Here is a 66,704-nt window from a genome sequence, read left to right as displayed (position 1 = left end):
GGATTATTATCGTACCATGACATTTGTGGTCGTCGAGGCCTTTTTAAAGTACTTATGCGTCTACGCTTTCTAATCGTTTTTATGGTATTTTCGAGCCTCTGTCCTCTATCTCGTTCTTGAACATATCACTTGCAAAAAACTTCCTCGAAACCTAAGCTGCCCCTTGGGGAAAAAGGTGGTGAGGGAGTGCCGTAGCCCAAAGGCGTAGGCCGTCTCACAGCTCAGTCAGCCTTTTGGCCCTAAGACAGACTTTCGGTCCTTAGGTTTTTTTACAATCGATTTGTCAGAACACGCTGGAGAGTTTGGCGTAGAAATTTATTTGAAAAACGATTAAAACATGGTGCCTGGGACTTAGGGGGGTTCCCCCCTTCTAGCCCCTAAGGGAGGCTCGGTTCTGCAGAGGCAGAGCTGAGTCTTGTTCGAGCCCCATGGTGGGCACCTCTGTAGAGGCAGAGCTAAGTCTCCCTTGTAGCATTATCATAACGCTGATCCCCCATCGATAGGTTCGGGGGGGGGGGGGGTTCTCGAAAAATTAGAATAACTAAAGAATGCTTCTTTATTGTATTTCAAGAAACAATGTATACAATGCTTGGAAATTTAAGGGTAGAAGCGACGTAGCTGCTCTATGTTCCAAGCATTGGTGAGGATCTCGCCCTTCTCATTGGCTAGCTTGTAGGTCCTGGGCTTTAGCACTTGGGCGACGATGTACGGCCCCTCCCATGGTGGGGTCAGCTTATGGCGGCCCCTGTTGCTCTGCCTCAGTCTCAGCACCAGGTCACCCACCTTCAGGTCTTAGCTTCGAATGCGCCGGGCTTGATAGCGTCATAGGGCTTGATAGCGTCATGGCCGAGTGTAGCAGCATGACGTCTTGGGCTTCCTCTAGTTGGTCGAGGGCGTCTTCGCGGGCAGTGCGGTTGCTTTGCTCGTTGTAGGCTTGTAGCCTCGGGGAACCGTACTCCAAGTCAGTGGGGAGGATGGCCTCGGCTCCATAGACTAGGAAGAACGGTGTGAACCCCGTGGCTCGGCTCGGGGTGTTCCTCAGGCTCTAGATGACCGATGAGAGTTCGGCAAGCCATTTTTTGCCAAATTTCTTCAACCGGTTGTATATTCTTGGCTTGAGGCCTTGTAGGATCATGCCGTTGGCACGTTCTACTTAGCCGTTTGTCCTAGGGTGTCCTATGACCGACCAGACCACATGGATGTGGTGGTCATTGCAGAACATTAGGAACTTGTGGCCGATGAATTGTGTCCCATTGCCAGTGATGATGGTGTTCGGAACCCCAAACCTGTGGATGATATCAGTGAAGAACAGCACCGCTTGCTCGGATTTGATTCGATTGATCGGACGAGCCTCGATCCACTTGGAGAACTTATTGATCACTACTAGCAAATGGGTATAGCCCCGGGGGGCCTTCTGTAGAGGCCCAACCGTGTCTAGCCCCCACACGGCGAATGGCCATGTAATGGGGATGGTTTGGAGGGCTTGGGCCGGGAGGAGCGTCTATCGTGCATAGTACTAGCATCTCTCGCAGGAGCGTACCAACTTGGTGGCGTTAGCGACCACCGTTGGCCACATCGTGGTTGCCTTGTGCCTCGCATCAGTCGCTAAGGCGATCGTGCACCGAGGGGGGCCTGTTGGCTGTTGGTGCCTGAGCGGGCTTGGGACGAATCGAGGCCTCCCTATCCTACCGAGGCGGTGCCATGGCAGGTTTCAAGGCGCCTCCACGCCGTCGAGAGGCAGAACTTTTGGCCTACTACACCGCGGTAGTCTCAAGGAGGTCTCGGAGCTCATCATGGGCCCGTCGCCCCTATGTGGTAGAGGGCTCGGGCGTCATCCAGAGTAGCATTGCCACCGCTGTGATGTTCTGGCTAGCACGATTGAAGATTAGGGGTTGCTCGCCCCCTTCGTCATTATTGATACAACGGTTGATGTCACGAGCCCTCCATCGGGCCACTCCGCCATCACCACGACCCCGCTGCTCTTGCTCAAGAGTGTCTCGGAGCTACTGCAGTAGGAGCCGGTCTTGTTCGACCTTGGCCTGAAGTTCATGGAACTGCTCCAAGTCGAGGCATCGAAGTTCCTCGGGGTTCTCATTCCACGCTGCCGATGGCTCGATGCGTGGAGGTGTGGCATCACCTGCCCCCTGGTAGAGCGGGGAACGGTTGCCTACCCCCTCATCCTCATCACTCACTCTCGGCATCCTGAGCCTGATGTGGAAATACTCGCGAGTGGGGTCATAAGTGCCTTTGTCATCGGAGTCAGAGTAACCGAAGCAGTAGTCACTCGCGACCAAGAAGCGACGCATAGCCTCGGGGTCGTGAAGCCTGGAAAAGTCTGCTCCAGCCCACACCTCGTCCTCCTCTGAGGAGTCAGCATGGGTATGGGTTGAAGTTGTAGCGTCGAGGTCGAGGGCGAAGCGTTGGTGGCGTCCTGATGGCTCCGCGTGTGCGGAAGCGTAGGCGGAAGCATAGGTGGTGGCGGTATTGCCAAACCCAAAAGGGTACGGGGACGGTGCCATCACCGGGCTTTACTCCACTGGAGTCGACTCCTTAGGAGATGGCGGGGCAGAGCTTGATGACGGGGCGTTGCTGCACGCTACCGGCGCCTTTCCCTTGCCTAGGCTTAAGCTGGATAGGTCCCCAACCAGGGACTCCATACCAACAGCCGAGCATGGGGTATCGGCGGAGCGCGGTGCGTCGCCCTGAGCTTGCGCAGTGTCGGGGTGGTCTCGCTCATGCTGTGCCTGGCGAGCGTGATGAGAGCGACGGCCCGGGCGCTGCCTGCGCCTAGGCTGCTGGTGCGTGGTGTCGTTCTCGGTCGGTGGGGCTCTGGGTGTGAGGAGTACCATATCGTACTCACATCCTAGAGACATGAACTCTAGGCTCCCGAACCAGATCACCGTGCCAAGACATAGTGGTCATACGGGGTCTGCCATCCGGAATTTGTTGGGACGACAAAGCTGACACGCAGTATAGCCCCTACCTGGCGCACCAACTATTGGTGTTTTGGATCGACGGGCCCTCAACCAACTAGTGAAAATGTACTGTGTGCCCCTAATCCCGAGTGGTGATGCAAAGAGACACAAGGTTTATACTAGTTTAGGCGATAGATGCCCTACATCCAGTCTGAGAGATCGATCTTGTATTCCTTGCACCGAAGTGCTTGTAGTAGGGGGTTACAAGCAGGGCAAGAGAGGGAGCTAGTCCTAGGTCTCTGCGTGGGGCGGTGTGGATTGCTTGAGATGTTGATCTCAGGCAGCGGGGAAATGTGCGTGTTATAGAGTGTAGAGCATGTGTTCGTCTAAGCGTCTAAGTCTACCTTCTGTCTGTGACCCTCTGTCTGTTTGTCCCTATCTAGAAATAGCCCTGGTCTCTCCCTTTTATAGTTGAAGGGGGGACAGGGGTGATACATGCATTCGCTATGCGGTGTCCTATGAGCGGAGGTGGCATTTCCGAGCCCTGTAGCTTGTCACTATGGCGGCATGGTCGATGGAGCGGTCTTTGTCCTTGATGCACTAGAGCGACGCGCTGGTCACGCCCGATCCTGTGCGACGTGGGAGCTCTAGTGATAGCTTGACGCAGGGCATGGCGGACGACGTGCCGATCGTTGTATGTCGACAGTGTAAAGAGCCGAGGCTCAGTTGGTGCTGAGGCCGAGCCATTGTGGGGGGCTCGGCGGGCGCGAATCCTGGGGCTACCGAGACCCTGAAGTGGATTGCCAAGACTCGGAGGGACCAGTTGGTCCTGTACACTGATTTCGAGGCTATAGGTACCCGGACTTGACCCCCCACGCCACGCTGTCCTTGGAGCAGTTGGGGTTAGGCAGCACAGTGCAGCACGGGCGTTAGTCGTGGCCACAGTGCCTAGCACAGCGGCCGGTAACCCCTGCCCCGTCCCATCCCGGACGGCATGGTGTTGATGCGACTCCCATTTCGTCAATCGCTCTGCTGTGTCGAGCCATCGTCCGGCTGATGTCGCGGGAGTGGTTGGTCGCATTAATTGGACGTGATGTTCTGTCAGGGGAATCGGTCGAGGCGGAGGCGATGGGGTTGTCGCCGAGCCGGCCTCGAGAGCGAGGCGGAGAATCAGCACCTCGTCCGAGGCCTTACATGCGGGGCCTCGAGCAAGACGGAGAATCGGTTCCCCGTCCGAGGCCTTTCGAGCGAGGCCTCGAGCGAGGCAAAGAATCAGTAGCCCGTCCGAGGCCTTTCGTGCGAGGCCTCGAGCGGGACGGAGAATTGGTAGCCCGTTCGAGGCCTTTCGTGCGAGGCCTCGAGCGAGGCGGAGAATCGGTAGCCTCGAACAAAGTGGGGGTTAGCCAGTAGTTGTCTCTTAGCTTTGATTTTGACAGGGTCTAAGCGATTTTTTTGGTTTTCGCTTAGGGAACCCCTTTTTATGGTACCCGACAAAGAGGCTGCAAATACACTAAGACTATATTTTAGATCCCATGCTCCATCTATTAGAAATAAGGTGCCTCGCTATGATGATTGTGCATCTGTATTTCAAGGTACATGTGACCTTGACATTTTTAAATGCTCGGGTCATTGCATGAGCCCTAGAGGCGTTCGTGAACTCTCAAACAAGGAGTACAAGGTTGCTTTTCTATACATATTGACAAACATGCTGGAGATGGATGCTTTCTTCAAGTATGTTCTGCCAAAAACGTCATTACTGTTTTGTTATAGGTTTATTATTATCTAGGCATAACAAGAATTTTGTTCATGTAGACACTTTGATAATGAACAGTGGAAGAGCCGTATAGCTCCCACAGACTAGCAACATCGTGATTTAAGGTTAAATGGTTGGAAAATAGCTGTGGTATACAATTTGGTCCAAATTTTTTTGATTGGTTCAAAGAGCAAGTAATTTTCTCATACACTTCAGCCTTTGTTCTGTTCCAACATTGTGAATTATGATAAAAAAAACTTATCACATAATTTGTGTTTTTTCAATGCTTGAAATTAGCTAGCATTCACAATGCTCTATTCCAAATGTCCTATGATTACTGCCCTCGAGTTAGGTCCTATGGGTGTTATGATGTCAATGGCTATAGATTCCGTTCAAGAAATATGAGAGTGGAAGAGTAGGGTTGATAACTATCAATAGTGGTGTTTGTGTAACTTCTTTTGATGAATCAGACAATGCTCTAGAGTATTATGGAATCATAGAAGATATAATTAAAATTGAGTGGGAAGGCAGCATGAAACTAGAGTTGGTGCTATTTTATTGCTCCTGGTTTGATCCAACACCCAATGGATTAAGGCGTACTGAAGATCTAGGCTTGGTAGAGATCAATCATACATTAAGATTATCAAATTTTGACCCATTTGTGATGGCTAGTCAGGTTACTTAAGTGTACTATCTGCCATACCCATGTAAGAACAGGGAGTTGTCTCCATGGTGGGTTGTCTACCATGTTGCTCCACATGGATATGTGCCTATGAATGAAAGCAGTAGTGAAGCTATGAATATGGAAGGGGTAGTGTTGGATGTCTACCAAGCGGATGGTTTGGATGGCACCTTTGTCATTGATTTGAGTGATGCCTTTGACTCCATAATTGCAACAGGATCAGATGAGGTTACAGACCCAAAAGACTTGGAAGCAATACAGAAACAAGTTGTTCTGGATGAGGAATATGATGAAGAAGCTATTGAAGAAGAGGAAGAAATGGAAGAGGATGATGAAGCAATGGATGAAGAAGATGAAGAAACTTATGATCCAAATGATTTTTGAATATGCAGTCCAAAATATATGTTTTAGTTATGCTATTTGTTATGCATAAGATCCTATGTAACTATTTTGAATATGCAGCCAACAGTCCAGTATTATTAATATAGCAGTTTGCATGTGTGCTTCAGTATTACTAAATCTAAATTCATGTTGTTTTCTCTCCAATCCTTTATCTAATGCAATATGCAGTCCAAATATAGTTGAATATATGCAGTCCAGTATTTTTTGTGAATATGCAGCCAGCAGTCCATAATTATTAATATAGCAGTTTCCTAGTTTGCTGCCCCTCTAATAATTTATTGTCTGTTGCACTATTTGTTTTAAGATGGATCTAACATATTGTATCAACTGCAGATGGTCTGTACACGCAACAAACGTGTACCCAGTTATCGTGCAGCCGAAAGGAATGATGGTTCTAAAAGTGCAGGTGGTTCCATGGTCCATTCCATTCGACACACACGCCGTGTAGCCAACAGCAATGCAGCCCAAACAAATGAAGGTTCTGGAACTGCAGGCGATGCCTCACAAACGACAACAGTTGTTGAAGCTCCCCCAATAGAGCCACCCAAAAAAAGAGGAAGGAAGCCAGGGTCTCGAACAAAATTTAAACAACCTCCATATGGTGCTAAAGTGGCTTTTAAATCAAGTGGTGACGAGTGAGTGCATGCTAATCTTATTGGCTTATTAGTACTCTGTCTTACTAATTTATGAAAGTACGTCAATATCTTGCTATTCACAAAGGCAACATAACATATGTACACTAGTTCAGTGTGTTGTTTAGTTTCAGGTTTGCACTATGCAATTTGATTGAGAGCAGTAGCTTGTCATGCAATGTTTTTATTTTGTGAAATGCCATTTCTTGCTATAGCAGCATCAACTTTCGGTTATTCCAATGCTAAACATTTTGGTTCTTTGGCTCCTGATCTATCACCATCTCAGTTAAGTGTGCAGTTTTTCGTATCTACTAGCAGTTGCGCATGATGTCCTTTTACTAGCATATGCACATAATCCTTGCAGCCAACCTTTTGTGTTGACATGTTACTATATAATATTTATTTACAGGCAATTCAGTTATATTTACTACCTGCCACCTTACAAATACACTACTCAGCTTGGGGTCATACTTAGAAGAGAATATCCAGGTGTGATTGTAGAGGTGGATGAGAATGGTGATGAATTCAAGCGCCCAGCTCTAGATTGGGCTGATTATTTCCATAAAAATCCTGGTGCTAAGGGAATGAGAAGGGGAGAAAATGTGGTTTCCAAATTTTGGGTAAGATGTTCAATCTGAAATTTCTTAGCAACATCTAAAACTTGAAATTTCTGAAATCTATACAATCTGAAACCTATGTTCATGGTTCTGTACACATGCAACGTTTGTTCCAAGTTGCAACAGGAGATCAGCAAGATGCGGACTGTGTTTTAGAAGGCCTTTTGAAGAAAAGGGTGAAGAACATGATGTATCAAGTCCGTGTGGATGCTGTCAAGCAGTACTACAGGGAAATAAAACACATAGAAATCAAAGATGCAATAGCGTGCCATATTGACCTTGAGTACAAGCAATATAAGCAAGGAAAGCTCGAGTGGTTGAATGATGAGGTGTGGCTCCTCCTTTGTGCTTATTGGTGCTCAGATGACTACAAGGTAAAACGTAAAAGGGGGCAAGGTAAAACGTAAGAGGGGGCAAACATCTCGCTCAAGTAATGAAGATATTACTCAAAACCGAGGAGGATCTAGACCATTCATAGAGACACAACAAGTATTGGTATGCATGTGTATATTCTTTAATGTCTTTTTAGGAACTTAGTAGCCTATCGTATATTCATATCTCATTTGAAAATTTACTATTTTTTAGGAAGCTAACTTTGGACCACAGAAAGCAACCCCTATTAATACTTTTGCTCCGATGAAATCTGACTTGAAAAGCCTGGATAGCAATGGTAGATGTGGTCCAATCAGTAGCCGCAAAGCACAAACACGGATGGTATGTATGTGATATCTTGTTATGAAAATTGACATGTGTGCTGAAAATTTCTGCTTGTACAGTTTAGTGTGTATACTACTTCGAGTATTTAAATGACATCTTTTGTGGAACTTCTTAATACAAAAATTGTAGATAATTCAAGTATCTTCACTGTCCTAAAATTTCATGACTTTAGGTCGTCAGGTTTGGGAGTTACAATTTTCTGAAGTTTCCTGTCAGGTTATGTTCATATCTACGCGGTAGTGCTTCTTTGTGCTTTTTCACCCTATTAACTTAAGAATCAGGTCTATGTTATAACTAGAAAGATGTGGAGAACTTCTTAAGCTTTCCAAAGTGTTAAAGAACATAATTTTCTATGATCTAGAACTCTTGTTATGATTTATTTAAGTGACTATCTTGCTGCTGTCTAGAAAATTCAGAATACTTCGTTAGCATGTTTTGGCTATCTGTACATCTGTAGAACATGTTTCCTTGATCTGGTCTTTGTAGGATGACTACCTTGTTGTTGTTAAGAGGATAGAATGTGCAAACGGAGAAGATGGAGATGCTGTAGACATGGAAGTGGATGGGCATGAGGTTGAGCAGCAGCAATATTTGAATGGGAAGGCGCTATATGATGTGTCTAGTGGTGGCCCGAGAAAGCACGGGCGTCTTGCCATAGCAAATAGTGCGGTTAAGTCTTCAGATGTCAGGGCAGTCGAAAGGGAAAGAAGTGTGCGTCCATCAAATTCAATGACTATACAAAACATGTCTTGTGAAATGGAACAGCTACGTCTTGCAAATGGAAGGCTAGAGCAAGAGAATCACGAAAAGCACAACGCACTTGAGCAAAATAAAGTTCTTGTAGACTTGGTATTGGTATGTGCACTGCTCCTATAAATACTTCACTAATATTATATGTGAATTATCTAATGATTTGAATCTGAAATATCTGTGCTTGCAATACACTTGTAGAAACTTTATCAGGACTCATGAAGGTTTGTACCAGAAGAAAAGTTACAACGCTTGTCCGCTACGCAAGCAATTGTGAGTATATCTTCATTCCGCTATCAACATGTTTTGTAGCTGTTAGATCCATCACTTAGAGATTTTAATATGGAAAGGAAGTAGAAACTAATTAGTATTTTGTGGGGTACTATTTAGAATGGCAACACACAGTGCAGCAGTAAGGAAGTGGCCTCATGTTGATTGTTGTATAGCTACTGCAGTGAATTTGCATGGCTATTGCAATAAGGAAGTGGTCTTATGTTGGTTTGTAATGTTTCACACCTTGAAAACCAGCAGTTTGAACACTTTACACCTTGTCCAATTTATGGTACCACATTCAAATGACTTCACATCAAATTTAGAGGCTTTGCTAAAAGTGTTATATTGTTGAGGGACAATTCCACTTACTGTTGTAACTTTGTTCACATTCAGGCAACTGGTTCTTCTCATACTGCCTCAGAATCTACCAACAATGCTAATGATGTTGGACACATCAATGGGGATCTTCATGCTGCAAACGTCGGCAACAATCAAGGTTCCGACAACAATGGAGATCATGCATCGATAATGTGATGGTTGTGTTTAGTTGCAAAACATGGATGTGGTGGTGGTTTCTTCTTTTGTAGAGTTGTGCTTTTGCTCATTAACTAGTAAGTGGCTCTAATTTATTAGCTTTAGTTTTAGCTATAATATGACTCAATGATACATGCTGGTATTTTATTCATCTTGGCTGAGACTTGAACTACTGAGTTGAGATGGTAATGCTTTTGAATGTATTGATGTCGGACCATTTGGACATCATCTATATGTAACCCGGATGCTATGAATGAATGTGCTAAACATTTGGATCTTTATACGTATGCTATTTATTATGTTGTGATGAAATTACTGTATAGACGGTCCATATTTTAATATGTTGCAGCTACTGTTTCTATATAATTATTGCATCCAATTTGCTACATGGGTAAGTATATTTATTCTGTCGGTGGTCTGTTAACGCCCCACTGCGTTCACCTTTAACCGATAGAAAAATACAATTTTCCTATGAGTGCACCTCTGCAACTCTGTCGGGACAAATGCACAGAAAAAATCTTTTTCCCGTCGGTTTTTCTTTTTTTCTGTGAGGATTAACACACGAAAAATTTATTTTTAATCTTAGCGAACACAATTTTTCTCTGCGAGACCTACAGGAAAATTTTCTGACGGCAAACCCACGAAAAAATTCGATTTTTCTGTCATTCTATTTATGTGGGTTATTTTTTAACGGTACACCGTCAAAAAAATATTTTCCCGTGGATATTCGTATTTTTTCGTGGGTTTTGCACACACAGAAGAATTCGAGTTTCCAATAGTGTTGACGAAATCACCATAGTATGGACATATCGTCTATTACTTAAAAAAACAATGTTGTTAAATATTAGAATAGACTTAAAAAAATCTAAGCACCTAGTCAAGTCGAGGACTTAGAGTTAAGGAGTGTTTGTATCCCGTGACTAAAGTTTACGAGGTGTCACATGGAGGTATCGCATGGGGTGTTCGGATACTAATAAAAAAATAAATTACAGAATCCACCAGTAATCCACGAAATGAATTTATTAAGCCTAACTAATCCGTCATTAGTACATGTTTATTGTAGCACCACATTGTCCAATCATGGACTAATTAGGCTTAAAAATTTCGTCTCGCAAAATAGTTTTAATCTGTGCATTTAGTTTCGTAATTAGTCTATATTTAATACTTTGTTCAAACATCAAACATCCAATGGGACAGCGACTAAAGTTTAGGAGGTAAAACCAAACACGCCCTTAGATTAGCAGGCATCCGAGCCAAGTTGAGAACTTAGATCTGGATAAGCAGGTTCTATTGCAAGGAATCTAACCAGCCGAGTCCATGCCAGAAGCTGGTAGTCCACTTCATGAAGCTAGAGTCACCGACTCGTCGGCATCCTCGGGTTCATTGAAGGAGAGCGAAAGCAAGCTGATGAGTTGTGAGTTTGACCTTGTGTTTGCCGAGCTCGAGTGGCGGCGTGTACAGTTGTATTTGACGATGACCTTGGGGAGGTGATGAGTTAGGCCGCCACGCCTCACCTACCCGGCGGAGCTCACTGGTGCCAGAGTAGCACACATCACTGGAGCTGCTTGGGCCGCTCGATTTGCGCACCATCCACCTCAGCAGCCTGTACTGCCTGATTCGCACCAGAGCAACATGGTTCGATTCGCCCACCCTATTCGCACCGCCCGCCGTAGCCATGTTATATTGCATGGCCGGTCACGCGGCTGCATTGACCTCCATTGATGCGCAAGCCGCCATGGTCGGTCACTGTCGAAGCTATGTTATAGCACATCTATACATGTAGTATAGGAGACTGGGCTCGCTGGCACAACTGCAAGGAAGTGGCCGGCAAGAGACATGGAGGAGGCATGCCAATTTCCTTCAGCTTAGGCTAGCCCGCTAGAGGCAACAATACCTGCGGCATGCCAATGATGGTATATGATGCTCGCGTTCTCCCGTTCTTGTGTCGCGTGGCTCAACTCAAAGCGTGGTGGAGGGAGATGACGGCATGAGAGAAGCGAGCAAGGAAGAGGCATTGGTGTGGGAGAGTATTGCCGAGGATTGATGACGGCGGCTGACCGGCTATGGCGGTGGGCGAGAAGCCATGGCCCAAGCTCCCAATTAGAAATGTACCTAAGGACCTATTTGGAAGTCTGGTTTTGTGTCCAAAAACTAGTGTAAAATACCAACCCACATATTTTCTAGACTAGACCTAAAAACACTACTTGGATGGTGCAGACCGGTAGGTAGCCTTTACACCCAGAAAAAAAATAATCGTCTCACCAGCCCACGATAAATATACTCGGGTTCCATCCTCGCTGGTTGTCGTCCACCTCTCCGACTCTTCTTATGTCCGTCTGCCATCAAGCTCACCCTTCCTCCATGAACTATGATTCCTTCTCGCCCTCTCCATCCTCTACATCTCGATTCCCCTCTTCAATTCACACATCCACGCAGTTACAGTACTACTGGCCGGGATCTGATCTACATCGAGCCTTGCAAGGGGAGACAAGGGTGCGATGGCAGGGTCATGGATGTTGCAGCGAATCAACACCGTAGGAGCAGTACAACTTTGATTCTACATGTCTAATGGCGCGGCGAGCCCCCACGGTCAGGATGATGAGTGCACAACGACGAGGCTGGCGAGCTTGTCAAGAGCAATCGATCCCACAGACCCGCACAGACAGGGTGTCTCGGTCCGACGTTGGGAGCCGTTGCAAGTTTTCATCTCTATCACCGGAATCAGGGGTAGATAGTGGTAGTGGAGTTTGTTTGGTAGATATCGGTCACCGGCAAGCCGCCTGACGCCGCCACCGCCACGACCACTGGCCGGGTTCAGATTACAGAGATGATCAAACTCAAGTTCGCTATCTCTCGTCGTCTTCCACTTTTACAAGGCAACCAATGTCTGGCCTGTTACATGGGCTGCCATGGGCCATCGGTCTTCATTTCCATTCCAGGCCAATCACTCTCCTGTTGGGCTTCAACGCTGTTCTGGCTCACCCGCGCTCGTCTGCTCTGATGTCTTCTGTTTCAGTGTTTTCTTCTCCAGCTTCAGCAGGTGCCGCCCTTCCATGGTTGGTGACACCCTCACCTCCTTCAGAAATGGCTTGTCCCCAAGCCGGTGCTCGTGGATAAGCTTGGCGAAGAGCATCCTCATCTTCCCAGGTGGATAGTGGAACTAGAAGATGGGACCATTGCACCAGAACTTGTGGCGTTGTGTGTGTTGGATAGCGATGCAGTCTCTGATCCAAGATCTGAACAGGTACCTAAAGCTGTGAATGAGGGTCAGGGAGTTCAGTATGTACCTGGTGATGTGGAAGAACAACATGTTTCAATTGTGAAACATGAAATACTGGATGGATAGGGCTAGTGGCAGGTAAGGCCAATCTGTAAGCTACATAGCCAATCTTGTCGGTGATGATATAAGGTCCAAAATATCGAAATGCAAGCTTGTTTGATGATCTGGTTGCAATAGACGTTTGTACATATGGCTGAAGCTTCACATAAACAGAATCACCAACAGAGAATTCTCGGAATGTTCTCTTTTGATCTGCATGATGTTTCATTTTGTTCTCGGCCCGAAGCAGATGCTGATGAACAAGCTGCTGCATAAGATCTCTTTCATTGAGCTGTTGTTGCAGATCAATATTTTTGCAAGTATCAGCTACATCAATACCCATTTGAGTAGGATCATGACCATAGAGCACCTTGAATGGAGTTTGACCCAGTGATAAATGGTAAGATGTGTTATCCCAGAATTCAGCAAATGGCAGCCAAAAAGACCATTTAGTTGGACAAGAGTGAACAAAGTATCTTAAGTAGGTTTCTAGGCATTGATTGACCCTTCCGTTTGTCCATCGGTTTGGGGGTGGTAAGCACTACTCATCAACAACTCTACCTTGAGCAGCTTGAAGAGTTCCTTCCAAACCTGGCTGGTGAATATTCTGTCCCTATCTGAGATAAGAGCTTTGGTAACCCATGCAATTTATAAATTTGTGTGATATAAAGCAGGGCTACTTGAAATGTTGTGTAGGGGTGAGATAGAGGGACAAAGCGGGCATATTTTGAAAATTTGTCAACCACTACCAAAATGCTATTATATTTGTTGAACCTGGGTAATCCTTCAATAAAGTCAAGAGAAACAGTTTGCCAAGCTCCACTGGGAATAGGTAGGGGTGCTAAGAACCCAGGATAAGCTGCTCTATCATATTTTGCTTGCTGACAGATAGAACATTGAGACACATATTGTTGGACAGCTTGTTTAAGTTGTGGCCAAGCAAACAACTGTTTAACTCGATGGTAAGTTGCTTCAATACCTGAATGTCCACCAGCAGGACTAGAGTGGAGAGCTTGCAGGATTTGTTGTTGAATGCTCTGTGAGGTTCCCACCCAAATTCTGGTCTTATAATATATAATGCCTTCCTTCAATGAAAAATGACCAGATGGAGACTTGACAGCTAATTCTTGTAGTAACTGATAGGATTTGGGATCTTGAGCATAAGAAGCTTGAAGATCAGCAAGGCAAGTTGGCTGGATAACAGATACTGCAACTAGCTCTTCTATGTCAGCATGCGAAGTTCTGGATAATGCATCAGCCACTTTGTTTTCTTTACCTCTCTTGTGGACAATTTCATAATTAAGCCCCAACAATTTTGTCAGTACCTTGTGTTTCCAAGGAGTGTGCAGTCTTTGGTCATCCAAATGGATGAGACTCTTCTGATCAGTCTTGATAGTGAACTCAGACTACAATAGATAAGGTCTCCAATAGTCCACTGCTAAAAGAATGGCCATGCACTCCTTTTCATAGGTTGATAAACCTTGTGCCTTGGGACCCAGAGCCTTGCTAACAAATGCTATTGGATGTCCATCCGGTTGGAGTACAGCACCAATTCCTTCATCTGAAGCATCAGTTTCAATAGTGAAGGCTTTGGTGAAATTTGGTAGAGCAAGAACAGAACTGGTAATTAAGGCCATTTGAGGGTTTCAAAAGAATTTTGATGGTCTTGAGTCCAAACATACAACTCCCCCTTTCTGAGCAGGTTGGATAAGGGCTTGGAAAGAAGACCAAAATGCCTCACAAATTTCCTATAATAACCTGCCATTCCAAGAAAGCTTTTGAGGTCTTTAGCACAGTTTGGAGGTGGTCAATCTGCTATAATTTGAACCTTTCTTGGGTTAGTTGCCACACCAGCAGAACTGATAAGACACCCTAGATAGTGTAGTTGTTGCTTAGCAAATGAACACTTGGTCAATTTGACATAGAATTGATGTTGTTGAAGGAGCTAAAAAACTTTGGTGATGTGGGATAGATGTTCTTCCCAAGTCTTGCTATAGATAAGCACATCATCTATAAATACTACCACAAATACCCTCAAGAATGGAGCCAGGAGATCATTCATAATCCCCTAAAATGTTGCTGGCCCTCCAGGGACTCCATAAGGCATGACACAATACTCATAATGGCCATTGTGAGTTTCAAATGCTGTTTTATATTCTTCACCCTTTGCCATTCTTATCTGGTGGAATCCTAAGCACATATCCAATGATGTGAACCATGAAGCTCCATTCAGTTCATCCAGTAATTCATCAATGACAGGCAGTGGGTATTTGTTCTTTATAGTGAGTGCATTTAATCTTCTATAGTCAACACAAAGTCTCCAGTCGCCTGTCTTCTTTTTGACAAGAAGTGCTAGGGAAGCAAATGGACTAGAACTAGGTTGTATCAGCCCTTTTTGCAGAAACTCCTTGATCTGTCTTTCTATCTCGTTCTTTTGGAAGGGATTGTATCTATATGGTCTCAACCTAAAAGGTTGTGCTCCAGGTATGAGAGGTATAGTGTGATCTCCACTCCTGGATGGGGGAAGTTGTGGCAATGATTGAAAAATGGTATGGAATTGGTTGATCATAGTTTGGATGGTAGGTGGAATGGCGGTGGTGGTGGTGGTGGTGCTGTCAGAGGTATCTGATATAGTGTCCTCAACAGGGTTGAGCTGGATGATGTACAAGATAGACTCTCTTTTCTGCATAGCCTAGAGCAGTTGAATAGTGATAGGTAGCCCCGTGATAGCTGTAGGCTGAATGCCATACAGTTTAATGGGTTTAGAATCATGGTAAAATTGGAGCCATTTTTGTGCCCAGTGAACCTGCATTGGGCTGTGCTTAGAGAGCCAATCCATTCCGAGTATAACGTCATAGCATCCCAAAGGAAGGACCTTAAACGTGCTCTGAAATGTATGTCCTTGTAAACTCCAAAGCATATTAGGTATCTCATGTGAACAAATAATTTCATTACCATTAGCCACCCTAACTTTAGCAGTTTGTTCCAGTGCCTTCCACCTAGGCAACCCAACAATAGTCTGCTAACTGACAAAACAATGAGAACTTCCAAAGTCCAGCAACATATAGATCTCCTTGCCCTCCAGATAACCTCTAAATCTGATGGTTTGAGATCCCTCAGTACCCCTTAGTGCTTGAATAGATATTGCCATGAGATCATCACTAGAGTCCTGTTCATCACAATCAACAACATGATTTTCAGAATGATCATCATAGAGATACTGCCAAACTTCTTCCATGACATGGAGTGAGATATTCGGTGGATATTTGTGTCCAGGGACCCACTTCTCACCACACTTGAAACACAATCCCTTGGATCTTCTATAGGACTTGAGAGTTGACAGATTATCATCAGGTGGCTTGTATCTTGACTCATCTGCCTGCTTCTTTTCTTCGGTATTGAGAGTCAGCTATCTTGGTGGTGTATACATTGTTCTAGCCTTACTTGTATCACTATGCTTGTAACTTTGTAAGAATCACTAGAATACCTCATGGAATGATCCCATTTCCTCAGCTCTTTATTGGAAGAATCCAACAGAGCTTTCTCCTACAGAAGGGCAAGGGAACTAGCAGTATCCAGGCATTGAGGCCAATGAACCATTATAACTGCACGTATTTCTTTCTTTAAACCATCTACAAAACGGTTGGCAATAACAGAGGAGCCTAAGCCCAGATCATGAACAAGCAGTTGGTGTAAGATGTCACTAAACTGCTCTATATACTCAGTAACATAGGCACTCTACCGTATGTGGAAAAAGGCTCTGAGAAGCTGGTTATGTTCATCCTTATCAAAACGGAGACAAACAGCAGCAACAAATTCGTGCCAGGACAAGGTCTCTATTGGGTTTTTCAGGGTATGAAACCAAAGCTTGGCAGATCCCGCTAAATTCATGGAAGCTATCTTAACCCATTTGCTAGGCTCAACAAAAAAGACATCAAAGTAAGTCTTAGCTCCCTTAACCCGCAGCTTAGGATTCGAACCATCGAATTTGGGAAATTCAAGGTTGGGCAGAGCGCTAGATGGAAGCAGGTTAATAATACTCTGGTCACGGTGCTTAATATCTTCTCCCTTAACAGTAAACAGCGGGCGGGGATGAAAATTTTTCGCACCTGTGACCGAAGGCGGATCTGGAGTGGTGTAAACCACCCCACATCCGGCGCTCCGATGCTGGGTTTCATGGTGGTGGCCAAATTGCCCAAACGATGCCTCGAAGGAGGTCAACCCTAGATGAGCATGGTCCGTCGTCTTCCTCCCCAAATCTAGGTTAGGATCTGGATCGGGGTGCTCGATCACCGGTTCACCGTCGGAGATTGGATGCTTGGAGGAATCCCTGAACAGCGTCTCCTTGCGCTTGCCGAGGTAATTCACCTCATGCTCGAGGTTGGCGATGCAGGTGTTCACCTCCAGCTTCCACTGCTCGAAATCCGCCTTCGCAGAGGTCACTTGCGCCATGGATTGCTGGAGGTCAGCAATCCCCTTCGAATTATGGGTCAACAGCACCAAAATTTGCCCAAGCTATTCTTCAGGCGATGTCATCGTTATCTGGCTCCTGGTGCAGTACGGATGAAACACTAGGATTTTAGATATCAGTTTGTCACTGGAATTAGGGGTAGATAGTGGTAATGGAGTTTGTTTGGTAGATATCGGTCGTCGGCAAGCCGCCTAACGATGCCGCCGCCACGGCCATTGGCCGGGTTCAAATTACAGAGATGATCAAACTCAAGTTTGCTATCTCTCGTCTTCCCCTTTTACAAGGCAATCAATGCCTGGCCCGTTACATGGGCTGCCATGGGCCGTCAGTCTTCATTTCCATTCCATGCCAATCACTCTCCTGTTGGGCTTCAGCGCTCTTCTGGCTCGCCCGCGCTCGTCAGCTCTGATGTCTTCTGTTTTAGTGTTTTCTTCTCCAGCTTCAGCAGGTGCTGCCCTTCCATGGTTGGTGACAATCTTGTCCTCCTCCGACGGCCTTTTCATGTTCGTAGGCCATTGTGTTTTCAGATTTGTTTTTCATGAATTGTTTCCTGCGGACTATCAAATAGCAGGCCATGATTTGGCAATCGGACAGCACCAGCAAAAGTATAATCACACGGTCCTTGCATTGTTCTTCATTTTTCTCTGTATCCAACCTATTATGTCACAATCGTATCACACGGCTGAGCCCTAGCATTAGTTTCTACCCAAACAGCAGATCACAAGCAGAAATAGTTTCCTAGTGCACAAGGGATTACAAGTGCTTAAATTTTCATTTGTAAAATTTACTAAGTTGCCAAACAGGCCCTTAGTGCATTAGTGTCATTCTAAAACCCTCTCTTCCCTCTCATAGGCTGGATTCTATATTTTAATAGGTTGAATGTGTGGCAGACCAAATTGTGTTTTTACAGTATGCTAAAATCAATGAGTCCAGTGTGTTGTGCACAAGATCACACTTTGGGGATGTCCCACGCACAAAAGGCCCTTTCAATTTTGTAAAATTTGAGTGACATGGCTATGAATAGACGAATTGTAATGCCATTTATCTGAATATAGGCACATTTGCAATGACATGGATCAAATTAACCCTAGAAAAATATGGTGTCCAACCTGCCATTGATATGGTAAATATTAGTGGCCTTCTATGGCAATTGACGCAGCCATGACACTTACACAAATGTTCAATAATAAGATCGGACATAACTGTGCTGAAAGAAAATGGAAATTCATTGCATAATGGACTACTGTAGACCGATGCAGCAGCATAAGAAAGATCAGAGATAGTTTGTCCTAGAGAAATTCATCAAAAGAAAACAACTGATATATTTGGTCTCAGCATGCATTTAACAATAAAGTTTCAAGCAGTCTTCATCGCAGCAATCCCCCTGGCATGCATTTAATGATAAAGTTTCAAGTAGTCTTCATCATAGCAATCCCCCTGGCAAGAAACAAAAACCATACATGTGAGTCAACTGTAGCATGAGATTGATATCTCCATGGTGTAAAATCAAGATCATATTTTTCAAAACATACACCATACCATGTAGTTGTTATCTTGGCTTTCAGCGACACCATCATCACTCTCAGAGGCCATTTCAATTTCACTGGTCTCCGCATTTCCCCACGCATAACATGGTTCAAGCTCATCAAACTTTCCCCACACAAAATCTAAGGCAAATTGTCGAATCTTCATGGAGGTACTAATGGATTTACCAGAATTACACTTCAAGTTCTCAATCAACCACTCAGGCTCCTTTCTGATACCCTGATGGTGCAAATAAATTGATCAAAGTCATGTAACACAAACTTCAGACAAGTGTACCAGAATGTGGTTAGGTGAAGGCAGGCATGCACGCAGCCGAAGGGCAGCAACAATATGAGAAGATCACTTCCGACAGATAATAAAAGGTTCAGCGGCAGCATCCCGGATGTTATGGCACAAGGTGTACTCATCATCGGTAAAAATACGGCGCCCACGCCTCAGCCATTCACAAATCAACTCAACCTCCTTAGCAAGACACTTGAAACCATCCATCATTTTTTTGCAAATAACCAATACAAGAAACTAGTGAGCCTCTCTTTCAATCATTAAAACAAAATCAATATGGTAATGAATCAATCAAACTAAACAACCAGGAGATTGAGATGTGCCTCAGCAGCATCAAAGGCATATGGATGTTCTATTTCACCTTTATCTTTAATCGCAATATGCATATAGCTAACAATGCATTTATTCACTATGGAACCACGAATACTACTACAGGCGTGTGAATTCACCCACAAGGACATCATGCTGTTCTCCTTCTCTAAATACTTTCAAAGAAAGAAACCATCATTACTTATGCATATCATCCCCAATAAGTACTTCAAAGATAAATAGTGTAATTTAAGTGAATCCTGCTGTGCATATAAAGGAAGGAGGTACGGAGCAATTACAAAAACCGCCTCCCATGGGCGCTGAAGTTAGCGTCACAGCATTTCAGCCCAATGAATGAAGCAACAGGGCTAGGCATAGATTCAAACGCTTAAAAAAGTGAAATACCCAAAGAAAAGCCCCATTTGGATTGGAGGTTTCTGTATAGAGAGTATTCCGCATTGGAAGATTTGACTGTACCCAGAATAGGCCTTTTCTCATCACAGTCTAATTGTAATTATTTGGTTCCTATTTATTCACGAAGAGGCACAAAATGGATCACACAGTTGCATCATGAGTCCATAACAATACGTTAACAACAGTTAAAATCATGTTTGTTAACACTTAGACAGTTGGTATGAATTTTATATTAGGGTCATCAGTAAATTTGTATTGGACAAATCCAATGACTTACTTTTTTAGCATAGTTTCTTTAACAAAAATGCAAATTTCGGAGAGAGTTTCGTGACCCAACACAACAACTTTGTACTGATTTCGTAGAGATAAGCAGAGAATTGAGCGGGTTACCATGGAGGCAGTATCAGCAAGGGATGCCTCAGGAGCAGGACCTCTATGAGAGTTATAAAACCAGTAAAGGTAGGCATCATACTGCTGCAAGGCAGTTGGACTAGTGTTTTTAAGTCACAAGGAAGTAGTCTATGTTGGTCCCAAGATCTCCCGCGTGGGTGAGTCGACCGGTTACCGACGTTCTCGCTCATTATGGTTAGAGGTAGAAGAAGAGAGGAAGAACAGAGCGCGCGCACACATAGCACAAGCACCAGCGTTGGCCGGAGCTCTGTAGAGAAGATGGTAAAACTAAACTCGCTCTCTTTACTGAGTTGCAGTGGGAAGCTATATATACAACTCTACCCATCTAATCCTAGTACATAGACATGTCAGGCTACTATGCTGCTACAGTGATTAGATGTGACAGTAGGGCTGACTTTAGTGCCTGCCCCTGCTGTGACTACAGTGCGGCAGGGGAGCCTTTCGGCGCCTATCCCTGCCGCAGCTACAGTGTAGCAACAGGGGAGCCCTTTCAGCGCCTACCCCTGCCGCGCATATAGGGGAGCAGCAGATTACTTTACAATTCTTCCCCTAATCCTGTTGCTAACCATAGAACCTCCACCATGCCGATTATCTTCTTCAGCTCCGTGAATCGAAGACGACCAAGCGGCTTGGTGAGGACGCCCGTGAGCTGCCGACCAGTTTCAACGAACTTAATGACGATCTGCCCTCCATCGACACAGTCACTGAGGAAGTGAAACTTGACGTCGATGTGCTTGCTTCGGTCATGGAGAAATGGATTCTTTGCGAGGGCGATGGCGGACTAGCTGTCCACCATCAGTGCTGGTGGGTGAGCTTCCACACCAGTCAGCTCGCCCAGCAGCCAGCGCAGTCACACAGCTTGGCACGCCGCTGTGGTCGCTGCCACGTACTCTGCCTCGCACGTGGACAGCGCCACCACCTTATGTTTTAGCGACAACCTTGAGATTAGAGCCCACCCGAGGAAGACGAGCACGCCAGAGGTGCTCCACCGTCCATCGATGTCCCCCGCCATGTTTGCATCGCTGAACACAGTGAGTTGTAGCCCACTTCCGCCGGTCTTGAGGAAGACGATCCCTTGATCCACCGTCCCCTTGACATAGCGCAGCAGCCGCTTCACCGTAGCCTAGTGATCCTCTCAGAGATCCTCTATGAAGCGGCTGACGTAGCCCACGGCGAGGGCAATGTCTGGCCTAGTGTGGACTAGATAGCACAGACCACCAACGATGCTCTGGTAGAGTGTTGCATCTACCTTCACCGTGGTACTGGCCTTTGTTAGCTTCAGCCGCTCCTCCATCGGAGTCACGCACGGCTTGCACTCAGCCATGCCGCTCTGCTCCAACAGCTTCGAGGCGTACGCGCTCTGACAGAGCGTGAGCGCCTCCTTCCCCTGTCTCACCTCGATGCCGAGGTAGTAGGAGAGCGCACCGAGATCGCTTATTCAAAAACAAACCACCATCTTGCGCATGAAGCTGTCAATGTCCTCCACATGCGCGCCGGTGACGATCAAGTCATCCACATACATGCCGACGACGAGCTCCTCCTTCCCCCGTCATCGCATGTAGAGCACGTACTCGGTTGCGCACCGCATGAACCCAAGCTTGCCTAGCGTGGCATCAAGCTTGGCGTTCCACTCTCGCGGGGCCTGCCGCAGCCTGTAGAGCACCTTGCGCAGTTGGAGAACCCTGCACTCCGCTCTCTTGATGGCGAAACCAGGAGGTTGCCTGACGAAGACCGTCTCCACCAGCTCGCCGTTGAGGAAGGCCGATTTTACGTCGAGGTGATGGACGCACCAGTCCTTCACTGCTGCCAAAGCCAACAGCAATCGGATAGACACTATGCGCGCTACCGGGGCAAAGACTTCCTCGAAGTTGATGCCCTCACATTAAACAAAGCCTCGGGCGACGAGGCACGCCTTGTGCTTGACAATGGCATCGTGCTCATCTCGCTTGACCTTATACACCCACTTCAGGCCGATCGGATGGTATCCTGGAGGTAGATCGATGGGCTCCCAAGTCTTGTTTTTCTTGATCGCCTTCATCTCCTCCAGCATTGCCCGTCGCCAATTTGCATCACGCTCGGCCAGCGCGAACGTGGGTGGTTCCTCTGCACTGATGAGAAGCAGCTCTGGGTCATTGAGCAGCCGACCCGCCAAGCCTAAGGACCCTGTGCCACCGATGATGTTGACCAGCCTACGGAACCGCACCTCCTCACCATTGTGGAAGGCATCCACGAACTCAGTGATGTCACTTAGAGATGAGGCGAACTCGATCGATGTCGATAGAGTCCCCTGTTCCATCAGAGTGGTTGGCACAACACCTGGAGTGCTCGGCACCCTAGCTGCAGTGCTTGGCACCACTATAGGAGTGCTCAGCACCAGTCTTGGAGTGGTTGGTACCACTGCAAGACCTCTCGGCTCCGCTACGGGAGCATTCGGCACCCATCCTAGAGTAGTCGGCACCACCGTAGGACCGCTCGGCACCACCCCTGGAGTGCTCGACACCCCTCCCGGAGTGCTCGGCACCACCCTAGGAGTGCTTGGCTCTGTTGCTGGAGTGGTCGGCACCTCCTCTCCAGCGTCTCCATCACTGTGGATGACCAAGTCCTCGATGACGAAGGTGCTGGTGAAGCCGCCAGCTTCCCTCGTGCCTAGACTATCCTAGTCCTAGGCCGTCTTCTCATCAAACATGACATCGCGCGAGACAACCACCTTGCCTCCGCATGGGTCATAGAGCCGATACACCATGGTACCTTTCTCATAGCCTAGGAGCACCATTGGTGTGCTCCTGTCCTTCATCTTAGTGAGGACCGGCTTCGTCTTCCTAACGTGACCGATGCAGCCGAATGTCCAGAGGAAGGACACGCTCGACTTGTGCCCATACCAAGCTTCGAATGACATCATGCCCTTTAGGGCCTTTGTGGGCGTGCTGTTGAGGATGAACACCGCCGTGGTCACCGTCTAACCCTAGAACCTTTGCCGGCATGCTTTTGGCCTTCATCATGGATCGAGCCATGCCGACCACCGTCTGGTTCCGCCACTCCACCATGCCATTCTGCTGTGGCGAGTACGGCATGGTGTGGTGCTACACCACACCCTGATCCGTGCAGTACGCAGCGAACTCCACCGAAGTGAATTCTCCGCCGTGATCAGTCCGCAACACGCGCAGCTTCTTGCCGCTCTCCACCTCCATGCGCGCCTTGAACTTCTTGATCACCTCTGTCGCTTCGTCCTTGCTCGTCAGGAGTTGCAGCCACATATAGCGACTACAATCATCCATGAGTAGGAGAAAGTACGTTTGACCACTGTTTGTGGCTGGCATGATTGGCCCATAGAGATCGCCGTGGACGAGCTCGAGAGCGTCCGTCGTGCGATACTTGGTTGCCTTTGGGAACGACAGCCTCTGCTTCCCGACCAGGCAGCTGTCACATAGCTCGCCTATGTGCTTGATGTGGGGTAGACCTCGGACCATCTTCTCCAGCCGACCGAGCGCATCAAAGCTAAGATGGCCGAACTAGGCATGCCACAGCCATGGCTCCTCGGTGTGCCATGCTACCACGCACACCGGCTGCTCCACCTTCAAATCAAGCAGGTACAGCCAATTTCGGTACCTCTTCACCTTGGCAAGAAGCCGCTGCTCTCGGTCCCTGATCCTGACGACGCCATCCTTGATCAGTACCTCGTTGCCACGCTCATCTAGCTGGTCAATGCTGATGATGCTTGAACGCAGCTGCGGGATGTAATATACATCCATCCGCGCGCGGTGCTCACTATTCTGGCACCTGAAGATCATGGTGTTGCGCCCTCGGATCGCCACCCTTAAGGCGTCACTGAACTTCACCGTACTGGTCACGTTGCCGTCGAGCTCGGACAAGGCTTGCTTGGAGCCCGTCATGTGGTTGCTAGCGCCAGAGTCCAGGTACCACCGCTGCTCCTGTCCGCCGTCCACATGTCCAAGGTGGACTTGGGCGCGCGGTTCATCGAGGTTGACAGCCTTCAGAGCCTTGTCGTGCCCTTTCACCGCCATCACCTCTCCCTTCTCCTTGGCCTCAATGTCGTGTAGTGCATAGAACATCACCATCAGGAGAGTGGCCTCATCAGCCTGTGCTAAATAAGCCTCAGCCTTCTTCTCCTGCTTACGATTTGGACACTCCTTTGCCCAATGACATGTCTTCCCGCAGTGTCGGTAGGCGTTAGGGTCGACCTTTTTCTTCTTCTCTGAAGAAGCCTTGCCACGACGCTTACCATCGTCACCGTGGCTGGAGGAGACTTCCCTGGACTTCTCCTTCATCCGGGCAGCCCACTCCTCCTCTGTCAGCAGCAGCTTACCGCTGTCCGTCGTTGCTGTGGCCTGCTCCATGCGCTCGTCCACCGCCCACAACCATCCTGTTACATCCTCAATGGTGAGGGTGGACAAGTCCAGCATCGTCTCTATGGAGAGAGCGATCTGGATGTACTTCACCCGCACGGAGTGGAGGTACTTGGAGACTGCCTCTTCTTCGTCGATGGTGACGCCGTGTCTCCTCAACTTGCTGATGAGCGACTGCAGGCGAAGGGAGAAGTCCTCCACTGACTCACCATCCATAAACTTGAGGGTGGCGTACTCCTGCTTCAGCAGCTGGACCGTCGCTTTCTTTGCGTAGTCAGAGCCGACGTGCGTCGCTGCAATGGCCTCCCATACCTCCTTAGCAGAGTTCTTCGCCCCCAACGGCTCTCTGTACTCCGCTGGCACAGCAGCGAGGATAGCCTCCAACGCTGACATGTCGTCATGTTCGTTGTCGGTGCCTTTGTCAATGGCATTCCAGAGCTGTCGGGCTCTTAGCTTGACCTTCATGGTCACCGCCCACTCGCCATAGTTGGTGCGAGTCAGCGTCGACTAACTGGTGCCACTGACCTCTCACACCGTGCGCATAATGACCTCCTGTCGTGGCTGGACAGCCACAGCAGCACCGCTGCTATCGTCCATCTCCAAACCATCCGTCATCGCCAGTGCTTAGTCCGGCGACAGCGCTTGTACGGCTCTGATATCACTTGTTGGTCTCGAGATCTCCCGCACTGATGAGCCGACCGGTCACCGACGTTCTCACTCACTATGGCTAGAGGTAGAAGAAGGGAGGGAGAACAGAGTGCACACACACAGCACAAGCACCAGCTTTCGTCGGAGCTTTGCAGAGGATATGACAAAACTGAACTCTCTCTCTCTTTACTGAGTTGTAGTTGGAAGCTATATATACAACTCTACCTATCTAATTCAAGTACACAGACATGCCAGGCTGCCATGATGCTACAATGACTTGATGTGATAGCATGGTTGACTTTGGCGCATGTCCCTGCTGTGGCTACAGTACGACAGAAAGAGCCTTTCGGCGCTTGCCCCTGCCGCGGCTACAATGCAACAATAGGGGAGCCTTTTCAGTGCCTACCCCTGCCGTGCGTATAGGGGAGCAACAGATTACTTTACAGTCTGTTCGTTTCCAGTGATTTGAACTCATTTGATTTTGCTGTCGGGAAGCCACCAGAGGACATTTGAATGGGAAAAACAGTTAACGTGGTGAACGGTAGTGGAAAATTAAACAAACCAAATGCTCAAATAACGAATCATTAGTTACTAGGGCAATTTAGAAGATCCAGCAGCGGTGGGGAAGAAGAACCTCTGTGCGTCGCCTCAAAATTGGAGACTTGGGCGACTTGTCCTGGACCACCTGATGCGCCTTAGATGGGATCGGCGCACGACATTGACGCAACTTCGACCTTGCTCGAGGAGGTTAGGGTTTGACAAGTGCGGCGCGGGGTGACACGGGAATGACCACGCTTAGGTTTATTGATATTCTCCGTGGGCGCCGAGCACCAGATCTTGTGTCCCCTCTCCCCCATTCGCAGTCGCAAAGGATGGGGATGGGAGAGAATGAAGCGGATGAGGCGAGCGATAGGGAGAGGGAGCGGAGGAAGGAGAGGACGACGACAGCGGGACGACTTCACCATGGACGCCGACTGATCGAGTGCGTGTGCGTCTAGTCTAGGCCTCTAGGGCGTGTCGTGTTTGGATGGGCGCATGTGCCCAGCCTGCATGCGCATGCGTATAAACGCGCAGAGCAAGGCGTTTGGTTGGCCTGCTGCACTGTATGCGCCGATGCAAAGATACGGTGGCATGCAGGCACGCTCCAGTGGCGGTCCATCGGCCCTGTTCGCTATTTATAAGCTTGGCTTTTGCATCGATTGGAATCTCAGGGCTCTGTTTCAGTGAATTTATCAAAACTGGATTTAATTTGCACAGAACCAAAAATAACTGCTAAAAGAAAAACACACACATATAGGGGCTCACATGTATTCGCTCATATAAAAACAAGGACACACATATACTTACTTTGTGAGGACATCTAAGAGATTGGACTAGTAGATTGTGCAATTAACAAAATTAGTTTAAAGAACAGTTAGCAAATGAATCGAATCAACAACTTTAACCTAGGTCGTTTTTTACCAGAAGGAACCTAACCTCAGCTTGCAAAAAATTGATCACATTTGAATGGAGAACAAACAGATTTGAATTACCTCTTCCAATACAGGCATTCCAGAAGTTGAGACTTCAAACTGATGGGAGGACAACATTGAAGATTTCAATTTTCTTCTCCAAATGAAGCCGATGATTGCGGTGTCTCCAACGGAACTTCTCCTCTACGTCGGGGACGTTGACCGCCCGAATCTGTCACAGTGCCAGTCCCCTCTTTCACGTTAGCGTGACACTGAAACGGTCACACTGGCATCACCCTCAACATCAGCACCAACCAATCAGGCAATCACCACATAATGGTTTTGTTTCTTGGACCAGCGAGAAAGAGGCTAACGAATTCACCAAAGGCACCGAAGAGACTGGAGACCTCACTTCCCCAGGTCCAGATCCGTGTGTGCACGGTTTCCTGGTAGGTGGTAAGAAACAAGGAAAATTCATGGACCCGGGCCGATCTGTTTGCTAGTCCAAGCGCAATTACGAAAAGCAGGCAGGCTCCACGGGAACTAGTCGTCCCTGATCGCGACCGGAGTGGGAGAGACTCCACTACAGAAAGAAACGAAAAATATCACGGCCACGGCCCTCGCAAGTCAAGGGTGGCCGGCCGGGGAAGGATCCCGACGAGGAAGAACGCAAGCGGCCGCCCACGCTTGACGATTCCGCCGCTCAGGACAGCAGCCGAACACAACACAGGTGAGGTGACTAGCGCGGCAGCCTGGCGCATATATATCAATCTCCACCAACAGAACCCACATCGATTTGCAACTTGCTTAGCCACCACCACCAACCCAACCCGGGCCCCGGTGCCGATCCACAGCGAAAGCCACGATGCGGCGGCCGCCAGCGCTGAGGCTGAGCGCGCTGCTGCTGCTGTTCTTCCTCTGCCTGTGCGCGTTCCCCGCCCCGGCGCGGTCGCAGAACACGACCACGGCCTCGCCCGCGCCGGCGTCCGTCGAGGGGTTCAACTGCTCCGCCAACCGCACGTACCCGTGCCAGGCGTACGCGCTCTACCGCGCCGGCTTCGCGGGGGTGCCGCTCGACCTCGCGGCCATCGGCGACCTCTTCGCCGTCAGCCGCTTCATGGTCGCGCACGCCAACAACCTCTCCACCGCCGCCGCGCCGGCCAACGGGCAGCCGCTGCTCGTGCCGCTCCAGTGCGGCTGCCCCTCGGGGTCCCCCAACTCCTACTCGCCGATGCAGTACCAGATCGCCACGGGGGACACCTACTGGATCATCTCCACCACCAAGCTGCAGAACCTGACGCAGTACCAGGCCGTGGAGCGCGTGAACCCCACGCTGGTGCCCACCAACCTCGACGTCGGCACCATGGTCACGTTCCCCATCTTCTGCCAGTGCCGGGCCGCCGCCGACAACGCCACCGCGCTCGTCACCTACGTCATGCAGCCCGGGGACACCTACGCGTCCATTGCCGCTGACTTCTCCGTCGACGCTCAGTCGCTCGTCTCCCTCAACGGGCCCGAGCCGAGGACGCAGCAGTTCGCCGAGATACTCGTGCCGCTCCGCCGCAAGGTGCCGGAGTGGCTGCCCCCAATCGTGCTCCGGAACAACGCCTCCGCGACGCCAGCGTCCCCGCCGCCCTCGGCTTCTCCCAACGCGACCGTGGTGAGCGACGACCGAAACGGCGTGGTCACCGGGCTTGCCGTCGGGCTGGGCGTCGTCGGCGCGCTCTGGCTGCTGCAGATGCTGCTGCTGGCATGCTTGTGCAGACGGCTCAAGGCGAAGGGACCACGAGGTGACGCGGTGGCGAGCGGCGACGGCGTCGAGGGCGGCAGGTTCGCTAAGACCTCGTCCAACGCCGCCGCCGGCGGCGGGGAGAGGTTCCTGGTTAGCGACATATCTGAGTGGCTGGACAAGTATAGGGTGTTCAAGGTGGAGGAGCTGGAGCGCGGCACCGGGGGATTCGACGACGCGCACCTCGTCAACGGCAGCGTGTACAAGGCCAACATCGACGGCGTGGTGTTCGCCGTGAAGAAGATGAAGTGGGACGCCTGCGAGGAGCTCAAGATCCTGCAAAAGGTACGTCACCCTGTTTCTTCCCCAAGTGAATTGCTTGCTTCGGCTTTGTTCGGCTGCTCCCGGCTTATCAGGTATGGTATGGGATAGTAGTTTTCTCTTCTAATAAATCAGTGTACAAATCCCCACGATCAGCTTATGGACCAGCCGAACAATCAGTGGCAGTGCTATCACAACTTATACTAAAAAAATGCCTTGAATTATTTTTGTTCTCACTAACCAAGAACGGCTAATCGCTAAGGCTTGCTGGCCTATTGATTATTGGTCTGATGACCATTACAATTTGTGCATTTCTGATTGGGACAGTATGGTTAGATAGAACGTTTGTGCTGATATCCATTTTTTTTTGGGAGAGAAAACAAAGGAACGCACTTCTATAATTATTCTCTTCCAAATTATGGATCGCAGTGGTTAATTAAATCATTAAGTGGACTAACAACAGCCAGCAGAACTAGTCGAAGTAGTGATGTAGCAGTATTTTGAAGTCATATTTGTGCCTGAGTTTCCTTTTGTAAGGCATGGGTCATTGGTTTGGAATCTTGCTACTGACATTGACATCAACTAGCAAGAGATGCATCTCTCTATTGGTTGATTCATCTTCCTTTTGGTTGATTGAAGACATAAGCGAAATTATTGATGGTAGTGCCGTAGTGGATTTAGGAAATTCATTTTTAGATTTGTAGCTGAGAGTGTCATCAGATGCCATGTATTCAGACCGCTCTGCAGGGCAGCACTTGGCAGCGGTGGTACTAAAGGATCGCACGAGCCATAGAAAAGTACAAGAACATCCAACCATAGATCAGCCAACAACTGGATAAGAGTATTTGTTTAATTATCCTTTCCTTCTAATGGAGAGGTCCATTTGTTTTGGACTTTTGCTTATGGTCTTCTCATAATAAATCCTTTTTTAGGGTTCTCATAATAAATCCTAATGGACCTGCAACCTGTAGACGTATCGTGTAGGGTCACGACGTATGAATGGGATGGTGTAGAGGGTTGACTGCCGACTGTGGGCGGGTCTCGATCACCACCTCCGTCTCAAAAAGATACCATTATAGCATAGTGTTAACTCTCTTAAATCTAATCAAATTTAGATTGGATACAAATATACTGGCATTTATTATCGATAACTCGTCATGAAATATATTTTTATTGTATATTTATTTATAAATTGATAAAGCTTGATCTTATTTTCTTTAAACTTAGCTAAAGTTTTGTTTGTTTGACTTAGATCGAACTAGAATTACGTCTTTTTGAGACGGATGTCTTATTTCTTGAAAAAAGATAACTCGACGTTAAGAGAGGGAGATAGTCGAGGGCTCGAGGTTATAGATTGCTCACCATCCTCGCAAAAGAGTAATAATATTTGCCCGTCACTTCATCAGTCACCACCCACCAGCCAGCCACCCCAGGGCATAGGGATCTTGTGCAAGCCAGGGCATAGTCAAGTGCATTGCATTTGGTTGGCGCTTTTGCTCTGGCCGTCGATCACATGCGCGACTAATGACGCCGCGCATCTACACGGTGGCATCAATACATGAGTCTTCTCACGCTGATGTACGACGTTGAACTATTCGCCAATTTTCAACGAAGTCTGCTGTCCTGGCAGCGGAGAGCCGACACGTAGAGGTGCAGTGACTAGGTCGTTGAATTTTTCTTCGAATCAGCTTCATCACCAACCCGTCAACCCATGACGCTTTGTGGCAAACAAAGATGAATGGCATCTGTGTGAACATTTTGCCATAGATGCGGACACTGCAGGGATTTTGTTTTTTTGCAACATGTGTAATTGTATATTTCGTGCGCAGGTGAACCACAGCAACCTGGTGAAGCTGGAGGGGTTCTGCATCAACTCGGCGACGGGCGACTGCTACCTGGTGTACGAATACGTGGAGAACGAATCACTTGACCTGTGGCTGCTGGACCGCGACCGCGCGCGGCGCCTGAACTGGCGGGCGCGCCTCCACATCGCGCTCGACCTCGCCCACGGCCTGCAGTACATCCACGAGCACACCTGGCCCCGCGTGGTGCACAAGGACATCAAGAGCAGCAACGTCCTCCTGGACGGCCGCATGCGCGCCAAGATCGCCAACTTCGGCCTCGCTAAGACGGGCCACAACGCCGTCACCACGCACATCGTGGGCACCCAGGGGTACATCGCGCCCGAGTACCTCGCCGACGGCCTCGTCACCACCAAGATGGACGTGTTCGCCTACGGGGTCGTCCTGCTGGAGCTGGTGTCCGGGCGCGAGGCCTCGGACGAGAACGGCGAGCCGCTGTGGGCGGACGCCGAGGACAGGGTGTTCCGGGGCCGCGACGAGGGGCTGGAGGCCCGCGTCGCGGCGTGGATGGACCCGGCGCTCGCGGAGCAGACGTGCCCGCCGGGGAGCGTGGCCAGCGTGGTCAGCGTGGCGAGGGCGTGCCTGCACAAGGACCCGTCCAAGCGCCCCAGCATGGTGGACGTAGCCTACACGCTGTCCAAGGCGGACGAGCACTTCGCCGACTACTCCGGTGAGAGCGTGTCGGTTGACGGCAGCGGCGAAATCGCTGCTCGGTGAACCGTCCTTCGTTTGGCTAGTACTCCTACTCAGTAGTAATAGGTTTCTTAGCCATCAGTTCGCGTTGTAAATGTTAAAGGTCTAGCGAGCGGAGGATGAGTCAGAAGTGAGTATATTGAATAATAACGCCGGCATTCTGCGAGCCTGTGAGGTGCGTGAAATCTATCGACTTGAGTCTTGAGGTGTATATATACTCTTGTTTTTTTTAACTGAGTATAATCTCATTAGTGAACTGCTAACAAATCGTTAGCAACAATTACATAAACACTTTTCAGAGGCGGAACTCATGACTTGTTCCTTTCTAGGATTACACAAATGACCCAACACGGCCAGCTCATAAGCGGCTTTGTTACAATCCCTACTCTTAAAAGAGCATTTGAAACTAATAAAACAAAGAAGACACTAGGGACTTAGGGTCCGTTTAGTTGAGCTTTTGGCTTTGGCTTTTAGCCCCAAAAGCCAAAAGCCCAACCAAAGGGGTTGTTTTTAGAGGCTACTTTTTCAGAAGCAGCTGTTTTTTCGTAGTACATTTTTGAAAGCTAGTTTGACCCCTGCTTTTGACTTTTGGCTTTCTGCTTTTCGAAATTGGTGGAATAAAAAGCTCTTCCATAATTGTTTCAAAAGAGATAAAGATAGAAGATATATTTTATACTTGTTTAACCAAACAACTTTCAGCTTTTCTATAGCTCACAGTCCACAGCAACTTTCCCACAGCTTATAGCCTACAGCAACTTTTTCCCACAGCCATAGCTCAACCAAACACACCCTTACTCTTGTAGTATTAGGCAGATGAGGATTAATTCAGGAGTAGAAAATGGGTTACCAACGAAAGCAACTTATGCCTTGGTGTCGTATGTTACTCTTTTTTTTTAGATACTAGCTCCTGGATGTTCGGACATAAGCGTGTCTCCGGACCTCACGCCTCCTCCGTCATGCACACTCGTGGAAACGCCGTGTCCGCCGCTCCTTCCTCCCTATCCCCTTCTCTCTCTCCGTGAGTCCGGACGTCGCGTCTCCTCCCTATGCGCTCCTTCCCCCCCTGAACCCCCTCCTCTCTCCGCACGAGCGGGACTTAGGAGCAGGGATGAGGATGATTGGACGAGTGCGCCCCATCTGCACGACCCTAGGTGCGTTGCATACCTTGACTGCCGGCCCCCAGCACGCCCCATCCGTCGACCCTGGCTCGCCGCGCCCCATCCCGCAGCATCCGGGCCGTGTCCCATGACACTCTACCCCTGAAATATGAAACACTTGAATGCAAACATACGTCTAAAGCAGATAAAACATTTGGAACTTACACTTTAAACATACGTGTGAAACATATGCAACATCCAGATAAAACACTTGCAACTTGCAACATGAAAACACTTATTGCAACATAAGACTGAAACGGGTGAAACATTTCGAGCATACTCTTACGACATATATGTGCGAAACATATGCAACGTCCAGGTCAAAACGCTTGCAATATACGTCTGAAACAGATGAAATATTTTGAACAAACGCTTGCAACATGCCTTTGAAAAACTTGCAACATGCCTCTGAAACACTTACAACACATTCCACACCCTGATCTATTTTTGCAACATCTGCATAAAACACTTACAACATACCTCAGAAATACTTGAAATATACGCTTGCAGCCAGCGGCGGACCTAGAAAATATTTCAGGGGGGGGCTGAACAACACTGTTGTTCGATCTTAAGTCTCAGCCCCCCTACACTATAGAATTTTGCCTAAAAATTCATTCAGGCTCCATAGGGGTTCCACTGCTGCGAAATGGGTAGGGGGGCTTGAGCCCCCCCGCCCCACCGCTGTGTCCGCCCCTGCTTGCAACAGCGCTTTCAGCGCATATCTCCTTGTTGTTTCGGAATGGAGGCTCGTCGGCATGTGGGGGTTCACCGATGTAGAGCTCGCCGGTGGCACGGAGCTCGACGCTCTGGTAGAGAAGACTACGGCAGGTCTGGTGGAGAAGGCCGCGATGGGTCCACATGCTATAGAAAGTCGTGGTAGGTGAGAGGCGTGGTGGAGAGGGAGAAAAGACGGGCTACGGTGCTCTAGCATGGTAGAGGTGCCGTCTGGCGGAGTGGAGGCGCGGTGGAGAGCGTGGTCACCGACGTAGTGTGGCGGAGCGCGGTCGCGGTCTCGTGGAGACCTGTCGCGATGCTGCAATGAGGTGAGTTTTTTTAGAACGGTGGTAGACCAGTGAATGAGCTCATAAAGGAGCGGTCATTGGGCTGACGCAGACGGATGTGCTACACGAAGAATTACCGTTTTTTTATTTTTTGAGTGGATGGTGTCGTATGGTTATGTTGGTGACGGATGGTGTTTCAGAAGCGAACATCATCGTTCGTTGGACGTCTAGCCCATTTTTCCTGACTCCTGAATTGGGCCTATATATCTGCCGTCTGAAAGCAGCTACGAGCAATGCAGCCCACTAAGAACCGTGAATACTGCTGTCCGAAAGCACCTACCAGTAATGCGGCGCAATATGAAGGGTCGTGGCCCACAAATATCAGGAATTGTTTTCTTGGCTTATACATTTGCTGTCCGAAAGAACCTACCAGTAATGCCGAGCAATATAAAGGGCCGTGGCCCACGAACATCAGGAATTGTTTTTGTTTCATTTTTTTCACTTTTTTCCTTCTCTTATAGTTATATTATAATTATTTGTAAGGGAAAATTGGTTTCATACCACCGAAAGAACACGACATTCGAAAAATATCATTAAAAGTTCATCCTACTATAAAATACCATTGAAAGTGAGCATCCGTTCTGGAATCCAGCACTCTGTTCCTTTTGCTGTTAAGGTCATTTGTTGGCCATCGTCCGATGCCTCCGCTTCACTTCAAATCGAGCAGGAGCCATGGGAGGACGTGGAGAACAACATGTACGCCCGCATCAACCTAGGCAGGCCCGCAGCGCAGCAGCAGTAGAGCAAGGACATGCCTATGGGCCTGCTACTGCTGAACGGCGCGACAACCGCCGGCGGCCGGCCGCCACATGGGCTGCTCGGCTGGGGCTTCATGTGGCAGCTGTTCCTGTACTCGCCGCCGACCACCATCACCATGCACAGGTACCTCCATGAACCAGTGGCTTACTAGCTTCTAATCCAGTTCGTCACTGCGTTCACCAAAAGAAGATCGACGAACTCGCCTGCCGCCCGGGATGAGTAGCTTGAGTGTCGGCGTGTCGCACTCCGCGTGACCGCGTCCACGCTCTCGGCTCTCCTGCATGCCTAGAATTCCCATTCCAGCTGCAACGTCGCTACTGCAGCAGCACAGCTGTCAATCAGTTGATGATCGTGGAGGCGATAGAGAAGTTTTTGGGATTCCTGTGGTACATCCATATGAACTGAAAAACTAAGCACATGAATTGATGGAAAGTAAACATGAATTTGAACCAATATACTTGAGCACGAATGGATATATGTGCAGAGGATCACTCACGTGCGCTTGAAGCTAGTCATGAACCTCAGACAGTCGACCATCGTAGCTGCTGGGAGACGGCGCTGCCGCGGGCACACCGAGGAGCGCGGCGGAGCAGCGGTGGCTATCGCATTACACGGTGACCCGTTGCATTGTTGCAGCAGCAGCTGTCGATGGGGCCCGTGGCCCTGATGCGAGTGGGCCACTGAGGGCCTACGCGAGGCGTGCAAGGACGACGATGCCTAGGGTGCGCGCTGCCGAGAAGCTATGGCGTGCGTGTCGCCCGTGGCCTCTCCTGTGTGGCACATCAACACTCCGCCCTCCTCCGCATCTGGGAGGAGGGAGCTGCTCCTGGTGCAGTAGCTCTTTCCCGCGGCCATCTCCTCTGGCGGATGCCCGACACAATGAGCCCGGTGCAGGGTGTGGCCACTGGCCAGACAAAGCAACGCACCGTATCCCTAGTGCTCGGCAGCGGCGGTGAATCAACATGAAGGATTGGAGAGAGAGGGAGTAGGATGACGAGTGGGGCCCTTTTGTCTGCGTGAGGTGGAGTGGGCTTTGGTGGACGCCGTTAACAGCGAGGAAACAGAATGCTAGATTTAGGAAAGGAACACCACTTTCAGTGGTATTTTACATAACGACGAATTTTGGATGGTATTTTCTAGACGTCGTAAGTGCTATGAAACCAATTTTTCTTTTTTTAACATGCATAAGAGTTGTGTATCTTCTATTAAGATGTGTCTGGAGCTATGAACATATTATGAGACTATTATTTTATTGCATTCAATATTTTGAACAACTTTGTCCAACATTTTTGAAACTAGACATTTTAAATATACCGTTTCACATTCTCACGTGAAATCTTAAACTAATTTTCTTTTCCAATGTTTATTTTTGACGTTGAAGGATTGATGCAACATTTTTTGGTACCAAATTCAAAATTTTAAAAATACAATATCACAATGCTGTTTACAGGTCCAGAAATGGACCAGTGTGCACCTTTTTACAAGTTTAGTGATGTGCGATGTACCAGTATCACTTAACAAGTTTAAAGACCCCGAAATGCATTTTCAAAGTTTGTTAACCAAAGTGTCACCTCCTGACAAGTCCAAGGGTTGTTTGTGCATTTAACTCTTTATTTAGTTATATTTACAAGAGTGTTACACACCTTTATGAAGACGAATGAAGTACAAAGCCAAGACCCAAATTGACACGTACACCCACAACATCTGCCGCATACACCAACCCACATAGACACACAAAGAGAGAAGACAAAATGCATTGTAGCACATAACTCATAGCCGATGATGCCAATGTTGACGGGCTCGCCACCATTGACTACATCAGCTAAAGCACCAGGGAAAAGGTGCCTCACTACTTCGAAGAGCTGAGTTTAAAGGTGGAAATAAGCAGATCCAGGTTAATGAAGAGGGGAAAGAGTGGTGAATCCGATTAGATCAAATGAAGGAAGGAGAAACGAGGTGATGGATTAACCTTATTGGGACTTAACTTTCTTCCCAACCCCCATCTGTAGGTGTTAGGCTCAAAGAGGTTGTGGTGATAAAACTGGAGGGGTGAAAGCTTAGCAACCACCGGTCAATGCTTATTCGGGTGCCATCTAGTACCTTCATGTAATGGAAGGGGGAACCGAAGGGCTAGCCTGCCTCAGCCCCGCTACCTGTGAGGGAGGGGAAGGGATGGAAAGGAGGAACCCAAGGTCGCCACTTGTTATGGTCGGCAAGACGTATGAACGCCGAGCCAAGGAGCAACGTGCCTGAGCACGGGCACCTCCGGCCAGGGGCCAAGGTTCCAGACTTGGTCAGCTATCAGTTTGTTTAAATTTGATTTGGTTAGATGTTTCCTAAATTCTAGCGTCAGGTTGTTGGGTCAGTTTGTATAAGAGTCAAACATTGCAACTTAATGAGATTAGCCTGTGATTGTGTCATCTTGACACCCTTGGGCGCCCAGCGTCCCCTGTCCATCCTCCTCTCACGGGTTGCCCTAGCGCCAACATGGCTCCACGCCACCGCCAGCGCCAGCACCCCCATCCTCTCCATTCACCTCCATACGCCCTACGCAGCAAGGCTAAGCGCCATACCAACCTGGTATCACCTCCATCGCTACCCATGGATTCCGCCGCTCCCACCACTGCTCCATCGTCGTCGATCCCACCCACATCCACCACTAGCCCCACGTCGAGCGTGTTGCTGCCCCTGGTGAATACGACGCCGCTCGCGCGCGCCGCCCACCCTGGCCTCGATCGCTGAGATGTTGGCTAGCATGCAACTTCAGATGACTGCCATGAACAACCACCTGGCGGATCAGGGAGCGCGCCTTTCGGCCCTCGATGGTAGGCTGGCGTTCCCTCACTTTGGCATGCCAGGGTTTGGGGGCGTCCCTTGCCTGCCCGCATCCTCCTCACCGGTGATCACGGAGATCGCGGCCGCCACTTAGGACTCCTCCACCTCGGCATTGGTGGCACCATCCCTGCCGTTGTGCCTCCCAGTGCCGCCGCATCCCTAGCAGCTAGCCGTGGTCCCACGGGGTTCCCAGCAGGCGCCAATGCCACTGCCCGGTGGGGTGCCGATCACTCAGATCTTGTTCCCGCACTCCCCGTCGCCAATTCCAGGGTTCGGGGCAGTGGCTCCTATGCCGCTCCCGGCCTTCGCTCACATGGCCCCATTGCCACCGTACCCCCTGCCGCCATCGGAATGGGAGTCTACCATTGTGCCGAAGTACCACAAGATCACTTTCGAAACGTACGATGGCCGCGACGATCCCCTGGGGTGGCTCAACGAATGCGAGCAGTTCTTCCGCGGACAGCTCACTCGGGAGGTCGACAAGGTGTGGATGGCCTCATATCACCTGAAAGGAGTCACCCAGCAGTGGTACCTTGTACTGGAGACCGACATCGGCTGCCCATCGTGGCTGGATTTCCGTCGATACTGCCTGCAGCGCTTCGGCCCCGCCCTCAACACTAACCACCTGGCCGACCTGGCCAGGCTGCCGTTCGGCTCCAACGTGGATGCATACATGGAGGCATTCCAGGCCAGGGCAGCGCATGCGGGGGACCTCACCATGCTGCAGCGTGCCAAGCTCTTCACAGGTGGCCTCCCTGACTACATTCGGGTGGATGTTGAGATGCACCAGCCCTAGAATCTTCATCATGCCATGTATTTGGCTCGAGCCTTCGAACGTCGCAACGTGCCACAGCGTCCGGCCCTCCCAGCCCCCTAGCGGCCAGCACGCTGCTAGGGGGTGCTCTGTCGACTATGCCAGCTTCCATGACGGGGACGACGGCCGACTCCACCAAGGCATTCAAGCGGCTCACACCCGAGGAGATGGCGGAACGCCGAAAGCTCGGCCTCTGCTACAATTGCAACGAGTCGTTCGCTCGCGGGCACAAATGTGCCCGTTTGTTCTACCTGGAGGCTCTCGATTACATCATGGAGGAGCCAGAGGAGCAAGACGATGCGCCGCACCCGGCTGAGGAGGCCCAATTCGACCCGAACAAGCCGATGATCTCTCTGTCCACGGCGATGGGCATTCGGGCGTGCGACACCATGCAGCTACGCATCAAGATTGGCGCCCATGAGCTCACGACACTCTTGGACTCGGGATCGACACACAACTTCATCAACCCTGAGGTAGCACGCAGCGCCGGCCTTCAGTTCTCTGACAGCGTGGGCGCCCATGTCATCATCATGAATGGTGACCGCGTCAACTGCCAGGGCCTCGCGCGCAGCGTTCAGCTGCGTATCGGCACCGAGCGGTTCACGATGGACTATTTGTCCATCCCCTTGGCACTGTATGACATGGTCCTCGGCCCCACATGGTTGAGGTCGTTGGGGCCCATCCTCTGGGACTTTGCCACACTGCACATGGCGCTCTCCTTCTGTGGTCGCCGGGTGGTGTGGATCGGCGTGGGCGCGCCGGCCGCGGTTTCCTCGACAGCCCTGTTCACCACAGACCTCTACATCAACAAGGGCTCCGAGCGCTCCCTCCTGGACCTACTGCTGGACGCCTACCACGACGTGTTCGCAGAACCCGAGGGGCTTCCATCGGCCCGGGCATGCGACCACCACATCCATCTGAAGCCCAACACCGAGCCAGTGGTGGTCCAACCGTACCGCTACCCCCAACTCCAAAAAGACGAGCTTGAGCTGCAATGCGAGGCGATGCTCCGGCAAGGGATCATCCGGGCCATCACCTCACCCTTCTCCACGCCCGTGCTGTTGGTGAAGAAGTAGGACGGATCATGGTGCTTCTGTGTCGATTACCGGGCCCTCAATGCGGTCACGGAGAAAGACAAGTTTCCTATCCCAGTCGTCGAGGAGCTACTCGATGAACTACATGGTGCCAAGTTCTTTACTAAGCTTGATTTGCGCTCGGGCTATCATCAGGTGCGTGTTGCTGCTGCAGACGTCCACAAGACGGCGTTCCGGACACACCACGGACACTTTGAGTTCCTGGTGATGCCTTTCGGCTTGTCCAACGCGCCGTCGACGTTCCAGGCGCTGATGAACTACATCCTCAAGCCGTTTCTCCATCGCTGCATCCTCATCTTCTTCAACGACATCCTGATCTACAGCACCTCCTGGATGGAGCATCTCCGACACCTGCGCGCGGTCCTCGATGTCCTCCGCGCACATCGGCTCCACCTCAAATGGTCGAAGTGCACGTTCGCCACCTCGGCGGTCCACTACCTCAGGCATGTCATCACTGGGGAGGGGGTGGCTATGGACACGGCCAAGGTGGCAGCTGTGCAGTCCTGGCCACGCCCTCGCGCCATGCGCGGCCTACGCGGCTTCCTCAGGCTAGCTGGGTATTATCGACGGTTCATCAAGGACTACGGGATTATCACCGTGCCGCTGACGCAGCTGCTTCGCAAGGACACGTTCCAGTGGTCGGACGCCGCTGAGACTGCCTTCTCCACCCTCAAGGCTGCCCTCACCGCCGCTCTAGTCCTGCACCTTCTGGACTTCACCGCCACATTCGTCATGGACTACGATGCCTCCGGATCAGGCTTTGGAGCCATGCTGCATCAAGATGGTGCGCCCATAGCCTTCTTCAGCCGGCCGTTCGCCGCACGCCACCTCAAAGTGGCGGCGTATGAGCGCGAGTTGATCGGGCTTGTTCAGGTGGTGCGCCCTTGGAGGCCCTACCTTTGGGGGAGGGTGTTCGTCGTAAGGATAGACCACTATGCCCTCAAGTTCATGCTGGACCAGCGCCTATCTACAATTCCGCAACATCACTGGATTAGCAAGTTGTTTGGGTATGATTTCAGGGTGGAGTTTCGTCCTGCTCGCTCCAACGTCGTCGCTGATGCTCTATCCAGGTGGGACGGCGAGGCGCCGCTGCTGTCCGTCATTTCTGGGGCACCTATGGCTTGTTTCTCGGCCGTCTTGGTGCCTACCTTCAGGCTCTTCGATGATTTGCACCGGGAGGTGGACACCGACCCTGCCCTACGTGCTCGTCGCGACGCCATGGCCGCCGGAGACCACGGTGACTCCTGGGGCGTCTGCGAGGGGCTGCTGCTGCACAAGGGGCGTGTCTTCGTGCCCAGCTCATCGCCGATCCTCGATGACGTCCTCCAACTCGCCCACACGGGGGGCCACAAGGGCATCCAGAAGGCGTTGCTCTGCCTCCGCATGTAGTTCTTTGTGGAGCACGACCACCGCGTTGTCGGTGACTTCGTGCGGTCCTACACGGTGTGCCAGCGGAACAAGACGGAGACGCTACACCCGGCTAGGTTACTGCAGCCCCTGCCGGTGCCGTCGCGTGTGTGGGCGGACATCTCCCTTGACTTCATAGAAGTCCTACCCAAGGTCCATGGCAAGAGCGTCCTGCTCACGGTGGTGGATCGGTTCTCGAAGTACACTCATTTTATTCCACTCGGCCACCCGTACACAGCCTCGTCGGTGGCCCACGCCTTCTTCCAGGACATCGTTCGGCTACATGGCTTCTTGGAGTCCATCGTCAGCAACCGTGATCCAGTGTTCATGGGTCATGTGTGGCGCGACCTCTTTTGTCACGCCAGCGTCAAGCTCCGCATGAGTTCTGCATTCCACCCGCAGACAGATGGCTAGTCCGAAGCTGTCAACAAGACAATTACAATGTATCTTCGGTGTTTGACAGGTGACTGGCTGGATTGGCTCCCATGGGCCGAGTTTTCCTACAACTTAGCCTACCACACGATGCTCCAGACCTCCCTGTTCCAGGTGGTGTACAGTCGGCCACCCCCGGACTTGCTGCCCTACGCCTCGGGGCAGGCGCGCACAGAGGCGGTGGACACCCTGTTCGCCAACTGGGAGGAGTTCCTTCAGGAAGTGCGTGCTCATCTTCTCCAAGCTCAAGAGCACGCTCGCCTGTTCTAAGACGCTAACCACCGCGAGCTTGAGTTCGCCATCGGTGATTGGGTGCTCCTTCGGATGCTCCACCGCCACATGAAAAATCTAGTACCTGGCGGCTGGGGCAAGCTGGCGCCCAAGTATGCCAGGCCATTCCAGGTGACCGGCTGCATCGGTGAGGTGGCCTACCATCTTCAGCTTCCTAAGGGCACGTGCATCCACGATGTCTTCCATGTCGACATCCTGAAGCCATTTCGGGGTATGCCGCCCTCCAGTGCGCCGGCCCTGCCTCCTCTACGCCACGGTCGACCGCTGCAGTGGTCGGAATGCGTCCTACGCTCAGAACTTCATCGTGGCATGTGGCACATCCTCGTCGAATGGGTGGGCATGCCGGTGTCAGAAGCAACTTGGGAGCTGGTCCTGGCGTTTCACGAAGCCCATCCCTCCTTCCAGCTCGAGGATGAGTTGTTTCCTGAGGGGGGGAGAGATGTTATGGTCAGCAAGATGTATGAACACCGAGCCAAGGAGCAACATGCCTGAGCACGGGCACCTTCGGCCAGGGGCCAAGGTTCCAGACTTGGTCAGCTATCAGTTTGTTTAGATTTGATTTGGTTAGACGTTTCCTAAATTCTAGCGTCAGGTTGTTGGGTCAGTTTGTATAAGAGTCAAACATTGCAACTTAATGAGATTAGCCTGGGATTGTGTCATCTTGACACCCTTGGGCGCCCAGCGTCCCCTGTCCATCCTCCTCTCATGGGTTGTCCTAGCGCCAACATGGCTCCACGCCACCGCCAGCGCCAGCACCCCCATCCTCTCCATTCACCTCCATACGCCCTACGTAGCAAGGCTAAGCACCATACCACCACCACTACAGTAATGACTAAGGAGTGGGTGGAGAAGACGGCTTTTAGAATTTTGGACTATTACAAATCAGAGTTGAACATAGATATAGACATCATGAGTGTCTATATCTATTATATTGACCAGGACTCCCCAGCAGGCCATTGTTAATGTCGCACGTTAGTGGATGGGGCCACCCTCACCTCTCTTCAAGCTGGCAATGAGGTCGTTGATCAATTTTTATTTTGGAATCAGTTGTGCCAACCTTTTTTTAATGACGTCAGTGCGAAAAGTGACCAACAAGTAAATATTTGTAGTTTTATCGTGCGTTGTGATCGGATGTGGTCTAGCACTCAATGACATAGGGTTTATACTGGTTCAAGCAACATGCCCTATATCTAGTTTTAGTCGGTCGGTGACTTTATTCCTGAGCCTAGGTGCTCAGAGTTTGCTGTGGAGTTACAAACGAGTGAGAATAAGAAGGGGGTATTAAAGATCTGGTCGGGCTCTAGACCGAAGGGCCAAGAGTGATGGGAGCTCCAATGTGCGCTAAGTATTGGAACATATGCTCTGTGTAGCTTTTAGAGTTCTAGAGCCGTGAAGTTGTTCGAGTGCTCAGAATATCTAAAGCTTAGTAGAGAGAGAGAGTCAGAATGACCGTCCCTTGTTGGCAGAGAGCGCATCCCCTTTATAGGTGAAGGGGATGGCATTACAAGTTTTGAGAGAGAGAAAGAGAGTGTGCTACCTAGTCTTGTTACCCACACCATCGGGTACAAGACAGTCTATCGGTGTCCATAATATTGTTTATGTCAGACGCCTATGGCAGGTTTTACCGTGTTCGCTTGGTATGGCAAATGATGGCGCCCATAATACTGTAAGGCAAATGTTGGCGTCTATAATACTGTTTGGGCCCTAACATGCTTGGAAGGTTGTAAAGCACCCTTCTGGTATGTCCTGGTGGTACTGTCCTATCGGTGTGCAGGGCACGGTCCTCGGTATTGCAGTTGACTTGAGCGCCTTGTCTTATCTGCTTCGAGTCATTCTTGGGTCCTCACCGAACGGGCATCCCCGGTCGATTGTTCCTAGTCGGCTCCAACTGTGTTAGTCGAGGAAGAGCTATAAGCAGAGGTTCGCCACATTTCCGATCGGGAAAGCAGGTCGGCTTCGACTATGTCGGTCGGAGAAGAGCTGTAAGCAGATGTTCACCACATTCCTAGTTGGAAAAGCGGGTCAGAGTCAGAAGCGAGCGTTGTCCCGTCCTTGACCAGGCCTTCTGGTCGGAGACTAGATCACTCTTCCGACCTATCGTTAGATATCTGGGCTGGCCTAGGAGTCACAAGTTTTTGTAATGCCATCTACTGGGCTGAGCTTTTGCTGGAAAGCGGGCCCATTGGGGACCCTGGGTTTATGAACCCGATAGGAGCCCCCAAACCCTTTTGGGACTTTTGTGAAGTCATGAAGGGGTTGTTTATACTCGTTGTACAAGAGCAACGGATGGGTGCAAGATCATGAGTCACCGTCGGGCCCGATGGATCATGGACCCAGGCGTCGGACCGAAGAACCAGCATGCTAATCAGTGGTCGTATAGGGTGTAGGCAGCATAATGACCATGCACCCATCACTATAGGTCAATGTGAGTCCCCTGGAACGTCATGTCATGGAGATGGGGTGTGCTGAGACATGACCGCTCCCTGCACGATGCTAGAAGTTTGACCTAGGGTCATAGTGGTTGGTGGCGGCATGAGCTTTCATTAGGAATCGTGTCTGAGGGATCAGGCGAAGTGGGTGTGGCAGAACCGCCTAATCTAATGCCTCCTAGGAGTACTCATCTTCTATTAGACACTAAGCACTCGAAGGAGAACACCAAATTACTCGGTTCCATCGGGCACACCCTAGGGGAGAACCTGAAAATCCACATTTTTCATCAGGATCACAAATGAGAGAGTAAAACTGATATCATTCTTAACCATTTCTTACATCACTAGTAATACAACATCAGAGTATAATAGTTATTGTATAACAACAGAATGTAATCATATTATCAGAGTATAATATTTATTATTTATAATAGCAGAACATGAACATGTTATTAGAGTTATGAACAATTTAATTTAACAGTGGAATATAAACATGTAATCAGAATTTTAGTGGAAATAATTATCTATTCATGGCATGATGAAGCAGTGATATGTAAACTATGACAACAGATTATAAGCTTTCAATTATAAAAACATTTAGTGAGAGTTATAAATAAAAACTATGATCGCTGCGTAAAGAAAATCCTCTCTGAGCCCACCAAGAGGAATTCACACACAAAGGTCAGCTCTAGCGTCCACCTATCACCTGCAAGAGGGGGAAATAAAACCCTAAGTACTTAATTGTACTCAGCAAGACTTACCCGATAGGAGGAAAGAAAAGACTCTAAGGATATGCAAGGCTATCTGGCTTATGGGTTTATTGCATATGTAGAAAGCATTACTAAGCGTGCGTCCTTATATTTGATTTTTATTAGCAGTGCATTAGTTCATTAACTAACCATCCTATGTAAGCACCGATACTACTTTCAAGCAGGTAGTAAGCAATCAGATTTTCATTTCCTCACCTTTCATCTTTTAGTTCTTACTACGATGCTAAACCATAGACAAGCCGTATCGGATCGTCCGGCGATTCACGAATCAATGCCCTCAGCTAGGTACCCAATCAATGCCCCCAGCTGGGTACCCTAAAAACACACGCCCTGCTTGTACCTAAGGCACAAGCAGGACCAACCCACTACCCTCCTATCACCGGGTCCAGGTCCTCATCTAAACTGGGACTTCGAGCCCCCACTCCTGAGTCCCAAACTCAGTGCGGTGCAAGGATCTCCTAACCTAAAAACCACCAAGACAGTCGGTCCAAAAAGAGCCAGAACCCATGACAAGAGAGTAACAAGTCTCCCAAGCGCCTATACCTAAGTATGTTCTCGGGATAATAAGTCTGTGACTTGCCTAGAGCCTTATGCAACGGCTGGTCCTTAACCGACACAGACAGGGAAAGTAGTGTAACCAAGCTATGCCCCGCGGCCGTAGCGACACAACCTCTTACACCCATCAATACCCAAACCATATCCCTGTCCAGTCACCATTTTTCCTTTCCACCATTTTTATATATTCCAAGTGATAATAATCCAATAATATATTTTCTATCTCTCGCGAGTGACAACCATCACTCGACTTCTACCGGAGTCCTATAGCATAGCATTCTACACGATCCTGTAATACTAGTAAGACTTATAGGATATATATATATATATATATGTATATATATATATATATATGTATATGTATATATATATATATATATATATATATATGCAATTGGGTTTCATTCAACTCCTTAAACTTAATGCACAAATATAATTTAAAGTGCAGCAAAATAGGGGCTATGCACCAGGGCTTGCCTAGGTAAGATTTAATAATTAGCTAGCTTTCCATCATGGCGACCGATCTCCAAAAGCACCATTTCTCCAGCAACTCCCGATGACTCCGTGATCCATAGATGTCCCTATTATGATATGCAATGCAATGCGATGCAAAGACGTAATTAATCAACTGTGACCGTGATTCATAAAATACTTAGGCTGCATATCCATGTTGTCCAATAAGATATTATTTCTCAACAAATATTTTAGTTATACAAACCCAAGTTGTCTCTTTATTCCATTCTATCGATTTAATCTTTAATCGAAATAGGGCATCATTAACTACTTTAGTAAACTAATTATTCTGAACTACAAATATTACAGTGAGTACCTAATATTGCTAGGAGCCTACTGTAAAATTTTCAGATCCAACACTATTATCAATTTATCACAATAATTCCTACAAGTTTATATTTTTACAATATTAAGTACCTTAAATTATTTATATAGGTTCCAATAATACTATTACACTATGTGAATAAAATATACTAACAAGTAGATCATGATTTTAGGAGACTAACAAAATTGGTTTCATCATTTTTGGACATATACAAAATTTTATTTTTAATTTACAAGTTTACTTTACAAGCTAACTTAGAATTCGCTCTATAAATCAAAAAGGCTGGAGGCAACGACGTCGGCCCAACAACCCAGCACGACCTAGACCATTGGCCAAGGCAGCCTAGCCGGATGGGCGCACGGCGGCCCAGGTAGGGATGCATGCGCGTGGCCCAGCAAAGACCGGTGGCCCGCGTAGGCGCGGCGAGCGTAGCCCATCGCAGAAACGGGGCCTAAGTGGCCCAACGCGGTAGACCGGCCCACGTGCGGATGAGCACGGCCCAGTGCGGCGCAGGCGGCGATGGCACATTTGCAAAAGGGCCCTTAAGCTTACCTAAAATTAACTACACCCTTATTTGTAAACCTATGAGTCTAGCATTTTTATAAAATGAACCCAATAAAGACTTCTATTCGCTTCCTTACCTTTTCAAAACAGAGCACTGAGCAGAGCCACCGGTCCGCAGCGGTGGCAACGGCGCTGTGGGGCCGAGGAAGGCACAGTGGTGATGGAGGAGGTGTGCAGGGCCAACGAGGGCACCAGCCGCTCCCGTGGGTGCTGACGTCATGGCCATGGGTGGCCCGAGGTAGCCTAGCCACGCACCCATGCGAGCGACCACTGGGCTAGCGTGGCGCAACCTGGCAAGGCCTATTGGAGGACATGCGGGGTAGTGATGGGTAGCCATGGCACACCAGGGGCTATGCAGCTAACCCAGCTAGCACGTGGTCGATGACGACACGGCCCACGACAGCCCACGACACGGCGACTGAGGTGAAACTGAGAGAGGATGAGTAGCACGCTATGGGACCGTGGCTGGTCGCGGTCCGGCCAGATGCTCTGTAGTGGCGAGGAGCAAGGAAGGGAGTCATGCGTGGGCTTGGGTGTGCCTGCGCATGCGGTGGCCAAGCAGCGGGAGCGGCTACGGTGGATGGGAGGTGAACGGCGGTGGTGCTGCGAGGTCGCATCAGCGGAGGGGAGCGGCACGGGCAACACGACGGGCGCTCTAGGCGCGGCAGCGTGTGACCCCCGGTGGATGTATAGTAGGGCAGCACCTCGGCACTGGCGGACATAGCCATGGCGGGGTGCATTGGAGGGCACAAATCGTGGCTCTAGAATAAGGAAGAAGGGGGCGGCTTGATGAGGCGTCGATGTCGGCCAGGTCACGGTCGTGGGTGGGTACTCACGCGAGGCAGCACGAAGGATAAAGGAGGGGCAACGTTGTGGGCACACGGGCGCGGCAGCAGTCCAGAGCAGGGATGTGGCATGGGATTTGGCGCACCTATGCACTACGGCCGATGATGGGTAGGGAGGGAGAGCAGCACAGTGCAGCGCCCTGGCTCGGGCACACTCGAGATGTGCCTTGATGATGGTGAGGGTGTTGGTGCAGGACGCTACGATTGCTGTGAGTGAGCGTGGGGTGCAGCATCTGCGGTGCTACACAAGCTTCGAAAATTTTTCTTAGGCCTAAATCACGGTGCTAAACAAGCTCGTAATACCAGGGGTGTTACAGCGGGGCTAGCTCCTAGACGTCATGTGAGGCAGAGCCAACCTTCAGGAGTTGAACAAGGCAGAGCCCAGCAAGGGGTGTGGCCTTGGTGGTCCTAGAAATTGCCTGGGGGATTTTTTTGACTCGGTGGGTGTAGCCCTCGGGCGATTCGGGTAGAATCGCCTAGGGGATTTTTGACTTTATCATCTAGCACGCCTAGGGGGTTGGGCACGATGGAGTGCGGACCCAAGTGCCGAGCATGGCCGAGGGGTTTGTCTAGTTTTGTGCGTTACCCATCCATGGTTTCTGCAACCAAAGGGGCTAAGCTAACGTCACTTACCTCGATGGCTCGAGTGACACACTCGGTGAGCTCTCTAACAGGTATGTCCGAGTGGAATCTAGGTCCGTCGTTCATAACGGGGTTGGCATAGCCCTCATGTGGCATTCCACTACTCCTTAACCTGCCTCTCGGTAGATGCCTGAGTCATTTCAGAGACCGACTTAGGTGGCCCACTGGCCTCCCCTCGATGGAGATTCGGTGGGCATGGCTCGAGGCTAGGATCGAATGAGAAGGTCGAGATGACCCTGTTTGCTTATGAGCAGATCAGGCGAGGGCCGCTGGGGCTCATCTGCATTTTCTCCCCTGGCTCTATTTGACGTGAGGCAGCCTTGAGCCCTTCGCGGGCTGGCCTTCGAACCTTGGCTGATCGATGCTCATGTGTATCGCTTTGTGATGCAACACGAAGCATTATGATGCATCAATTGCATATGCAATGCTTTGGATGAATATGATGAATGAATGATTGCATGGACGAATGTGTGAATGCATGTATGAGAAAGGATGAATGAATGATCATGTATTAGAAAATAAAATAAAGTAAGAAGGTTTGGTAACGATACATTGATCACTCGAGTGGCGGGTTTGAGGAGCTTTTTATCGAATATGTCCAAATGGGATCCGTGTCCGTCATTCGTGATGGAGTTGGCATAGCCTACATGGGGCATCCCACTACTCCTTACCTTTTTCTTGGTAGTCACCTGAGCCATCCAATTGACTCAGGTAGCCCGTTGGTCTTTCCTCGATGGAGATCCTATTGGTGGGCCCTTCCAAACCCTACCTAGGAACATGAAGGGTCGTTTTCATGCGGTTGCACCTTGTTTCCTATGCCTGGGTTGTGGTTGTGGTGGGCCCTACCTAGGCCACGTCCTGTTTTAATCGGGTGACGTTTTGTTAGGCAGGGCGCATCCCATCGGTCAGGACACGCCCCACCGTATGCCTATCTGCATTAAATAGGGGAAGGGAGAGGGTTTTCGTCTGCTTCCTTCGCCTTTCTCCACCTACTGCCTCTCCTCCTTCTTCCTTCTTGCTAAGCCCATTCGTGTGCCATAGCGGTTTCTAGGAGATAGAGGGTAAAGCGAGGGGGAGGAGAACTCACAAATTCATTCGTGAATCTAGAGCGCGATGTCGAACTAGAGGCCATCCAACATAGGTGAGATAGTGCTGGCCGCCTTCGCTGAGAAGGGGCTGCTCCCACCAAAGGAGGTGGCGCATTGGAGGGCTTCCACGCTAGGGGAAGCTGTTCCACAACCATGGGCCGACGAGGTTGTCTCCTTCCTCGCCTTTCATGAGCGTGGGCTTGGATATCCCACGCATTGGTGAAAGGTCCTAATATAGCTAGAGGGAGGTGAATAGCCTATTTAAAAATCTATAAATCAACTAGAGCAATTTGATTAGTATAACAAATAGTGAAATGCAAACTTGCTCTAGCTCTACTAGGGTTGCAAGCCACCTATCCAACAATTTTAGTTACTATGATCATTAGATACACAATTTTCTATGTCACTACTCACTAAGAGCTCTTACACTTGCTACACTAAAGAGCTCTACTAGATGAACTCAAATTACAAAGCAAGCTCTCAATTCTAATTATACTAAAGAGCTTGCTATAACTAGTTTACGAGAATATAAATGAGTGAGTAGGATGATTATACCGCCATGTATAGGAGTGAACCAATCACAAGATGAACACTAAATCAATCACTGGGAGAATACCAATGGGCAAGAGACAACCAATTTTCTCTTGAGGTTCACGTGCTTGCCAACACCTTCTTACACCATCGAGTCACCCCACTAGCAGAGAGGAAGCAGCCGATGTGTGCATACTCTAGCCCAATGGATCCTAACCATGCGTCACCGAAAGAGTTGCCAAAGGATGAAGTCTAGAGTCGACTCGACCGGGTGCTGCAATTGAGGGACAAAGAGTCCCTTGAAGGAAAGCCCAGACCTCTTCACGCTGCAAAGCTATCCAATCTAGTATGCTCCCCTCTTCTTATTCCGTGGCCTTTTTCCTCTTGCTCTCCTATATTTTGACTTCCAATCATCCATTTTGTAGGGACTCGTGGGTTACAAATCCTAGCCGCATCTTCTGAGGGTGCCGGAGGCCGTAGCTCGGCAAGCCGCTCTAAAAGAAACAATGCTTGCCAAAAAGAAGAAGAGAGCTGAGAAGGCCTAGAGGTGGTTCGAGAAGGAGAAGGAGATCGGCTGGTGAGTCTAGGGAGGTCAAAATCAAAGCGACATGGAGGTGGAGCTCTAGTCAGAGGAGCCCACGGAAATGGATGCTGACACGAGCACCTCCGAGGATGAAGGAGATAAGGGCATCGTCACAACCTCGGTGGAGCGTCGTGAGCATGTGGCCACATCCGTCGGTGGTGGGTGGGATATAGAGAAGCGTACCATGAGCGAAGATGCCGCCATTGAGCAAATGGCGAAGTGGGCGTGATCGCCACGCCCTTCAAAGGCATCATTGGCTTCGCACCCCCTGCTCTAAGCATGGTGGGGCACGCGGTCCTATTGGAGGAGCATGCTTGTACACCCACATCTTTGGGATCGGTGCATGTGCATGACCCACAATGGGGAGATCCCCGTTAGTTGCTCCGGTGGGTGCGCCATGAGCCGGTGGTCGTAGCCATTCACAGGCCAATTGAGAACTGGTCGTGTTGGCTCCTCCCTCGGTCGATACAATGGGGCATGGGTCATGACCCATGAGCGGTCCTCATCCAGCGGGCTCATCACCAGTGGGTTAGGGCTTCAGGGCCCTACCGCTTTTGTCTAGGTATGCATCTATGTTCCTTTTCGATCTCACAATTGAGTTCTTTGAGCGTGACTAACCTGTACTTATTTGATAGCGGCCAAGGACTGATGGGGCTAGGCATCGCCCCACCTCTCGTGCGAGAGGAGTGGAGACCTAGCCTATAGTGAGTTGCGATGAGCGATGGGGAAAGCAGACTGGCGGCGGTGTGACCTTCCCTTCTAGGGGTTGCGTCCTCCTGACCAGTCATGAGTACGGCGGCAGTGGTGGCAGTGATGGTGGCGATCCTTGTGGTGATGGTGGAGGTTGTGTCAGAGGTGACCCTTGCGATCCCTCTCCCAATAGCCGTGGTGGAAGAGAGGAGGGAGACCAGGCTCCCCGCCTCACCCGACGGCGGAACGCATGGTTCACCCTCCTGGTCGGAGCTAGAGGGGTCAGGAAGAGACATGGCTAGACAAGAGGTAGAACATCCGCCAGTGAGCCACGGAGTCAAGGTAGTGGAGATCCCCTGCTCTAGCGAGGTAGGCACTGTAGAGGAGCTACCAGCCATCTCACCATCGTAGGAGTTAGTGATGATCCAGTCATCGCATGATATTATGATGGTCGGATCTTCTAGCGGGTCAGGGGTGACCCACAAGCTAGTGTGGCCTAGCACCGATGACCCAAGGAAGGCTTGGTTCATCCTTCGTGATGAGGAGGAGGTGGGGCTCTGGCAGTTGCTTAAGGAGAGAGGACCATCAATGGAATCCGATCTTGCCCAAACCAAGGCGAGGCTCAAGGAGGCCTTGGAGCAGGTTGAGCTCTTCCATTAGGCAGTTTCAGTTGACATGCCTTGCATTGTAGAGGTGAGCTTTCTATGTTTTTAGCATTTGTCCTTGACTCCTTGGTCTTTCACTGGTTGTTTCAAAATGTTTGCTTCTTGCTTTATAGGATTTAGAGGCGACGTCGATCCGCAAGTCTCATTTCCTTTGAGAGGAACACAGTCCGATGGGGTGAGAAGCTATGGTGTCATGGTGGGTTGATGAGGTTCAGCACCAGCTAGAATCCGCCCACCGTGAGCCCAAAACCAGGCGGTCGAGGCGGCGGGAGCGTGGGCGATGGAGCAGCTTTGCGGTGGAACAAGTGATTGCTACCGAGCGAGGACTCGACGCAGCGAAGGTCCACTTGGAGGAGACCGAGGCGGTGCTCCAAAAGTCCTTAGAGGCTCTAGAGTTAGAGTGGAGGGCCCGATCGAAGACTGATCAAGAAGTGCTCACACTCCAGGGGTAGGTGCTTGGGGCGGAGGAGTCGAGCGTTCGACTGCTCAAGAAGGTGACCCAACAAGAGGAAGGACTCTCCATCCTCGAAAGCACCCACCTTGGTATGTATCTATTCCACCTTTGGCTGATGCCTTGGTTTTTCCTTTCCTTTACTTTTAAACTTGTCGTCCTTTTTCCAGAACTGGGTGGAAAAATTGATTCTCTAGAGTGAGAGCTGGAGACAACCAAGATGGTGATCGGTCAGAGCATGGAGACGCTAGCCAAGTCCCTTGAAGAGCGATGTGCTCTCAAGGGGGAGCTCGACCAAATTCACAACGTCGCCCAGGTGGTTGTTTCCAAGGTGTTTGGGTTGGCGCCGAGCACCAGTACGCCCGCCGTCCAGTTGGTGGAGGTCCTGAGTGAAGTTTGGGCGCTCATGTCCGACGTGATGTTCTATGAGATGTCGGGGGTGCTAACCTTAGTGGCGATGCACCACCCAGACCTAGACTTCACTGCCATTTGTAGAGGGTACACCTATGGCTAGAGCACGGATGCAATCCATGCGCTTTGGGAGAGCTTGGTGCCATATGCATAGATGGTTGCCGAGTAAGTCTCCACGCAGTGGGTGATGGAGGCTCACCATTCAAGTGTGGCTGAAGGCATGCGCCAGGAAGACGTCATCCAGCCTATGGATGGAGTGGAGACTAGGTTGGAAGCGAGCGTCGTCCCACGTCCAACCGAGCCGAACATCATCCCATTGGAAAGCGAGCAACATTTATCCTCATCGATCGTGCCGTCAACCGATTCCGCCGGGTGGCCACAATAGAATTTAGAGTAGAGGCAATCAGTATATGCAAAAGATAAGTTCATGGGGGAGCCCCCATGTGAATAGTTTTTTTTACATTCATGAATACTTCAATTTTGTTTTGTGATGGAATCACTCGTAAGAGGAAGCTTGTCCCATCCATTCCTTGTTTTTACCCTAGCATAGCTTTGTTTTTTATCCTTTCTTTTTTGCACCTGCCTGTTTGACCCATAGGCTGCAACCTTAAGAACTCGGGCATGGCCCACGAGGCTCAGCTACTCATAACCATAGGTCGTGGTGGGGTGTGATCGGTCGGGAGTTTAAAACATAAGTAACGTAGGGTAATTAAAGGAATGGACTACCCTTTTGTTTGGGTGAAAAGTATTTACAATATGATAGTAAAAAAGAGAGGTGGTATCGCACCCTCGTGGAGTCCCCGAGCGACCTAGGCCGAGAGTGCTCGGGCTGGGGTGCTTGTGGGAGCAAATGTTGAATGAAAGAAATGGTAAGACCGAGCTTTAGGGGAAGAAATGACATAACTATTCAATATTCTATGTGTTGGTGAGAATGTTGCCATTGTTGTCCTTCAGTCGGTAGGTGCTCGGTCAGATCACCTCGGTCACCATATAGGGTCTTTCCCATGGTGGAGAGTTTATGTTTCTCCTTGGTTGATTGGGTTCTTCGGAGCATGAGGTCTCCTACCTCAAGGATCCTCCCTCTGATTTTTCTTTTACGGTACCTATGGAGAGTTTGCTAGTAGCGAGTGGAGCGGATGACGGTCATCTTGCAAGCCTCCTCGAGTAGGTCAACCACGTCTTGCTAAGCCTCTGTGGCTCGGTCTCAGTCGAAGGCCTTCACTCTTGAGGCACCATGGTCAAGGTCGGAGGGCAACACTGCTTTAGCTCTGTAGGCTAGGAAGAAAGGTGTGAACCTTGTGGATTGGTTCATGATTGTTCTCAGGCTCCAGAGGGTCGCTAGGACCTCTACAACCCATCGCCCAACATACTTGTTGAGTCGGTCAAAGATTCGTGGCTTAAGTCCTTGGAGGACCATGCCATTGGCTCGTTCGACCTGACCGTTAGTACATGGATGTCCGACAGAGCCCCTATCGATCCTGTATCCGTCATAGAAGTCCAGGAACTTCTTCCCGGTGAAGTTAGTTCTATGGTCAGTGATGATACAGTTAGGAACACCAAAATAATAGATGATGTCATGGAAGAACTTGACCGCCTCTTCTGAGCAAATGTTGGTGATGGGCTTTGCCTCTATCCACTTGGTGAATTTGTCCACCGCTACAAGTACATGAGTGAAGCCACCCGAGCCCTTTTTGAGGGGTCCGACCATATCGAGGCCCCAGACCACAAATGACCACGTGATGGGGATGGTTTGAAGCTCCTGTGCCGACAAATGAGTTTGCCGAGCATAGAACTGGCTTCCCTCACACCTACGGATGACCTCCTCTGCATCTCACAGCATAGTGGGCCAGTAAAAACCTTTGTGAAAGGCTTTTCTGATCAGCGACCTTAGGGCCATGTGATGTTCGCAGATTCTGACATGGACCTCGAGGAGGAGTTATTTCCCTTAGTCGATAGGGACACATTTCCTGAGTACTCCCGATGGACTTCACTTGTAAAGTTCATTACCGAATGTGATGAACATCTTGGCGCGTTAAGCGTTTTGTCATGCTTTAGTCCTTTCTGGTGGGAGAATCTCCTCGAGGAGGTAGGCGAGTAGCGGTGCTCTCCAGTCGGCTTGATCGAGTGCTACCACGGTAATGTTGACAGGCAACGTCGTCATGGAGGCACCAAGGTTGGAGCCCCCAAGTGCTAGATTGGCGTCGGAGTGTGTCTAGATTAGACCTTCTAGGATGTGGGCAGACGGTTCATGAAGGTCATTGATGATGACCCCATCTAGGGATAGAACCTGCCTGGCAGCCAATTTTGTGAGAAAATCGGTGGCATTGTTGTCCTTTCGGGGGACATGATGTAGTTCAATCCCCTAGAATTTGTCCTCAAGCTTGCGCACCTCCTAGCAGTATGCTGCCATGAGGGGGCTTTTGCAAGAGGACTCCTTCATGACTTGGTCGATGACCAACTCTGAGTCATCACAAACATATAGCCGCATAGTGCCGAGCTCGATGGCGATGCGCAGTCTGTTGATGAGGGCCTCGTATTCTGTGGCGTTGTTTGAGGCCAAAAAATGGAGGCAAATCACGTAGCAGAGCCTGCTCCCATCCTGGGAGATCAGAACCACTCTAGCCCCTGAGCCAGGTGCCATTATGGACCCATTGAAGTACATCGTTCAGTACTCATAGGTGATGTCTGGGGTTGGTAGTTGGACCTTCGCCCATTCGGCAACAAAGTCCACGAGAGCCTGAGACTTAATAGCGGTGCAGGGGATATACCTGATGTTGTGGCCCATTAGCTCGAGTGCCCACTTGGAGATCCATCCCATGGCGTCACGGTTGCGGACGATGTCTCCTAGCGGGAATGAAGTGACAACCATGACTTCGTGGTCGGTGAAGTAGTGCAGGGCTTTTGGGTCGCCATTAGCACGGCGTATAGAAGTTTCTGCACCTAGGGGTACCGGACCTTAGCGTTGGTGAGCACCTCACCCACAAAGTATATGGGTCACTGGACCTTCAGGTGGTGCCCCGGCTCCTCCCTTTTGATGACTAGGGCAGCGCTTACCACATGGTTGCTTGCCATGATATAGAGGAGGAGGGGTTCTCCCCGTTCGGGAGCGATGAGGATTGGGGCCAACATTAATGATGCTTTGAGGCTTTCCAAGGACTATTGTGCCTCCTCAATCCAGACAAACGCGTCTGTCTTTTTGAGAAGTTTGTAGAGAGGCATCCCCCGCTCGCCTAGCCAGGAGATGAATTGGCTCAGGGTGGCCAAATAGCCAATGAGCCTCTATACACCATTGACGTTGCGTATAGGGCCCATGTTGGAGATGGCCGTGATTTTTTCGGGGTTGGCCTCGATGCTGCATTCGGACACGATGTATCCAAGCAGCTTCCCCTTTGGAACCCTAAAAACATATTTTTGGGGATTCAATTTGATGTTGAACCTTCAGAGACTTGCGAACGTTGCTGCCAAGTTTGCGATCAGGTCAGAAGCTTGAGCCATTTTGACCACTATATCATCTACATAGACGGCGATTGTTGGTTTTGGCCACTCGACTTGATCAGGTTGGTTGAGTAGGTCGATTTGGTCGGTGAAGCATTGCTACATGCACCATTTATAGGTGGCACCAGCGTTCTTTAGACCGAAAGACATGGTTACGTAGTAGTACGAACCATACGCAGTGATGAATGAAGTTGCAAGCTGGTCGAACTCTTTCATCGCGATCTGGTGATAGCCTAAGTAGGCATCTAGAAAGGAGAGGATTTTGCATCCTGAGGTGGAGTCAACTATCTGGTCTACTTGTGGCAAAGAAAAATGGTCCTTTGGACATGCTTTGTTGAGGTCAGTATAATCAATGCACATTGTCTATTTCCTAGCCTTCTTTCTAACAAGAACAGGATTGGCTAGCTAGTCAGAGTGGTATACCTCCTTAATGAATTTGGCTGCCAGGAGTTTGGCGACCTCCTCGCCTATGGCCCTACGCCTCTCGTTGTCAAAGCGATGCAGGCGTTGCTTGGAGGGCTTTGAGCCCAGAACGAGGTGTAATGCGTGCTCGAAGACCTCCCATGGTATGCCTGGCATGTCAGAAGGTTTTCATGAGAAGACATCATGATTGGCGCATAGAAAGTCGGTGAGCTCGCATTCCTATTTGGTCGGGAGCTTGACCCCTATCCGCACTGTCTTGGTTGGGTCATTGGGGTCGATCCCCACCGCCTTAGTTTCCTCAAGCGGGTGGAAGGTAGTCGAGGAGGTTGGCTTGTTGCAGTCCAGGACTGCTGGAGTCGATGAATTTTTGAGCTGAGGGAGCTCGGCTGAGTTGATGATGGCAATGGCAAGCTTGTAATGCTCACGGTTGCATGTGTAGGCGTGCGAAAAGGTGCTACCCATAGTGATGTCACCGTTCGGTCGTGGCATCTTCAACTTGAGATAGGTGTAGTTAGGGATCGCCATGAACTTGGAGTAGCATGGCCACCCAAAAATGGCGTGGTAGGACCCTAGGAAGTCCACTACCTCGAAGGTGAGGACCTCCGAGTGGAAGTTGGCTTGATCGCCAAATGTGATGGGTAGGTCGATCTGCCCGAGCGGGTATGCCTGTGTCCTTGGGATCATGCCGTGCAAGGGAGAGCTCACTAGGCGGAGCTCCGACCAGGGGATGCGCATGGCACCAAGGGTATCAACGTACAGGATGTTGAGACCACTGCCTTCGTCCATCGGCACCTTGGTGAGGCGCTTCTTATGGACAATGGGGTTGATGATGAGTGGGTAGCGACCTGGTCTGGCAATGTGGGAAGGATGGTCCCTCTGATCAAAAGTGATTAGAGATTCTGATCAGCTAAGGAAAGAGGGGACGTCCGTTTTGGCGACGCATGCCTCTCTATAGCGCACTTTGTGTTGGCGCTTGGAGTAGATGGCATTGGATCCCTTGAAGATCATGAGGCATTCCTCGGGATTGGGAAAGACGTCCCCATCCTTGCCCACCATGCCTCCTTCCTTAGGCACGGCCTCCTTGCCCTTTCCTTCTTTCAGTCCGCCGGTCTATCGCAGAAAGCGCTTGAGGAGTTCATAGTCCTTGTAGAGGTGCTTAACAGGGTAGGCGTAGTTGGTGCATGGGCTCTCCATGAGCTTGTCGAAGTGGTTGGGATGGCCCTACTAGGGCTGCTTGCCCGCACGATCGGTCGCAGCGATCAAAGTGGAGTTGGCCGGTCGGTGCCGATCCTTCTTGCTCTTTTTGCCCCTTTGCGTGGAGGGGCCCTCATCTTGGTCCTCGTGCTTGACCTTGCCCTTGCACCAACCTCCACTAAAGACTGCTCTGACTGCCTCCTCATCGAAGGCATGGTTCATGGCGATGTCGAGTAGGTCGCGGGTGGTATGGGGCTTCAGACAGCCAAGCTTGTGGATCAAGGACTCATAGGTTATCCCAGAGAGGAACGCATTGATGACGTCTATGTCAACGACATTAGGAAGGGAGTTGCATCGTCTTGAGAACCTATAGATGTAATCCCATAGGGACTTGTTAGGCTCCTGCTGGCAGCTCTTGAGGTCCTAGAAATTCCCAGGACGGACATACATCCCCTGAAAATTCTTGATGAAGATCCTCTTGAGATCCGCCCAGTCACGGATGCTGTCAGGTGGGAGGAATTCGAGCCATGCTCGGACATGCTCCCCCATGCAGATGGGGAGGTATTGAATGATGAAGTGGTCATCATCCACTCCTCTGGCTTAGCAGGCGAGCCAGAAGTCTTCGAGCCATATACCAGGATTCGATTCCCCGGTGTATTTGGTGATTTTGGTAGGTGGACGGAAGCGTTGTGGGAACGGCATTTTCTAGATGTGATAGCCAAAGGCCCATGGTCTTGGGCCGTCTGGGCTAGGACTCCGATCGTCTGGTTGGCGACCACGCCTGGGGTGTGTTTCCTCGCTCCCCTCGATGGTACAATCGGGGCCCGTGCCGCCTGCTCTCACCGCCCCTTGATGGACGTCATCATCACGCCAAGCCATTCACGCACAGGTGGTCGGTGTGGAGTGGGCAACGGGTCAGGTCGTGGTGTAGCTGCGTCCTCCTGTTCCACGCTCGGTGACTGTAGTGGTGAGCGGATGGAGGGATTCGACTGGTGCACCCCCATTCCCCCCGTAGGGAAAGAGGCTGTGAGCCGGTGTCATGACATGGAGCTCTCTACCTGTTGAACAGCGACGGTTTTCACCAGCACCTGAAGGTTCCGGTGGATCACCTGCTCCTAGGGGGTCAATAGGCTCGGGAAGGCTGCATAGAAGCATCGCAGCAGCGGCGATGTTCTGGCCAGCCTGAGCGAACTATGGGGGATCATTTCCTCCATCCATGATATTGCGTTGGACCTGATGGGCCCGACCTCGGGCGCCACTCGCTGGGTTACGCGCGTGTGGTGCAGCGTGCTACGCCGAGCACGCCAGCGTAGGTGGAAGTTGGCTCTGCCGCCTTTGTCGCAACTCTTCGTCATGCTCTTGCGCATGAGCGAGGGCCTCCGCACGAGGGTCCAGATGGGTGTGGGTCTATAGAGACTCTGCTACCACCGGTGACTGTCCTAGAGCGTCCGCCATAGCGCACTCCCAAGACAGAGGGTGGCTAGGTGCCATGACATCGCCGATGCTGGAGCCATCGCTTTCAACCTCATCATCCACAAGGTCGTGGAAAGAGGCGGGAGCGTAGCCCGCCATCCCCATGAATTTGGAAGTGAGAGGGGGCGGTGTCAGCATCTTTCAGAGCCCCCGTGCGTACCCGTCCACGGGGGATGCGAGGCCATAGGGGAACCGGTCGCACGGTGGTTGCGGCAGGGGCAACGGGCCCCTTTCGGAGAATCGGCGAAAGGTATTCAATAGTGAGTAAAGAACAATATGTACGTTACTCATAGTGGGGTTTGAGCCTAGCTTGGGCTTGAAGCGAAGTGCGGGTGCCTCGTCGTTGAGGTCGTTGGGTGGCCTGGAGCCGACGGAGGGCACTCCTCCTCCAATGGGCGCTGGGACAAGTGCCTCCTTGCGGGGGCGAAGCATGTTGAGCTGGTCGACGATGAAGTCCAGGCTTCTTAAGAGGAAGGTCTGGGATGGCTCGAAGACGAGAGGAACCCACGTCCCAACAGGTGGGAGCGTGGGAAACTCCAGCGAGCCGAAGCGAATCGTATCGCTTGAGCCCGTCATGCCAAAGATGGTGAAAAGGTGGGCCATCCGATGACTAAAAGCGTGAACGTACGGCGTTCTCTCCACGGACGGCACCAACTGTCTGTGCGAAAAGTGACCAACAAGTAAATATTTGTAGTTTTGTCGTACGTTGTGATCGGATGTGGCCTAGTACTCAATGACACAGGGTTTATACTGATTCAGGCAACGTGCCCTACGTCCAATTTCAGTCGATCGGTGACTTTATTTCTGAACCCAGGTGCTCGGAGTTTGCTGTGGGGTTACAAATGAGTGGATATAAGAAGGGGTATTAAAGGTCCGGTCGGGCTCTGGACCGAAGGGCCAAGAGTGACGGGAGCTCCTATATGCGCTAAGTATTGGAACATTGCTCTGTGTAACTTTTAGAGTTCTAGAGCCATGGGGCTGTTCAAGTGCTCAGAATATCTAAAGCTTAGTAGAGAAAGAGTCGGAATGACCGTCCCTTGTTGAAAGAGAGCGCATCCCCTTTTATAGATGAAGGAGATTGGCCTTATAAGTTTTGAGAGAGAGAGAGAAAGAGAGTGTGCTACCTAGTCTTGTTACCCACGTTGTCAGATACAATATAGTTTGTCGGCGCCCACAATATTGTTTATGTCAGACGCCTGTGGCAGGTTTTACTGTGTTCGCCTGGTATGGCAAATGACGGCGCCCACAACACTGTAAGGCAAATGTCGGTGCCTACAACACTGTTTGAGCCCTGACATGCCTGAAAGATTGTAAAGCACCCTTCCGGTATGTCCTGTCAGTACTGTCCTGCCGGTGTGCAGGATACGGTCCTCGATATTGCGGTTGACTTGATCGTCTTGCCTTATCTGCTCCGCCTGATTCCCGGGTCCTCACTGAGCGGGTGTCCCTAGTCGGTTGTTCTCAGTCGGCTCCAACTGTGTCGGTCGGGGAAGAGCTGTAAGCAGAGGTTCGCCGCATTCCCAGTCGGAAAAGCGGGTCGGCTCCGACTGTGTCGGTCGGAGAAGAGTTGTAAGCTGAGGTTCGTCGCATTCCTGGTCGGAAAAGCGGGTCGGAGTCAGAAGCGAGTGTCGTCCCCTCCTTGGCCAGACCTTCCGGTCGAAGACTGGATCGCTCTTCCAACCTATTGTTAGATATCTGGCCCGGCCCAGGAGTCTCACGTTGTTGTAATGTCGTCTACTGGGCCGAGCTTTTGCTGAGAAGTGGGCCCATCGGGGACCCTGGGTTTATGAACCCGATAAATGAGTACTCCAAAGTTTCAATACTGAAACACAAAGAACAAGTAGATTTCTAGCTAGGCAAAATATTCTACTAATTGGTTGCAAAAAAAAAGCTTCTACTAATTTAAACAAAAAAGTAAGCTAAGGTAGTAACAAAGAGAGAAAGTAAACTAAATCTAGTAAAAGTTCGGTCCTGCCTAAGATATATGTGCTAACAAAGAGAGAAAGCGTTCCTGCCTAAGATATCAGATCCATCTTCTCTTTAGTGAAAGACGCATGTGCCTTAGCGGCGAGGCAATAAGCCTTTTTGCAGCCGTGTGCCCGCAGCGAGAGCGCGCGCATGCATGCGTCCAAAGAGGAGCCGAAGCGCCATGCCGTAACCCGTTCTGTCGTTGTGACGAGCGCACGCGTCTCTGTGTGGTGCCGACGCTTATACATGACAGTGCTAGTGGAGCAGAGAACTGGTGCAACAGCAAGGTTGGTCAGCTCAGGTCTCACTTCTGAGCTGTTGCTGTGATCAAACTTTTATGTGGGGCTCAGTTAGTCCGCTCACGATGACAACTTTCTTGTCTTCGCGGTTCTCGGTGCATAACTGGTGGGAGCCCATGCATGCGCCACCAATCAACGGATCAGCAGAAAAAGAAACGATTGTCGCCTAACATACGGTTCTCTTGATCTTACGTACATGTTCAAGCAAATTCGCTCCATATGACAAACGAGACACACGTGACACAACACAGCGACCAGCTAGGCTACCAGCCTACCACTCAGAGCAAGTCCACATGTTCCTTGCTGAGACATCATGCATGCTCCGGCGCTGCATCGCTGACGCGGAATTTTAGATTCGACACGATCGATTTAATTTGAAATCCCGATATCCACCGCATTCATTCGTGCAAAGGCTTATGATAACCAATGGATCTAGGCTGTGTTGTTCCTTGTTCCCGTCGGTTAGGTCACTGAAGTTGGCAGCCTGAGGCGGCCTTTAGACGAACCGCTAGGTCCAAAAGAACACATTAAAAACGTTTTCCTTGACGAATTTCCGGCACGTCGCAGATGCGCTTTGCTGCCTCGCTCGCTCACGCTACATTCGCTGACGGACGAGATATCCTTGCTCTTAAAATAGGAACATTCGCTCACGGAGGAAAAAAAACGTGTCAGCTAGCGGCGCGCTGTTCCGCGTTTTCCACGTTCACCCTTGCGCACCCCGCGCATATTCCCACCATGTTTTCGAGCCTCACCGCGAGACCGGGAGCGTTCTGTTGCGTGCTCTGCCCACACACGCGAGTAAGCAACCCCGTCATAAGCAAAAGATGCTGTCCGAGCTGTATGTCCAGGCTCGTCGGCGAGGTGCAAAAGAAACTCTCTTTTTTTTTCCAAAGAGAAAATAAAAATCGACCAAGTTGCTGGCCTCGTCACCATATACACGCTTCCAGAAGCACCAGGGCAGCGCCATCTCCCGGTCAGGTATTCCACCATTCGTCGTGGATCTGCAGGTCCGGTCCATCACACCGTATCACCCTAGGTGGAAATAGAAAAGAAAGTGGCGCTAAATATGGGAAAGCCTCCTGACATGTAGAACTCTGCTAATATATTCATGTCGTCCCCTAAGCTTCTACGATGTTGGACGATGATCTGTGTGTGACGGACAAAAGTAAATGCAATGATTGAATTTACGACTATGCATGAACGAAGTTTTAATGGTGGTTATGGGAAATTTGAATTGTTTACCTAGTTTATGAATTGTGTATGTTTGTATATAGGACATGTTTGTCTCCTGATCTGAAAGTTTTGCTTAAGATAGACGTCCATCCCAGACGTTTATTTTTGAGCCTCTACTAGAGTTAGATCGACTCTTGAGCCCCTGTGATTAACGACCTGTCTGGGGGCAGCGGCTGGCCTCGACGAGAACCGTTGAGGGCTTGATGAGGCTGACCGAACTAGGAGAGAGAGAGAGAGAGAGAGAGAGAGAGAGAGAGAGAGAGACATATGAGATCCGGTGAGCTCGTCAGTGGTCACGTACTCACGTCTGAGCACGCCGGGGTAGAAATTCGTATAGTCCGACAAGATATGAGGGGACTTGTCACCGAAAGCGCCCATACCATGAGCCTGCGTGTCAGGAAACCACAGGTCAAGGGACACGGTCGCAGTGGGCTGGGCCCATTGCAACACATATTTGCCACCGGTTTAGCACCTGAACTGCAAGTACAGTACAGAAACTCAGCGTTGACAGCAAAGGATGTAACACGCGATAAATGCCATTCAATCAGCGTCAGCAGTGATTTTACCTACATATTTACGTTTACAAGGAAACAAAGCTATCCAGTATTCTACTTTATGCTGCCTAAGATCACAGTTAGGTTTAAGCAGGTGAGAGCGCTTGAAGTTGAAGGAAAGCGAGCGCACGAGACGCGATGGCCAGGCTCTGTTGCCGGGCGCGCTACAGGCGCGGGCAGAAAACAACACCAGCAAGGCAGCAAGTAGCCACGCATCCAAATCGAGCCCACAGGAGAAGTCGGATAGCACTAGCAACCACGAATGGTGCAACCAATTACTACTACAATATTCAACTACCAGTGGCCATGGAAAAAAAAAACAGTTACTAGTGCTACAATATTCAACTACCAGTGGCCGTAAAGAATTCAGAGAGATTATTACAACTACTAGGCATTCTTGGATGCACAACGGATGTTCCTGAGGTACTCTGATGGATCGGTGGCGGTAACAATGCTGTAACCGGGAGCTGATGAGCTCATCCATCACCAAGCGTGCTACGTCTAACGCCAGGCGGAGGCGACGGTGACCACGCGCCCCATCCAGTCGACCCCGAGCCGGCCGCTGTCCAGCTTCACGTCGAACCCCGGACGTAGCCGTGCCCTGACGCGGTCGGCGACGCCCTGCCCGATCGCCACGGGCCGCAGCCCCGCCATGCCGAACCGGGCGCTCCACTTGCCGAACACCTCGCACCGCTCCACCCGCTCGGGGCCCTCCCGCGCCACGGCGTTGGCCGCCTTGTTCGCCAGGGCCGTCTCGGCCCGGGCCTTCTGCGCGCTGTCGCGGGCCAGGGTCGCGTCCAGAGACTCCAGCACCGCGCCGTAGTGCGCGCACGCATCGGCAAACCGCGCCGCCAGAGGCGCCGTGTTGGCGTTAAGCTCCTGCTCCACGAGCGTCACCACGCGCGGGCACAGCGCGCGCACGCCGCGGAGGAGCTCGTCGCGCGGGTTCGCCGGGGACACACTCTCGTCTGGGACGCGCGACAGAACGAACGCCAGGTTCACCACCAGCGCATCCCCTCCTGGCTCGCACCCGAGCCTCGACGCCTCGAGCTCTCCAGCAACGCAGCTGACTGTTTCGAACCGGAAATCCAGCCCTGCCTGCTGGGCGTGCCTCTTGAGCCGCTGCTCCGTGGCCGGGAGCGCCTGCGCTAGAGCCGGCGTGAACGGCGACGTGGGGTCGGCGACGGCCGTGACCTTGAGACATGTGCCGGCCACGCGGCGGCTGGAGAGGGCTTGGATGAGGGCGATATGCTGCGCGACGCTAACGTCGAAGTCGATCAGGTGGATGACGCGCTGGTCGGCTACGGCGTCGAGGATGGCGAGGTTGGCACCGTGGAGGGCGAGGTCGAAGCAGGGGGAGACGTCGTGCAGGAGCTGGCATGCCGCACGCTGCTCGGCTCCGCATAGGACCGCGAGGTGTTGAGGCGCGGGCGGTCGTCCGATGCGGGAGGACAGGGCGGCCGCCATCATGGCCACAAGCCTCTGTTCCGCGTCCCCGCGCGGGTTTGCGGCAACCTTCAGGACCGCGAGGTGAGCGGCCGCCGCTGCGTGGTTGCCGTCGGCGATGGCGGCGGCGGCCTCGGACAGCAGCTGGCGCGACGAGGCTGTCGAGGTCGGCGGCGAGCTGGACGCTGCCGACGAAGCCGCGGACGACGAGGAGTTCGACGGAGACCTTATTGACACGGCAGGCGCGGTGTTGTGGTTGTTGGGAAGAGACGTCAAAGGCGCGGCGGTGATGGAATTGAGCTCCTGTATCGTGTCCCCCCACGCAGAGCTGGTGACCGTGGAGCCACATGCACTCCCCGTCGCCTCTGCCTCGCCGTCGTCGTCGTCGCCGAGTAGGTGCTTCTCCAGCTCCTGCAACAACACCAGCTCTCTGGCCGCCGAGCGACCCGCAGCCGGCACCCTGGCCACGGCCTGCGGAGGCGCGGACGTTGCAGCCACCATCTGCCGCTGCAACATATGCGACGGCGGCGTCTCCATGTGCGACGCGGTGGTGAGCGACGACAGCGTCGACGACGGCTGCGGCGAGAGCCCGGCAAAGCCCGTTGAAGGCGGCCTGGAGGAACCCGAGGTCCGCGCGGTGGCGGCCCCCGCCAGCACGGACCCGATGTCGATCGGCGGGTGCGCGATCTGCGACTGTGCCGCGACGCGCTGCCTCACCGCGCGCAGGTACAGCGCCTGCTGCCACCTCTCCACCTCGCCATGGCTCCTCTTAAGCACCCGGCCGCTCGCCACGGCCGCAACGTCCTGTCGAGGCGGCAGCAGCTGCTGCTGCGGCGGCGGAGGTTGCCTCTTCAGCGCCGGCGCCTCCGCGGCCGATCCGGCGCCGTAGGCGTAGGCGTACCCACGGCGAGGGTCGCACCACGGCGCGCCAGCGGGGTCCATGCCGCCGGCGAAGCCCAGAGCAAAGCAAGAGCTGCGGAGACACCGCACGGGAGCAGGCAAGGAAAGCGCGAGAGAGAACGAAGGATGACAAGAGGATGGGACGAATCTACCGTGCAGGGAGGAGGAAATAGTATGGAATCCCGTAGCGAAAACCCGGGCGTGCACATTCAATTCCTTGCTCCGCTAATAAAGCGCCTGCCTTTCGCAGCCCACCCTGACGGTATACTTTCCCCGGTGCGAACCAGAGGCTTTGCTTTGCTTGGGATCCGACGCCAACGCCGGTGTTGTTGTCAAAAAAAAAAACGCCGGTGCGGCAGTAACGAGTGACGCTGACGGCGTGGCCGTGGCCGCGTGGGGCCGCGCCTGCGGGCTGCGGTTGGGGAAATTGACCGATCGGTGGGTCTGGGGGCGGCCAGGTTTTTTTACCTTGGACGAGGGATCCAATCGTCGAGGTCGACGGGGTCATCAGTCCGTGTTTGGGCCAGGTTTTGATGCGAAAATACGCTCGGGGATGGTGAGGCTGCCGGTAACGCACGTGAGGCGGTCTAAAACGGAAGACTCGTCGCGGAATCCAAACCTAAAATATGTTTTCAACGTAATACCTATAACCTCGAACAGAGTAATTATATGGAAGATCCATTTTAGATGCCATGAGAGGTATAATTCAAATCTAAGTATCCTCTCTCCTAAAGACCCATTTATAGAAATGGTTGTCTTTTAGGTCTTATGGTTGGAAAAGACAAACAAAAAGATATTAAATCCTTTATTTATAGCGTTATGTAAAACACGAATGGATCTTATATTATATTTTGGTTGAAGACAGTCTGAGCAATGACGAGGTGCGTTTCCGAAAAATGACGAGGACGGGCAGGTGAAATGGACTCGTGACGTGATGAGGTGGTGGTGTGGAGGGATGGGGAAACGGGGAGCGGAGAGAGAGACGTCACGTCAAAGCTATGATCCTCGTCGGGACGCCCCCGTCTCTACAGGTGCCCACACACCTGCCGGTGACGGTGCTCTAAAGTCCGAACGCCACGCCACCGGCTGAGGTTAGAAAAAAAAAAACTTTAGAGACAGGCAACACACACCAAGAAAGATTATCAAATTAACCTTACAGGTCGTCTGGGTCTTTTTATTTTTGGCTAAATTAAAATCTACTCTACAAATCAGGCTATTGGCTTGGAATTTAACATTTTAGAATTTTCTAAACTTTACAGTAGATACCAGTCTATCTTAAATTCACGAATGAGAGATATAAGTAGATTCCGTGGACCCACACACTCTTATTTCTGCCCTGCACCTTGTACCACGTTCTTTCAGCTCACTCATTTACAACAACAGTTCAGCAGACAAGTATTTCCCCCCATGTGGCCACTAGCAACACACAAGTATGTTCTGCATGGGGCCATGCTAACTTGATGAATATGTGCTTAATTGTGATGCTTGAAACGGACTTAATTCCAGAGATCCAAAAGGACTATAGTATTTCTTCAGGGAAAATACATTGGTGGTTCTCATGAATGATCGCATACACCCAGTGTCTTATAACCATGAAATGATTGAACAACCAACACATACAATAATAACATCACTATTGGAAACTCGAATTGCCCTGTGGGTGACGAATTTTTCTGTGCGTTTTTTTTATACGCACAGAAAAATTACAATTAT

The 66,704-nt window shown here is 50.5% G+C and overlaps 6 protein-coding genes across 6 annotated transcripts; 4 read left to right on the top strand and 2 right to left on the bottom strand.

Annotated features, from left to right (window-relative positions):
• Positions 1 to 7,637: 7,637 nt before the first annotated feature.
• LOC136465953 (uncharacterized) lies at positions 7,638 to 9,275 on the top strand. The gene is made up of 3 exons (XM_066464487.1): positions 7,638 to 7,715; positions 8,205 to 8,573; positions 9,135 to 9,275. The coding sequence occupies exons 1-3, from the start codon at positions 7,638 to 7,640 to the stop codon at positions 9,273 to 9,275; spliced, it is 588 nt and encodes a 195-aa protein (XP_066320584.1).
• An 8,902-nt stretch (positions 9,276 to 18,177) lies between these two features.
• LOC136467429 (uncharacterized) lies at positions 18,178 to 26,882 on the bottom strand. Its single transcript, XM_066466124.1, has 3 exons — positions 26,571 to 26,882; positions 18,605 to 18,829; positions 18,178 to 18,502 (listed from the first exon to the last, which is right to left on the bottom strand). The coding sequence occupies exons 1-3, from the start codon at positions 26,625 to 26,627 to the stop codon at positions 18,461 to 18,463; spliced, it is 324 nt and encodes a 107-aa protein (XP_066322221.1). The 5' UTR covers positions 26,628 to 26,882; the 3' UTR covers positions 18,178 to 18,460.
• Positions 26,883 to 27,146: 264 nt separating this feature from the next.
• Positions 27,147 to 31,405, top strand: LOC136467428 (serine/threonine receptor-like kinase NFP). The gene is made up of 2 exons (XM_066466123.1): positions 27,147 to 28,563; positions 30,369 to 31,405. The coding sequence occupies exons 1-2, from the start codon at positions 27,355 to 27,357 to the stop codon at positions 31,116 to 31,118; spliced, it is 1,959 nt and encodes a 652-aa protein (XP_066322220.1). The 5' UTR covers positions 27,147 to 27,354; the 3' UTR covers positions 31,119 to 31,405.
• Positions 31,406 to 37,108: 5,703 nt separating this feature from the next.
• On the top strand, positions 37,109 to 37,702 carry LOC136465952 (uncharacterized). The gene has a single exon (XM_066464486.1). The coding sequence runs from the start codon at positions 37,109 to 37,111 to the stop codon at positions 37,700 to 37,702; it is 594 nt and encodes a 197-aa protein (XP_066320583.1).
• Positions 37,703 to 40,992: 3,290 nt separating this feature from the next.
• On the top strand, positions 40,993 to 41,436 carry LOC136465951 (uncharacterized). The gene has a single exon (XM_066464485.1). It carries the CDS (start codon positions 40,993 to 40,995, stop codon positions 41,434 to 41,436), a length of 444 nt encoding a protein of 147 aa, XP_066320582.1.
• Positions 41,437 to 62,644: 21,208 nt separating this feature from the next.
• LOC136463965 (scarecrow-like protein 8) lies at positions 62,645 to 65,272 on the bottom strand. The gene has a single exon (XM_066462932.1). The coding sequence runs from the start codon at positions 65,031 to 65,033 to the stop codon at positions 63,147 to 63,149; it is 1,887 nt and encodes a 628-aa protein (XP_066319029.1). The 5' UTR covers positions 65,034 to 65,272; the 3' UTR covers positions 62,645 to 63,146.
• Between the last annotated feature and the right edge of the window lie 1,432 nt (positions 65,273 to 66,704).

The sequence above is a fragment of the Miscanthus floridulus genome, chromosome 7 (genome assembly GCF_019320115.1).
Source record: "Miscanthus floridulus cultivar M001 chromosome 7, ASM1932011v1, whole genome shotgun sequence".
NCBI classification, from domain to species: domain Eukaryota; kingdom Viridiplantae; phylum Streptophyta; class Magnoliopsida; order Poales; family Poaceae; genus Miscanthus; species Miscanthus floridulus.
The sequence above is the reverse complement of the archived record's forward strand: the minus strand, read 5'-3'. Positions and strand labels throughout refer to the sequence as shown.

What these genes read in the sequence shown, in the direction of transcription:
- LOC136465953 (XM_066464487.1), top strand. Translation starts at nt 7,638, where the DNA reads ATGAAATCTGACTTGAAAAGCCTGGATAGCAATGGTAGATGTGGTCCA. An exon ending in GCAAAGCACAAACACGGATG is followed by an intron (nt 7,716 to 8,204) that starts GTATGTATGTGA and finishes TGGTCTTTGTAG; the next exon opens with GATGACTACCTTGTTGTTGT. An exon ending in TTCTTGTAGACTTGGTATTG is followed by an intron (nt 8,574 to 9,134) that starts GTATGTGCACTG and finishes GTTCACATTCAG; the next exon opens with GCAACTGGTTCTTCTCATAC.
- LOC136467429 (XM_066466124.1), bottom strand. Translation starts at nt 26,627, where the DNA reads ATGTTGTCCTCCCATCAGTTTGAAGTCTCAACTTCTGGAATGCCTGTA. An exon ending in GAATGCCTGTATTGGAAGAG is followed by an intron (nt 18,830 to 26,570) that starts GTAATTCAAATC and finishes TTGCACCATCAG; the next exon opens with GGTATCAGAAAGGAGCCTGA. An exon ending in GCCAAGATAACAACTACATG is followed by an intron (nt 18,503 to 18,604) that starts GTATGGTGTATG and finishes GTTTCTTGCCAG; the next exon opens with GGGGATTGCTATGATGAAGA.
- LOC136467428 (XM_066466123.1), top strand. Translation starts at nt 27,355, where the DNA reads ATGCGGCGGCCGCCAGCGCTGAGGCTGAGCGCGCTGCTGCTGCTGTTC. An exon ending in AGCTCAAGATCCTGCAAAAG is followed by an intron (nt 28,564 to 30,368) that starts GTACGTCACCCT and finishes TTTCGTGCGCAG; the next exon opens with GTGAACCACAGCAACCTGGT.
- LOC136465952 (XM_066464486.1), top strand. Translation starts at nt 37,109, where the DNA reads ATGCCACTGCCCGGTGGGGTGCCGATCACTCAGATCTTGTTCCCGCAC.
- LOC136465951 (XM_066464485.1), top strand. Translation starts at nt 40,993, where the DNA reads ATGAAAAATCTAGTACCTGGCGGCTGGGGCAAGCTGGCGCCCAAGTAT.
- LOC136463965 (XM_066462932.1), bottom strand. Translation starts at nt 65,033, where the DNA reads ATGGACCCCGCTGGCGCGCCGTGGTGCGACCCTCGCCGTGGGTACGCC.